The 71,413-nt window shown below is 47.2% G+C and overlaps 1 protein-coding gene across 1 annotated transcript; it reads right to left on the bottom strand.

Moving 5' to 3' along the window:
* Positions 1-39,278: 39,278 nt before the first annotated feature.
* On the bottom strand, positions 39,279-39,643 carry TNP1 (transition protein 1). The gene is made up of 2 exons (XM_008690481.2): positions 39,505-39,643; positions 39,279-39,307 (listed from the first exon to the last, which is right to left on the bottom strand). The coding sequence occupies exons 1-2, from the start codon at positions 39,641-39,643 to the stop codon at positions 39,279-39,281; spliced, it is 168 nt and encodes a 55-aa protein (XP_008688703.1).
* Between the last annotated feature and the right edge of the window lie 31,770 nt (positions 39,644-71,413).

Genomic DNA, 71,413 nt, shown 5'->3' with positions numbered 1-71,413 from the left:
AGGGGAGAGAGGACATGGGCGGAGCTGAGTTGGGAACAGGGGTGGACTGTATCAGCCACTTTTCGAGCTCTACTTTTTATCCTCTGCACAGTGACCTGTCCCACAGACACTGGAACCCACTTCACAGAGATGTCATCTGTCAGTGCCTCACCTCGTGTCCTTGTCGTGTGCCTGTCGCAGACCCCGGGTTTTCCAATGGCACAATATAGGACACACATGGGAATCTACTCGGCACTCCCGTTCATGCAGCCCGGCAGGGCAGAGCAATTAACGCCCTGGTACTGGGGGCAACCCTCGCTCGGAGAGGACTGGGAGCTGGTGGATAAATTCTTCTTCCCTCTCCTGAGATACAATTCGTAAGGTTTTTCAACTGGATACAGGAGCAAGCAGCAGTTCCCTTAACAAGGTCCAATTGGATACCGCAGCCTCTCTTTGGCTCCTCTATCTTCCCTGGTTCAATCTCCCTGTCCCTTACTCCTGATCCTGGGACCACATTCCTGAATAAACTACTTGCATGGAAGTCGTCATCTGGGGCTCTGCTTTCTCTAGGCAACCCTGGCTAGGACACATTCCCAGGTTCGCTACTTTGGAGCTGGGAGAGTTTATGTTATTTACTTATGTCTTGTCTTCTGCCTCCCCCCAGGCACGAGGGAGATGTGCTGTGAAGCCCTTTGAATCCTGGAATTCGAACACAACAGAGCTCCATGAGAAGAGGAGAGAGGGACGGACGGTTGTTGGCAGGGCCGTCATCAGGGTCCTGGGTGCAGGAAAAGAGACGGTATGCTCCGAAGGAAGGGTTGCAGAGCTCAGCAGAGGAACGATGCAGTGCACACAGGGTTGAGGGAAACCAAGGAGGGGTGGGGGAGTGTTCAGGGACAGAAACAGCGGGGACAGCTCCCATCCCCAGCGGGGTGTTGTCGGGTAGCTACAGGAGATAGACGCCGGCAGGTGTTGTGGTTTTGGGAGAGGCATTGAGCCACTATCAAGGTCAAGACGGGCAGGGAGGGCTTCAGGGGGACAAATAGCCTGACCTTGTTTTCTTCTCACCTTCTGTCTGTCCCTGAGAGCTTCCATTGACCGAATCCAACTAGAAACCAGAGGACAAGGAGGCCTGATTGATCCAGCCCACAGTCAGCCTGCTGGGGCACAGAGTTGGTTGGAAGAGTGTGGGGAATGGACTGGAAAGGGCAGGTGGAGAATATCTAGTCTAGTTGGAGACAAGCATCTGTCCCAGGAGCTTTGCTCAAAATCCATCACAGTAGGGACACGTGCAACTGGCATGGACAAATTTGGGAATACCATGGACTCTTCTTGATAAGAAAATAACTCCATTCCTGAGAACAGAAGTGCCTGAGGACATGAGAGCATGGCCCAGGGGCTGTGAGCGATCAGGGTGCCGTGGGCTTTTCTGGTTTACTCAGAAATGGAGGGCATCGGTTGAGTCTGCGAGTCTGTAAGGAGGTGGGTAAAAAGAGCTTTCCTATTTTACCTCCCTTCCTTCCTGGGGTGGCTAAGGAGCAGAAGAGATGCTGCGGACACAATTTAGTATTATTTACGAAGTACTTCGTCTGCACCAGTTACCGAGAACTGGATGCTGTGGGGACAAACAGAGGAAGGAGGAGGAACGGCCTCAAGCCTCCTGGAGTTTACATTCTAGGAGGAAAGATAAACTACACAGACGGACAGAGTAATGAGAAGTAGAAAGAATTAAAATGCTAAAGCGGGGGATCCGGATGACTGGCCAGGAATTTGACGAAGGAGGCACCACATCGTAGTCCGTGGTTTCTGCGGGTGCTCCAGGGGCTCCCACCTGGGTGGGACTGGGTTCAAGCCCTGACGCCTGCATTTGGAGACCAGGGCGTGCGTAATCAGAACTGGGCAGTGGGATGAAACAGAATGTATCATACTTGGCCTTCCCATCTCCTCCCTTTTGGGTGGAGTCCTTTGGATCCCTTTGTCTTCACTGTGTCTGTGGCAGGCTCGTGTTGGGCTTCTCGGGGCCCAGACCGATGAAGGGTGAGAGGCTAGAGCAGGCATTTGGGGTTTCTCTGCTCTTTGCCGATACTGTGTGTGTCCGGGGAGGAGGAGGAAAGCCATTTGCAACCCCGCGTGAGTGGTGTTCCATTGCAGGGGTGTGGGGCTGATAAGAGATCCGGTGTCCTCCCCAGCCCTGTGCTCTTTAAACACCCAGGGGAAAGGTGGAGTGTTAAACCCATCCGTTCACCCTCAAGGGTTAGAGCAGGCTTTCACAAAGTGTTTTTTTGTGGGACATAAGGTCCGAGAAGCGACAATAAAAGGGTCCTTGGCTGAATATATGTAGGATACACCAGACTAAACAAAGTTAAATAGGGTCCCTTGCTGTGAGGTCTCCAAGTCTCTCACGTGATGCTGTATTATGAAATTCCTACAGCAGGCTAGCTAGGGCCCACAGCGATTCCCAGTCTTATTGGACCAAAGAACCCCCTTTTTTAATGAACACCCAAGGTTATCTGTTGGAACATCAGCATTCTGAGGAGTGGTTTCAGAAATGCTTAATATGTGGTGAGTTTGCCTTTTAAAAAGGGAGCCCACGAGAGAGAGAAAACAGTATTTAGTGCTATAGGATTTCTGCTAACGTGTCAGGGTCAGTGGCGGGGGCAGTTGGGGAACTTCTCCCAGCATTCCTGGGGTCTCCTCTCTCTTCTGTTGGGCTGAAGAGTGAGTCATGTTAAGGGAGAGGGAGGGTTTCAGAGGAGGGGACAGGTGGCGGGGAGAGTGCCTGCTGAGGGACAGAACAAAAGAAGCCAGAGATAGGGGTTCAGGAACCGCTTTCATAAAGGGCTGAAAGAACAATGGCAGGGGAAATGTGGAATGTCTGAGGTGGTGGAATGTGGAATGCCTTGGAAGGCCCTGAGGTAACACCCTTCGTCCTTAGACAGGTTTTCAGTGTGCCAGCCCCAAGCCAGCACGCACAGGGTATCATTCGTCTCCCTCAGGGAGCAGGAGAGAGACAGAAGAGGCAAGAATCTGTTGCATCTAGAATATATATTTTTTCCCAGGGTTTCTAGTTCATGGGATTGTCTGGCAACTGTACCTCAGGTCTGTGAGGCAGGAAGCCCCCTCCCGCATCTGAGAGGCTGAAGCATTTTTCTCAGGCTTTTTCAGTACAATTGTCATAGAAATGAACAAGGACAACTGGCTTTGGCTTAAAAATAGCAAGATTCAGAGATCACAGAAACCCCCAACGCTGGGCCTCTGCATTGCATGTATTAAGTTGAATTGTGTACAATTGCCCCCTTTTCCTAGGTCAGAAATGGTTGAGTATTGGTAACTTTGTATATTTCAGCCTGTAGTTGGCCAATACTTATGGGAAAGCCAGAAGGGAGAAGTGTGCGTGCGTGTGTGCGTGTGTGTGCGTGTGTGCGCGTGTGTGCGTGCGTGTGTGTGTGTGTGTGTGTGTGTAGGGGGTTGTTGCTGGGAAGCTAGCAGAAATAGTCTCCCTGCTGATGAAAAGGTGGAAGGGGAACACTCTCTTAGGCATATTTCCAAGGGGTGAATAACAAGATTAGGATCCATGACAGGTAGACTCCAGGAGGTGGAGCAGGAGGTTGTAGGGACCTGCCCTCAAGATTAGGTGTGCAAAGAATGGGCACACCGTTGGTCTCTGGGCAAGGGGCATTGAGACTTAGGTCGGATGGTGAATTAAGTCACAAGCATTACGTGACTGGGACATAAGAAAATGCACAATAAAGGAATCAATGTTATCAGGAGAAATTAACCCCAAGCCAAGCTTTAGGGTGGTAGCTTCTTCCTTACTCTTCGGCCTGTTTCTAGATTGCCCAGATCCAAAGTAGTTCTGAGTAGTTCTGGGTAGTTCTGAGTGTGTGTGGGGGGTGGCAGAGAAGGACATGATTAATGTAGGGGGGTGTGGTCAGCTCTGGGCAATGATACTATGTGTCTCTATCCCCGTTACCTCAACGAGTCCTTTTGGAGGATGACTATAGCCGTAATAACCATGTTTTCTAATTTCCATTACACTTTATAATTTATAAAACAGCCCACAGATATTATCTCCTTCCTTTCTCTCTCTCTCTTTCTTTTCTTTCTTTCTTTCTTTCTTTCTTTCTTTCTTTCTTCCTTCCTTCCTTCCTTCCTTCCTTCCTTCCTTCCTTCCTTCCTTCCTTCTTTCTTTCTTTCTTTCTTTCTTTCTTTCTTTCTTTCTTTTCTTTCTTTTTCTTTCTTTCTTTCTTTCTTTCTTTCTTTCTTTCTTTCTTTCTTTCTTTCTTTCTTTCTTTCTTCCTTCCTTCCTTCCTTCCTTCCTTCCTTCCTTCCTTCCTTCCTTCCTTCTTTCTTTCTTTCTTTCTTTCTTTCTTTCTTTCTTTCTTTCTTCTTTTTCTTTCTCAAACACCCTGTGACAAAGGTGTTGCTATTCCCATTTCCAGATTAGGAGATTATGGCTCAGAAAGCAAATTTCCTGAGGATGGTAACTGGCAGAATCAAGCTCAAACCTATGTCTTTGGACTCCAGATAAATGATTGGTTTTGTTTAGGCCACAAGAAGGGTGACTGAAGCCATCACATAACCAGAAACTCTTAAAGTAGAAGCAAGTGCTCAGATAGTCCTGGGGGCCAGGCAGGTAACAGGCCTGAGTGACGGTGGTTAGATATGGGACAATAGGGAGGGGTGGGGACTGTGGTTCAGGACTGGCCAGTCCATGCCCTGCTAATGGGGCTGGGTGCGGGTGGTAATCACTGCTCAGCTCCAGGTGAGTATTACCAGGAAGAAAGGCCAGGCTAACTGTTTTGAGAGAACCTGGAAATTCAGTTAGCTATTTGAGTGGCCACTATGCATCAGGTGCTAGGGCTAAAGCAGTGAATAAATGGATAAAAATCTCTGGCTTTTTATGTGAACTTGTCCAATTTTTAAGTGTTGGGAACTAATAGAAAATTTAGAAAACATTGTCCAGGCCAAACAAAACACATCTGTGGGCTACATTTGGCCTGTAGGCTGCCAGTTTGTGACTTCAGTTCAAAGATTTTGATGGACCAAGTGTTCTCCAAAGAGGGGCCTGTACAGATGGGCCCACTAGGATCAGGGGAGAAACTCTTGGCACTTTGATTCATATTGTTTTGTTATCTTGTCCTTTTAAAATTCCTATTTTTGTCAGTGCTGTGGCATATGCATAGTGAACTCACATAGCACATACATATCCTTACAAATATTTAAACAGATATTGTTTGTGTATATTAGGGATTTATGATCGAAGTATTTTATTGATAAGAATGTGGATCAGAGAAGGTTCAAGACCACTGGGGTAGTCCTTAAAAGTAGATACTTGTACTCTCCCTGCTTGAAATAGGGCCAAAGCTATAGTCTATAGCTTAGGGCTCAGAGGGCTTCAGGGAATGGGGGGGGGGGAGCAGACTGACTCAACCCAAACCCTCCTCTGTTCCTTCTGTCAGAGCATGTCCTGTGAGTGACAAGTACAGGCCCCACTGAGTGATGGAAGAAACAACTGCATGATGGGGCCGGTTCAGGCTAGACCGGCATTTCAGCCACCTGAGCCAAGGGTATGGCTGTTGTGGTCATGATTGTTTTTATTTAGAAAGGAGGACATGTTTGGGGGGACTATAGCTGTGCTAGAAAAGTGGAGACTGAACAGTAATCCAACGCTCACCCTCCAGTGTCAAGAAGTTTCTTATAGGAAGGCAGGTGATCAGACACTCATCAACTTCCCTGAGGACAGAACATAAACAGGGGACATAAACTGCTAATAGGGAGATTCAGGTTACAAGTACAGAAGACATTTCTGACAGCTTTGTCTGGGTCCTGTTCTAAAGCCTGTCTTGGACACTGTACTTGACATCTGTCAGTAGAGTGGCAACATCGTGTCCTGAAAAGGAGCCAGGAAAGGAATGCTCTAGTCCCGCAGAGACCTTTGGTCTCCATGACCTCAGAGAATGTCAGATCTGTCCTTCTCTGGATCTCCTTTGGATTAAGAAGGGCATGGTCCATGGTCTCGGGCTTCTTCCTTCGACCATTAGTCTCATGCTAAGAGTCTAAGTGTTGGAAAGTGCTTTCCTGGGTCAGAGCAAGTTGTCTCTCTCTCTCTCTCTCTTTTTTTATAATAATATATTTTTTATTATATTATGTTAGTGACCATACCGTACATCCCTGGTTTTTGATGTAAAGTTCGATGATTCATTAGTTGCGTATAACACCCAGTGCACCATGCAATACGTGCCCTCCTTACTACCCATCACCAGCCTATCCCATTCCCCCACCCCCTCCCCTCTGAAGCCCTCAGTTTGTTTCTCAGAATCCACAGTCTCTCATGCTTCATTCCCCCTTCTGATTACCCCCCCTTTCTTTATCCCTTTCTTCTCCTACCTATCTTCCTAGTTCTTATGTTCCATAGATGAGAGAAACCATATGATAATTGTCTTTCTCTGCTTGACTTATTTCACTTAGCATTATCTCCTCCAGTGCCGTCCATGTTGCAGCAAATGTTGAGAAATCGTTCTTTTTGATAGCTGAGTAATTCAATATACTAGCTGCTGTAGCAAAGAAATCCCAAAATGTATAATGGCTCATACATGGTGGAGGTATGTTGTTCATAAAAAGCATAAAATGTGTTTTCCCGATTGGCAGGCCACTTTCCCCCATGTAGTGATCAGGGATCCAGATCTTTCCATCTTGAGGTTCTGCCATCTTGAATACATGTTCCAAGGCAGCCATGCTCACCTACACCAAGCTGATAGAAGGGGAAAAAGCATGGACAATTGGGCTTGGGATATTTTTATGGGCTGGACTTGGAAGGTGTGCATTAATTCTGCTCAAATTCTATTGACTAGAAATCAGTCACATGGCAATGCTTAACTACAAGGAAGACTGGGAAAGGTAATTAAGCTGTGTGCCCAGGAAAAAGAGGAAATGGATGTGGTCAGTAAGAACCAATCTGTATAACAGACAAGACAGCTAAAAAGAGAAAGGTTTGCGTGGAGTGGAAAAGAGTAAGGTGGGAGTGGTGCCAATTATCCTCCTGTTTATAAAGAACTTGGAACAGTCTGATGAAGAATGGCAGAGCCTGGGCTTACAAAGATTTCCTGGCCCACAGAGAAGAGCTCTGAGTAAGACTCAAGACGCCCCAGGTTCCAGTTTTGGGGGTATCTTCACCTGAATAGAATTTACTTGACTCTTCTGCTTCAGTTTCTTCGCATGTAAATGGCAACCAAAGCACTTAACCTAATTCCTGGACATGATGGTCTTAAGAGTCAGGTATAACAACACCGTGCGCATTTTGAGAAAAAAATACAAGAATGATAACAATAGAGAATGAGTCAGTAAAATGGCAGCTGTTCTGGGAGAGTCCTTGACCCCTTACCTTCAGTCACAGCCCTCATCCCACTGGCCAGGAGATCCTATCACTCTACCTTCAAAATCCACTCCGGATCTCACACCACCTGCCTCTGCTTTAGTGAGCCACCATGGCTTCTCCCCTGTACTGGTCCAACCATGCTCCTTGCTTCTGCTCCTGCTTTCTTCCATCTGGTTTTCACACAATAGTCAGGACAGTTTGTTTTTCTCCCTTTCACAGGAAATCTTCCAATGACTGCTCATCACCTTTGGGGAAAAAAAAATCAAACTCTTTGCCTTAGCCTGCTGATATTTCTGACCTCATCTCTACCCTTCTCTTGCCCTCCTAGCTACTTCCTAACTCGGCTGCCCCCATTTTGGCCCTTCTTCAAAACCCTGGGCTCGTGTTTGTCCTAGGGCCATCGTGCTTGCTCACTTCTGCTTGGGGCACTCTGCTTCCAAACTTTCTCTGGCTCCTTCCCGGGCTCCATGGAGGTCTTAGCTCAAAAGTCTCCTCTTTGAGGGAGCCCGAGTGTCCACTTTCTCCAGCCTTTTCTAGCTCCCTATTATTTCTCCTTATAGTACTTTACCCTCCCTGAAATTATTTTCTTACTCGCTTACTTGTGTATTTTCTGTCTCTCTCCACTAGAATGTTGACTCCATAAGTGCAGGGACTTTTTCTGTCTTTTGCACAACTATGTTCCGCTTGGCAAATATAATCAGCCTTCAGTAAGTGTCAACCAAATGAACGGGTGAATGAAGAGAAACTGACCATGAGACCTCTGCAGAGACCACAGCTGCCAGTGGCCAACATTCTTCAGCAAAGCAGGTAGAGCTGGGCATTTGGGTTTGATGGCCCGGGGTGACCCCTGGCCAAACTCTCCCAGCCCAGGATGGTGGCACTGGAGTAGGGCAGAGGTCTCTGACACTGGAGGCCAGCTGTCTCTGCCTCGTGGCCCTGATCAGATCCTGGTGCCCGGAGTTCTGCACGGCCCCTCCTTTTCTCTTTTTAGGAGGCACTTGGCTGGCCTCCTAAGGGGCATATTTGGCTTCTTCTTCAAGCCACTTGCTCTTGCTGTTGAGAAATGACTAAGCAGATTCTCCATCTCCCAGTGGCCAGCTGCCAGCCTGTGAGTTAACAGTGCCAGCTCAGACCGGTTTGAGAGGACATGCCCTCCTTCTGACAGAGCCCCCTTCCTTTGCTTGTATTCAGAAAAAGCGCAAAGCAGACACCACATCACTGTCTCCTTTAAAGTGGCCTCACTTATCCCCTCTCGATGGGGCTATAGGCTGCCCCCCCCCCCCCACAGGAGAGGAAGGTAGAGATTAGGACGATTCCAACTCCCAGGGCTCAATGCCCAAGTCACACTGGGTGTTGCAAAATGACTGGTAGAGAATGTTCGGATGGTGGCATAATAATGACACCATTTTCTGCGTCCTGAGGGCTTGCTGTGTGCCGAGCACGATGCTAACCTCTTTGGGTACATTAGTTCATCTGAGTCTCAGTGATCTTAGGAGGCAAGTGCTGCAACTTTATAGACAAGGAGTCAGAGGGAAAGAGAGGCTAAGGAACTTGCCCAAGGGAACATGGTTGACAAGGGCAGGGATGCAGTTAAGCACGGGTTTCTCTGTTTCTAAACATGGGTGTTTGGTCTTCAGGATTGCGCTCCTCCCACCACTGCACACACAGATCAGCCCTCAAGCTGCACACAGTGGAAACACAAAGGAAAACAGAAGAAAAGGAAAAGTAGTTTTTTATAATTTTGTCTTCCCCCCTCCACTTGGTTCACACTGGAAAGACCCCGGCAATTTCAGTGGGAGGCTAACAGGCTTTTTTTTTTTTAATAATATTTTTTTTATTATATTATGTTAGTCACCATACAGTACACCCCTAGTTTTTGATGTAAAGTTCCATGATTCATTACTTGCGTATAACACCCAGTGCACCATGCAATACGTGCCCTCCTTACAGGCTAACAGGCTTAATGTGGAAAATTGGTTTGGAAGTGAATTAGATTTGGGAGCTCGTGGGTATAAATAAGGTTAGAAAAGACTTTGCAGCGTCATTAATGTGATCACATTAAATTGCAAATCTTTAAGAGAGGAATAGATCATGCTACCATTTTTAAATTTAATTGACCAGGGAACACCTCCTCTCCCCCTGGAATATCTTCGGATTCTAGTGTTCCATGAATACTCTGGAAACTGCTGAACTCTACTAATATACTCACTGACCTATAAAGGTGCTTGGGCATTCTTCTTTCCATCCAACCATCCATCCATCCATCCATCCATCCATTCACCATCCACCCACCCACCCATCCACCCGTCTGATACCTACCATGTTCCAGACACCATACAAGGTGTTTTCTCCTATGTTATCTTATCTTATCCATTCTCACCACAACTCCATTTTATAGATAAAGAAGCAGAGAATCAGCAAGACAACAAACCTGAGCAGTGAGAGGCAGTGAGAGGGCTGACATTAAAATCCAAATTTACTGATTTGCGTATTTCAGTTGCATATTCAAATTCTGGGCATTTGTCAAAATCCCAGCTCAAACCCTACTTTCTTCAGAAGGTCGTATGTCCCTTCCTCCCTACACACCGTGTGCCTAGAGATCTGTCTCTCCCCTCAACTCCCTTCAAACTCGCCGTGTCTACTGGAATATGGCACCCACTTTGGCAGATAACTGGTTAAGGGGAGAGCAGGTGTGTGTGTGTGTACGTGTGTGTCTCTTGGATCTCAAGTGAAGTTGAAGTCAAGCCCTTCGCACATACTATCTCCATAAATTGGTACCTCAACATCTTGAAGGACGTACTGTTGGAGGAAGACACAGTCTACAGATGCAGAAATCGATGCACAGTGAAGTTCAGTCACTTGCCCAAAGTTGCAGAGTGATTTCATGAGGAAGTCTGGCCACAAAACCCACATTCCTTCCACGACTCCGTTCTGCCTCTACCTCGTTCAACCCCTTGTTTCATAGCTGGGGGGACGGAGATCTGGAGAAGGGAAGTGACTAGCCCCAACCACACCGCTTGTGAACGGCAGTGCTGACACCACCTGTTAGGACTCAACACAGGAGCCTTGTCTCCCCAGCAGGCTGTGTCTCCAGGTTTAATACTGGTCCCGGCCACTGCTGCCAGTCAGCTCCTGTTACCTGGATGCCGTGGAAACGGTACCTTGTAGCTACAGAGACAGCAGGAGCCTGCTAGCTTGCTCCCTGGGGAATAGCCAAGGAAGGTCAGCCTATAGTCTGCAGACCCAGTACCTAAAATAAAACAGGCAGCAAGCCCAAAAGAAACCACACAGCCTTGCAACAGCCCAGGCCAGATGCAGCTTCAAGCTCCCGGGTTCCTTTGGCATAGGGCCGAACACGGCACTTTGTGGCTGTGGCTACTTCTTTTCATGTTAAAGAAAATAGATTCTTGTCCCTCTAGAAATTCGGGCTGGCAGCCACCAAGGGAACTAAGGTCTTGGAGACCCTTGGAACATGATGGGGGAGGGCGAAAGGAATATTCTTCAGCTTCTTGGCTCCCAAATTTGAATGTTTCTCAGAATCACTGGGAAGGCTTTTAAAAATGATCCAGGTTTCTTTCCAGACCAAGAGTATCAGAATCTCGGGGTGATGGGGGGAGGAGGGGGACAGGCCTGGGGACTCTCTATTAGAGCACAGTCTCCAGGTGAGTCTATTCCGGTCTGGGTTTGGGAACCACCATCTCCAGCATGCTCCTTCCATTTACTAGTCCACTTGATTTCCAGCTCCCGTTCTCAATTCTTACTTGGTCATGATTTTTTTGACTTGTGAAACTTAAATTCTAAATTATCCATGTCTAGAGCATTGAGGGTTGGTGACCTAAAAACACCTAGTGGAGTTTCTGTTCTTTTTGCCAAGGGGGATTTCAAGTTTTCTCTTCCGGGAGAAGTTTAGGAAGGTTCTGCTCTGAAAGAGTTGTATAAATCCCCCGAGGAGTCAGTTCTGAAGAATTTGGTTGCTTAAGAAGTCTGTCACCAAGGTCCTTGGTATCCAAGGCAATCGTAGAAGTTAGAGGTTGCCAGGGTAACTGCAGCTGCCAGGAGACAGGCCATTGTATTTAAATTCCTCGAGACCCCCTTGCTAGCGGCTGAAAAGACCTGCTGAAAGAGGAGGGTTTCTCTTCTTAGTTGAGAAGAGGTTGGAAGTTACTTTCCTCGGGCTCGAAAGAGTCAGGGCTTTGAGCTGCGTAGAGGTGACCGTCGCTTTCTCTTGCTGCCCAAGGTGAAGAAAGGGGACTCAGATAGCATGGGGACCTTCCTAGCTCATCAGAAGACCAGAGAGGAAACACAAACGAAGCTCTTCCTTCAGCAAGTTGAAGCGCGGCGGGGGCACTATCCAAGGGGACAAAAGCCACACTAGCTGTGGTCGGCCCTGGGTGGGTGTTGACATCAGGCTGATCCGAACTCCTGGGCTGAGGTTCTAGATGGGTGTTCTCACCTGGGGAGGACTTGCTTCCCTTACAGGGAGTCCGGGGGAGGTGGGGAGCAGCGCTACAGCAGCAAGAACTTTGGCTTCCATCCTGCACGTCTCACAGCGTGACGGAGCAGCGGAAGGACAGGGGGAGAGGACTCATGGCACCGGTACTCCTCCCTCAACCTCAGTGTTGTGTTAGGTGCGGGGGGAAAAATCAGTAAGACAAAGCTCATATGTGCCAGGAGTGGGTAGTCCAGAGGCTTGTGGTGATATGGGAAATGAAGGCAAGAGAAAATTTAAATTTCCTTCCTACTTCTAGCCCACGGACAAGTCCTTGAAACGGGTAGAGTGACATTCCTCTAGGGACTCAGCTGCCTCAATGTGAATACTTTGCTCAGGGCGAAAGGCAATCTTAGCCCATCCCCCAGGATCCTGTGAGTCTACTTTAACATATAAAAATTCCTTTGGAAACTTCTTTTATCTCTACCCCCCAAGATACATGTTGGCAATCATCCCCCAAGCATATGACCCACTGATATACATCTGAAGGATCTCATGACTCAGCTTTTATTAGATTGTAATAAACTACCATTTCCCAACAATGGCTAGTCCCCTCAAGGTCCTGGAATCCTTGCTTCCCAAATTCCTTAGAGACTTAACACTATCCCTAACCCCCTCCCAACTTGAAAGTATATAATGGGCCACTCCTCATGACCCCAGTGTAGCTCTTTCTGTCCACAGATCCTGTCCCCATGCTTTGATAAAATCAGCTTTTTGCACAAAAGACGTCTTAAGAATTCTTTCTTGGCCATCAGCCCTGAGCCCCAACATCTTTCCTACATCAATGTGACCAGACATGGCAAGGAATTATAATTTTGTTTGCTGAGTAGATTGTCGGGACTGATTGTGCCTGCCACGGCTATGTGTGTCTGTGGGGAGTGAGGGACAGACGCCATTTGCTATCTCTGAATCAAGATAAACCATACCATGGTCCCGCTGCTCAAGGGAGCCGTGTGTGCACTGCGGCCTGGCTCAGAGAAGACCTCCACAAATAGTGCCCTTCATGCTGCCCCAAGATGGCTGAGGAGTCTGGGGAGGCAAGCTGGGGAAAGCAAGACCCGATAGAGGGCATGGCTGTTTCAGGGTAAGCCAATGGGTCCTCATGTGAGCTCAAAGAAGTTTCCCCTTTGTAGCCTTCATCACAGCCCTGGGGGTAGTGCTAGCCCTGACAATACATAAAATGGACCAAGTTTTCCTTGGTGATCCCCTGTTTTGAACCTTCTAGGTCTTTTAGAAATTCCTTCCCTAGGACCCTTTGTCTTTGAACAGCCCCCCCCCCCCCCGTTTCTTTTCACAGAGAAAAACTGTCAGACAAATAAATTATATCACTAAAGGTAACTTAAAGCCCTTCTAGAAAGATTTCTATTTAAAAAGAAAGGCAGAGAGAGAAAGAGGCTTAATCCAAACCATGAATGTTGGCTTTTTAGACAACATTTGCCTAACTGGGGAGATTCTTTAGGTCAGGGGTCAGCAAACTTCTTCCGTAAAGGTCCAGATCACACATATTTTCAGCTCTGTGGGTCCTGTGGTCTCTGCTGTAACTCCTCAGCTTTGCTGTTGGTCTCCAAGAGCAGCCATGGAGAATACCAGTAAGGGAATGGGTGTGGCTATGCTCCGACAACACTTTCCTTGTGGACACTGAAATGTGGATTTCGCATACGTTTCATGAGTAACAAGGCATGTTTCCTTGCATTTTGTCAGCCTTTTGAAAATGTGAAAGAAATTCTCAGCTCATGGGCTGCACACAAATTGAATCTGCCCCACAGGCTATGGTTGGCTAACGCATCACTTCTGTCAAGCCTCAGAGGAGAGGCACTGAGTTTGGATGACGCCCCTTTGCTTGGAGAGTCTCCTTGTATAGTCTGGCAAGTCGTCCATTTAGTCAGTCAAATGCTCATTGAGGACCTACGATGGGCTCAGGGCTGTTGTGGGGACTGGGCTTTCCGAACAGAATAAGGCAAAGAGCCTCCTCTAGGTAACTTACATTTCCCTAGCCATCAGGAGAAGAGTTACAGCCTGGAGGCAAGGATTTGGGTTTTGGACTCAGTTCTTGCTTCCTGGCCTTGGATATCTTAGTCACAGTCTTGGGGACAAGGTATATTTGCAGTACTGAGCTGAATAGTCTGAGCATAGGTCCCCAAGTGATCAGCTTGGGACTAATGCCCTGGGAGAGCTTTCGTGTTCCAAATTTCCAACTAAAAAGTCCAGCCCCAAAATAAAAATGAATAAAATAGCTTAAAACCCAAGACCTTTCAGGCTCAGCAGACTCTGGCAAAGCATTCCAGTGGGATTCTGGGATGGTTTTCAAGAGCCGTGGCTTCTCATGGACTTTCCCATGGCCTATTCCAAGACAACCACTGCTCTGCAGATGTTCCCCCAGGACTGAGTCACAGCGAAGGCTCATCGTGACTGCAGCTACCTCTGCTGCCAGGGCTGCGGGGCCAGTGCTCACGTGGGCTCTGGCAACGGCCCTTGTCCCCCGGCTGCCATCCATTCCCAGGCAGGTAATTGAGAAACTCTGTGAATTTCTTCTTTGAGATCAAGGGTCCCCTCCACGATGCAGGGGAAATGATATGGCTGCATTAAGAGAGAGGAGCTATACGGTGAGTAGAAAATTGTTCCCAGCCCATGGGCCCTCATGATTTATAGGCCGTCTGCTCCACATCCAGGCACTCTTGCTGTGTGCTTTGAGGAAGGGGTAGGGAATTGAGCCTGGAGAGAAGACAGCAGAAAGATAGGGGATGTGGTATGGTCCCTGCTTCCAAGGTCAATATAATCTGGCCAGGTGGGAACTTAGGCGAGACAGAGAATCCCAGGCAGCACCACCTTTGCTCCCTCCTGAAACCCAAACTGGCCTTGTCATCAATGAGCCGTGTGACCTTGATGTCTTTCAGTTTCCTCAAGTAGCCAGTGAGTGACTTCATTATATGATCACATAATTGCAAAAGGGGTTTTCGTGTTGTCAGAGTTTAAAGTTTGAGACCTCCTGCCTTCTTCTCCGGGGCTCTCCATCTTCTGTGTGTCCATCATCTGTCTTCTAGTCCCCCTGCCTCTTCTACTCTGATCTGGTTTAAAGATGTTCAGTCTTTGCCCGAAGTTCATCTGCGAGTACCATCCTGGTCCAGGTTCCCAGGAAACTGGGGCAGAGGATGTGGAAATGAGGAGAGAGAGAAGGGACGTGGCCCCTGGTCATGGGTTTTCATTAGGATCCTCCTCTATCTGCTGCCATGCCCCCTCCCAGATTTCTTCTAGCAATTCTGATTGTGGATGGATGGCTCTTTTCATGGCCTGACTGTACATATTACATATCACACATTCGCTCATTCAGCAAGTGTTATAAGTGCCTATTACACACCACACACAATGCTGGGGATAGAAGATTGGGTGAAGTAGACCCAGAATACAGGTCCAAGATGGTGCCTTCTAGAATAGAAGACTTCTTCCTCTTCTAGAAGATCATCTACTCTGACTCCCTCATTTTATGGTTGAGGATTTTGACACATAAAATGGGACCATGACTTATCTAAGGTGACACAATGAGTTAAGGGCAGAGCCAGGATAAGAACACAGAAACTCTTAGCCTAAGTGAGACCAGGCCTCCTTACAACCAGACAGCAGAAACTACATTTTAATGTGTTTTCTTAGCATTAGAAATGTACAGAGTATGTCTGATTTCCATCTTCCTGTGGAAGGGAGCAGGGATAATAATTTTAATTTGTATAATGATAAATAGCCCCCACATGATTATTCATTTTTCTTCAGATGAATAAACCGAGGCACAGGAGGTTAAGTATTTCAGTAAAGGTCCTCTGACTAGAGGTGGTAGAGCTGGGGGAAGAACTTGGGTCTTCTGACTTGCAATCACTCACCCATAACACAGAAACTTCCACCTGTACCAGCCACCCACTCTCCTCTCTCTGTGGCTCTGCAGCCCCTCTGGTAGAGGAGGACTGAAGAAACCCCAAGCATCTCAGCAATATGCCAAGTCCTAGCAGAATGTAGGGAAGAGGTAAGAACTCAGAGACTGTGAGGGGAGTGGCAAAGAATATTCAGGAAAGACCTGGAGCACTGAGAAAGGTGAGGGGTATTGGTGAGACTGGAAAAGAAGGAGACATGATATAGGAAGAATCAGATCAGGGAGAATGGACCTTCCAGATAATTGTGACAGCTTCCAACATAAAAATTGAAATAGTTTGTATGAATCAAAACAAGTGCTGTGGGTAAGGGAGGAGATGGCATAAACAGCATGGCTTGGACCACTGATAATCATGGGTGTTACAAACCCCGCCTGGGATTTGGTTCCCTAGGGTCCAGTGAGCTGAAATGCAAAACTACTTAACTTTGCCCTTGACTTCTGATCAGATTCCTTCCCACCAACCCCTCTCCCCTTGGGAACTAGCATATGACAGACATGCTCCTGGAATTCCATTTGTGTAGGTGAAGTTCTATGTCAAGGAGAGTTGGCAGAAGAGGACAAAATCTCAGGTTTTCTTCATTGACTTCTCTCTCTCAGGCTTTTGGGGATCCTTGTGGCAGGCTCATTTCCGGAACTGACTCTACTGGTTACCCATCCATTAAATCATCAGTTTTTAAAATCCAATTTTCGATCAACTAATCATCGAATGTGTAATGACAGGTTCTGTACAGCCATTCTTCGATCAGGTTATTTGGGAGATAAGGAAAACATACACTTCTAAGACTTTCCAGCAAGCGTATGAGCCTCTTGGATCAAGATTAATGCCAACACTATATGTAATTATTCACTTATTTGCTTGATAGACTATGGAGGTTCTGGAAATACATCCCCTGCCCATCATCACCCTCCCAGTGGTTCTGTGTTATATGGACAGGTTAAGACTTATCCATCCATTTGACAAATATTTATTGAACACATACAATTTCCTAGATATGGTGATGAAATAGTGGTCAAAGTACTCATGGCCTCTGACTTCTGAGAGCCCATGTTTAGTGAAAGGAGAGAGGCCACAGCCAAGAACAGAATAACTCAATTATGAGAAATGCTGGGGAGGGAGCAAAGACAGCTGAGACAATGTAATAATGTCCAGAGTGGTGCAGAACCCAGGATAATTGGATGGGGTGGGGAAGGAAGGCCCTGCAATGAGGGTGGGCCCTGAAGTTTGACAATGATCAACTGAGAGGAACATGGGGGTAGGGTGGCAGAGAAGGAAGGGGGTCCAGAGAAAGACAACAGGTCCTTCAGGTATCTATTGCTACATGACAAAGCAACACTTAGTGGCTTAAAATGGCAATGTATTATTAGCTGTCACAGCTCTGTGGGTTGATTGGGCTTTACTGGGTGTCAGTTCTCACTGGGGGTCTTCCTTGCAATTATAGTCAGATGGCATTTGGGACTGGAGTCATCTGAAGGCTCAAATGGGCTGGATACTCAGGATAGTTTCTTCACTTATATGTCTGGAGTGTGGGTTGGACTGACCAGAATAGCTGGAGGTTGATTGTCAAAGCTCTCTCTTCATGTGACTTCTCCAATACGGCTAGCTTGGGCTTCCTCATAGCATGGAGGGTTGGATTTCCTCATATATGGAGGCTAGCTTTGTCCCATAAGTGGGAAGGAGGAAACTTCCCATCCTGTTAAAGACTAGACTTGGATCTGGTCTAGTGTCACTTCTATAGTAATGTATAGATCAAGGCAGTCATACACCAGCTTAGATCTAAGACGCGGAGTATTGGGCTCCATCAGTCAAAAGGAGAATGGCTGCCTTATTCAAGGAGGGAAAGCATTGATGGTGGCCATTTTGGAGACAAGCTAAGGCTTTGAGATATAAAAGGCTTAGTGTGTTAGTGGACCAGAAAGCCAGCCAGTACTGCTAGAGTGTAGTGAGAAGTCACTCCAAATGAGGCAGGAATGAGAAGCAGAGCGGGATCCTTAGAACTAAGCTACAGTGAGGAATTTGATTTTTAGAAAGTGTCACAAGTCTTAGTATCCTGCTTTCCAAGGGATGATGATCATAAGGAGTCTCTTTTCTTCCTCCTTCCAATCCATCCCCACTCTCTGCCATTAGGTTGTCCAAAAGCCTAGTACTGGTCATGTGCTCTCATGGATCCCAAAATTTCAGGGAGTCCCCCGTACCTTCTGAAACAGGCACTGGTTTTCCAACCTGGCTTTCAGAGTCCTCTGCCAAGTTGTGCATTCAGACATTTTTCTCACCTTTTTGCCCAGCCTGTCATACGGGCCCCCTTCTTTCCCCTGAGAGATGACTTTTGTCTCCCTGCCTCCATGCCTGGTCGCATCAGTCACTTTGCTCATGATACCTTTCCATGAACCCATCTCCAACTCTCAAAATCCTACCCTTCCTTTAAAACTAACCTCCAATATCACGTCCTCAAACTGAGTGGGACCCCTTGCTCCTGGAAACCTCCTAGTTCTTGCTGATTGAAAGGTGTAGTTACAACTGTTTGTGTCTAGCCCTCACTTTCATGAGCCCATCCCCATTGACTGTAGGTCTCTGTGGACAGAAAACACGACTCCCTTGCTTCTTCTGCCCCACAGCCCCGTGCCTTGAACACAGCAGTCATTCAATTGATGCCTGTCGAATTAAACAGTGGTTTCTCTGGGACACTAGCCTCCAATTGTCTCTTCCTTTCCCGTGGCAATTTTCAGCATTCAGCTCCCGGCAACCCCTGGTCCATGGCCCCAAGGTTCCTGGCAGGCCTTTCCCGCAGGACCCTGGACCTTCTGTTTCCCAGACAGCCCGGCCTGCACCGGCCAGTGCCGGCTCCCGAGGAGATGGAGAGCTTCTGATTCTACGGGCCCCCTGGCTCCTCTCTTCCAGCTGCCTTGCACTTGTTTTCCTTGGCAGGAGGAAGCCCTCAGTCACCACTTCGTCTTCCATTTATAGGCATATATGCATCTTTGTTATTCTTTTCACAAAATGACAGTGTTCTCTGCTCAAAAAAGAAGGAGAGAAAAAGAGTTGAGGGCTGTGCAAAGCAAAGAAGCCATCCGATATAAAGCCTACAGGGCTTCCTGCAATATGTCTGCCCATATTGGAGAACGAAGGACATTCTTCCTGCCTCTACTGCTCTCTCATCTATCCTCAGCCTGTACCATTAGTTCCTCAGACTTTGTTGGCAAGTTATCATAGATGAAAGGAGGGCTAGGGCATGGGCAGTGGGTATGGCAAAAACTTGTCAATGAGTCAAGAAAATGGGCATGGCTTCCTGGCTTGAGTTCATGTCTACAGGTCCTTGAGTCTTCCCGACACCAAAGTACTATGTGGCCAAGAGTCAAGCTCTGAGGGTTCTGGGTTTGTCCATCAGGGAGGCTACACTTGCATGTAAAAAGGAGAAATAATAACAGCAAATATTTATATAATGCTCCTTCTAGGCCGGCCGCTGCTTAGGCAGTTTTAAAATAGTACCTCATGTAAACCTCTTAATAACCCTATGAAATAGTGCTATTTTTATCCCCATTTTACAGATGAGGGAACCAAGGCAGAGAGAAGTAAAGACACCTAATCTAAAGTTCTACCAATGATGAGTGGCGCAGCTGGGATCTGAGTTCGGGAAGGCCGCCTCCAGACTCTGGTCTAACCACTCGCAATGCTGCTTTAACAGCTCATCAAATGGAGCTGTTTAAACAACCTAACAGAATCACTTAGTCCTTACGTACCCAAGGGCACTGGAAACAAGTGTGTCTGGGGCTTGTGGGCAAGAACTTGGACGGGTCTGAACCAGTTCTCAGCACAGGTAATTCAATTTGGTTCAAATTCTGACTTTCCCACAGATTTATGATTCTCAGGCTAGTGTTTTGCACCTATCTGGAAGGGTAGATTAGCAAAGGGATTTCCTGATGTATCCAAGAGCAACCTGTTTCTCTTGGCTCAAACTCATGGCCTGGGAATTCACTAAGTAGCCAATTGATTCATTTCTTCTTTCCTTCATTCATCCATCAAACTTTGATATGTCTTGTGTGTGTAAGACACCATATGGGCATGAGAAGCATGAGTGGAAAAGAGAAATGGAATGAAACAGATGTGGTCTCTACCTTCCAGCTGTGGGTTTGTGTGCACATGTGGACACTTACAAGTAAACATAAGAAGCCAACTGTGTCTGTCCAGTCTTTTGGGTCATTTAGTACTCTATGAAGTGCTAAATGTGGCATATTTCTCTGGTTCCCTGGAGTCTAGGATGCCTTGCATTAACACGACTTAACTTCAAGACTTATTGTAAAGCTACAGTTATCAAAACAGTTGCATTGGTAAAAGTATAGAAACACAGATCAATGGAACAAAATAGAGAGTCCGGAAGTAGATCCACACAGATGTAGATGGCTGCTTTTTGACAAAGGAGCAAAGGCAGTACCAGAGAGCAAAGATGGGTTTTTTCCCAACAAATTGTGCTGAAATAACTGGACATCCACATGGAAAAAAATGAATGTAGACACAGAACTTACATCTTTCATAAAAATTAACTCAAAATGGATCGTAGACCTAAATGTAAAACTCAAAACTATAAAACTCCTATAAGATAGCATAGAAAAAGCCTACATGACCTTGGGTATGGTGATGACTTCTTAGATACAACACCAAAGATATAGTCCATCAAAAATAATAATTATTAGTAAGTATAATAATAATCTGGATTATAATCTGATTTCATTAAAATTAAAAACTTCAGCTCTATAAGGGACAATGAAGATAAGCCATATACTGGGAGAAAATATTTGCAAAGGGTACGTCTGATTAAAGACCATTCCTCAAAATATGGAAAGAACTCTTAAAGCTCAACAACAGGAAAACAAACAACTCGATTAAAAAATGGGCCACAACCTTAACAGACACCTCACCAAAGAAGATACGCAGATGGCAAGTAAGTATATGAAAAGATGCTCCACATTATACATTATCAGGGAAATGCAAAAACAACAGTGTAATACCACTCCACACCTACTACAGTGGCCAAAATCCAGAACCCGACCACACCAAGTGCTGACGAGGATGTGGAGCCCCAGGAACTCTCATTCATGGCTGGTGGGAATGCAAAATGGTACAGCCACTCTGGAAGAGAGTTTGGCAGTTTCTTACAAAACTAAACGTACTTTTAGATACAATCCAGCAAGTGCCCTTCTTGGTATTTCCCTCAAAGGAGCTGAAAACTCAGGTCTACGAAGAACTTGCACATGGAAGTTTATAGCAGGTTTATTTATAATTGCCACAACTTGAAAGAAACCAAGATGACCTTCAGTAGGTAAATGGATAAATAAATTGTGGTTCATTCAGACAATGGAATATTATTCCATGCTAAAAAGAAATGAGCTATTAAGGGGCCCCTGGGTGGCTCAGTCGGTTAAGTGTCTGACTCTTGATTTTGGCTCAAGTCATGACCTCAGGGTCATGAAATCGAGCCCTGCGTTGGGCTCCACATGAGTGTGGAGACTTCTTGAGATTCTGTCTCTCCCTCTCCCTCTCCCTCTGCCCCTCACCCTGCTCTCTCTCTTTGAAAAAAAAATTAAGAAAGAAGAAAGAAAGAAAGAAAGAAAGAAAGAAAGAAAGAAAGAAAGAAAGAAAGAAAGAAAGAAGCTATTAAGCCATGAAAAAACATGGAGGAATCTTAAGTGTATGTTACAAAGTCAAAGAAGCCAACATGAAAAGACTATACAAGTGTCATTCCCAATTACATGACATTCTGGAAAAGGCAACATTACGGAGACAGTAAAAAGATCAGTGGTTGCCAGGGTTTGGGGGTTGGGGAAAGAGATTAAGAGGCAGAACACAGAGGACTTAAAGTTCCGTAAAAATGTGCTGTCTAATGCTACAATAAGGGATCCAGGTCATTATACGTTTGTCCAAACCCGTGGGATGCGCAGCCCCGAGACTGGATTGTAATGCAAGCTGTGGCCTTGGGCTGTTGCAATGTGTCCGTGAAGGTTCATCAAGTGTAACGAATGTACCACCCTGGTGGGGGATATTGGTAAAGGGGGAGGCCATGCAAGTGGGGGCAGGGGGTATATGGGAAATTTCTATACCTTCTTAATTTTGTTGTTAACCTAAAAGTGTTCTTAAAAAAAATAAAGCCTTAAAACCAATCAATCCACCCACTCTGGGGCTTTGAACTTGAAAAATAAAAAACATTTTTAATCTATAACGGATACTAATTGGTTATCTTCCCAGCATCCATTTTCCCTTCCTCTTCCCCTAATCCTCCAATTTTATTTGGAAATTCAAGTGGTCCAGAGGAAAATACTTTTGCTATTGGCTCAGTGGGAGCTTAGTCAAATAGACTATCCTACTTGCTGTCAATAATGATTCTTTCTCTCTCTCTCTCTCTCTCTCTCTCCCCCCCTTTTTTTTTTTTTTTTAAGATTTATTCATTTATTTTAGAGAGAGAGAGTGCACATGGCGGGGGAGGAGCAGAGGGAGAAAGAGAATCTCAAGCAGACTCCCTACTGAGTGTGAAGGCCAATGCGAGGCTTGATCTCACCACCCTGAGATCATGACCTGAGCTGAAATCAAGAGTTGGATGCATAACAGACTGAGCCACCCTGGTGCCCCAGTAATGATTATTTCTGAAGCGGCATGTGTCTTTAAGCGGTCAAGTCTAAGTGAGTTTCAGAACTTTGGTTGTGAATGCTGGGAAAAGACTCTCCTGCATTTCTTCTAGATGTGAATGAGGAGGCTCATGACCCTGGGAGCTGTTGGCAGCCGTCTTAAGAGCAGTAGGGGAACCAGGGAAGTTGAAGTTAGGTCAGAGAGTCAGACAGAGAATAGGTTCTAAGTGAAACTACTGAAACCAGTATACCTGTCATCTTTTTAATTAGATGAGCCAATAAGTTCCCTTTAAAGTTTAAGCTATTTGAGTCAGGTTTTCTTTTACACGAAGTCGAAAGAGACAGCAGGTGGACGCATTGGCCCCTTGGCACAGTATTCTAGACATGAACAAACAACTTAGCCTCTTTAATTACTTTCAGGGACGCAGGTGGAGTAAAACAGAATTAAAATGCATTTTTAAAAAAGTTAATTCTTTTTCCACACCTCATTTCCTCTTCTAGAGAACACAAATGCCACCACTATGGCTGCCAGGACCTGTTGGTTATTATATTGGGCGGCATGGACACGTGTTCTCAAAAGAATAGAACAGAAGGCAGTAGAGTAGAGATTCTGTGCTTACATTTCACTAGCAGCTTTTCTTTCCATACTTACTATCTTTAGGAAAGCAGACTTTCTCTCCCTCATACTTTTTCTTGGAGATTGAGAGCCCTCTAAGGTTTGTGGAGAGGGGTGGAGTTTAAAGGGGAAGGCGTAAGGAGAGAGGTTGTAGAGTGTGGGTTGGAGAAAGACTGTATTTTTATTTTATTATTTTTTAAGATCTTATTTATTTATTTGACAGAGAGAAAGAGTGCACACAGGCAGGGGGAGCAGCAGGCAGAAGGACCAGGAGCAGCTCAATCCCAGGACTCGATCCCAGGACCCTGGGATCATAACCTGAGCCGAAGGCAGACACTCAACCTACTGAGCCACCCAGGCGCTCAGAGGAAAGACTTTAGTACAAATGCCAGAGATCGCCCTCCAGGATTTCTCTCTGTTTCATAGGAAGATAAACTGAGCCTTAAATCTGGATCTTGTTCCTGTAACACGCAGACAATCCAGTAGCATTATAATGGTTTGAGCTCCAGAGTCTGAACTCCCCAACCGGTCTTCTCCCTCCAGATGACCTCTTTGCCTCCTCCTAAGTCTTGTGCATTGCTTCCCCTGGAACCAAACCAGATGTTCTAGAGAAAGCACTATGTCAGCATTTTAGGCGGAAGGGCCCGGTCCCCTGAGATGCCATTTCCTCAACTCACTGTGCTGGGCTGACTCTGGGTCCAGGTGTTTTTTAAAGTCAGGTGACAGGCTTTTAGGGCCTCTGGGAGTTGCCTTATGAGGACCACAGAAGCAGATGTGACATGGATTATCATAAAAGTTAAAGCAGATTGGGGGCTGAGGCATGGCAGTCAGCAGCCATGGGTAAGAGTCTGAAAGGTGGGAGCAATTAACAAATGGTGTGTAGCCGTTTGTCCCCTCTTATTTCAGCTCCTGGAGTTCCAGTAAAGGTCTTGGCTACTTTATAGGGGCTGGGCCTTTTTGCCCCAGTAAGATCTCTTGTCTTCCACTGCAGGATTGAAAAGAGCAGGGATAATAGAGCTCTTCGGAAGAACTGGGGACTGGAAGGGGGTTGGGCATGACAGGCGTGTGCAGTGGGGCTGGTGGCAGGCAAGGAAAAGATTTGGGAGATTGTGCCAGGAATAGTCACCGATGTATAAAGTTTGAGAGTTCAAAAGCATTTTTAGAGACCAACTCTCTTACATTCCTCCTGTCATGGGAGAGAAGGCTGATTGATTTCCAGAGAGGGAGAAGTACTTGCCTAAGGGTTCCTTGTAAGCTACTGATAAGACAAGGACCCAGGCCTCTTCACTTCCAGACTGAGTGCATTCGTTATCTATTGCTCTCTAAGGAATTACCCTAAAACTTAGTAACACAAAACCATTATTTCATAGTTTCTGTGGGTCTTAACTAGGTCCTCTGGCTCAGAATCTCTCATAGTACTGCAATCATAGTATTAGGAAAGCCTCCATCTTCATCTGAAGGCTTGCTTGGGCAAGGATCTGCTTCCAAGCTCACTCCACAAGCTCAACGTGTCAGGATTCTGTTTTCCACAGGCTGTGAAACCAAGAACTTCAGTTCTCCATTAACTATCAGCCAGAGGCCTCCCTAAGTTCCTTGCCAAATATCATTCTGTGCTTGGCAGCTGCCTTCCATCAGTCCAAATAAGTAAGAAAGCAAAAGAGGCGAGCAAGACAATAGCCAAAGTCTTTTTCTAACCTAATCTTGGAAGTGACCTATATCCTTTTTGCTGTATCTCACTCACTGAGTCAAGTCACTGTGTGCAGACCACACTCCTGAATACCAGGAGGCAGGGTCCTTAGGGGCCATCTCAGAAGCCGCCTCACACACTGAGTACTTTCCACTATTATTTGCTGCCTCCTTCAGCAATGTGGCAGAAAGGGTTGAGAAAGCAGAAATCTGGGAGGTGGGTGTTCCATTCTTCTCTGCTTCTGAGTTGGAGAAAACACCCTTCTCCTCAAGAAAGGGAGAAAGACTTAGAAGCAGAAAGGGCACTTTAAACCCAGAAAGAAATAACCATAATAATAGTTAATAAATACTTATTTTCCCCTAATATAAAATTTTTTTTTATTGTTGGTTAGTTGTTTGGTAGCCAGGATAGAAAAAGCACAGGATCTAATTTGAATCTGAAAACTTAAGCCCATTATGCTCTATAACCCCAGACACAAGTTACTTACCTTAATGGAATCTCTTCTGCTCATCTAATCACTATGATAACATGCCAACTTCATAGAATTAATTGAATGAAATGTAACACCCTCTAAAGTCAACAAGACACTTTCAGATAGAATGACTTAACTAAAAGAAATGTGTGTGTTAGAAAGTTGAATGTGGACCTACTTTCCTGGTGCACTTTCAGGTCTGAAAGAATGTGTATGGTAGCCAATGCAATAGGGCGGGAAATAGAAATAAGTAGCAGAATATGGGGGAAGAGAAGCCAAAATTTTTATTATTTTCTGATTATATGGCGAACATTCATTTGCTAAGGCTGACCTAAAATACCACAGCTGGGTAACTTGAATAACAGGAATTTGTTTTCCTACAGTTCTAGAGGCTAAAAGTCCAAGATCAAGGTGTTGGCCCATTTGGTTTCTTCTGAGACTTCTCTCTTTTGCTTGCCAATGGCCACCATCTTGCTGCCTTTTTTACATGGTTGCCTTTCTGTGCACACACATCCTGCGTGTCCAAATTCCCTCTTCATATAAGGTTACTAATCAGATTGGATTAGGACCCATCCTGGAGGTCTCACTGTAAATTAATCACCTTTTATTTTTTTATTTTATTTTTTTTTAAAGATTTTATTTATTTATTCGACAGAGACAGCCAGCGAGAGAGGGAACACAGGCAGGGGGAGTGGGAGAGGAAGAAGCAGGCTCAAAGTGGAGGAGCCTGACGTGGGGCTTGATCCCAGAACGCCGGGATCACGCCCTGAGCCGAAGGCAGGCGCTTAACGACTGCGCCACCCAGGCGCCCCAGTTAATCACCTTTTAAAAGGCCCTATCTCCAAATACAGTCACATTCTGAAGTAAGGGGGGTCAGGGCTTCAACATATGAATTTTGGGAGGAATACAATTCAGCCCATGATAGATGGTGTACCTAAAAAATTGAGAAAATGAACTAAAAACTTATGAGAACTGGTAAGAGATCAATAAGGTAGCCAGATACAAAATAAATATACAAAAATCTAGAGCTTAATTGGGTATCAGGAAGGACCTATTAAAAAATACAATTAAAAAAAGTCTCCATTCACAGTTATTACCCATCGTCAGTCCAGGAGTATTTTCACATAGGGCAGCGAGGAAGGGCATCTTCGTGACTCAGGGTTTCACTTAGTCACATGGGCATAGAAAGAATATAGCTTGCAGCCAGGGTCTCATGAAAGATCTTATGAATAATGTTCCAAACCTCTCATCCTCAAACTTCTAACCCAGAGCATGCTACTGCTGGGTGAGACATAAATGCTCCACCATCCTTCTGGGTTCTCATTTCTTTTTTAGGTAGGACACATGTCCTCACAAATCTCCCGGTCCAATTAGCTCTGCTCCAACACAGGGACTATTACACCAGCCCCACCCCCGCCAAGAAATTTTTCTCCTGGCAACCACATTTTGAGTGCAGAAGTCAGTCTTTACTTTCCACTTATATTATTAAGACCTTCATTTGAAGAATTTACTCAGAACAAAGAGACTCTCTATACTAAAGGACGGTTGATGTTTCCACCTTGTGCCAGATAGAAATTGCTTGCAGCTTGAAGAAATTAAAAAAAAGTTAATTACAGAAGAAATATGTAATAAAATTCAAACAATATAGATAAATCAAAAGTCTTCTTTGTTCACCACTTAATTTCATTCTTCTCCCCAGAGATGATCACTGGCAACAGCTTGGTACAAATATTTCAAGAATGTACAAAATTGTGTGTGTATGTATTCGTGTGTGCTTGTAAATATATACATATGCATATATAAGTGTGTGTATTTATACACACACACACCCCTCTTATTTTTACATATAAAAATTTCTATCCTCTTTCATTTAAAGGGGATCTTGCTGTGGGCACGTCTCACTATTTGCTTCTTTCCCTATCTATGTCTTGGAGATCTTTCCATATCAATACAGATATGTATATGTGGATCTCCGCACATATACCTACATTTTAACCGCTATGGAATATATCACGGTGTAGGTGTTATTTACTTTATTTGACTAGTCCCCTAGAGTCCTGCAAGAGGTGAGACTCCTATCAGACTTGACAGCAGGCTCACTTTTATGAATTAAGTCACTCTGCAAAAGAGTCTTGTTAACTTTAAATGTTTCTGTGACTATTATTGAACACGTCTTGTGTAGAGATGTAAAGATTTCTCTAGAACAGATGTCTACAGGTAGAATTTCTGGGTCTAAGAGTGTGGCCATTTGCGTTTTTAAGGGATCGGCTTTTAAACTTTTTTTCTTTTTTTCTACTTCTTCCTTTCAGAGTCTGAAAAATTAGGGCCTGAGTTTGTGTCTGGACACCCCAGACGCAGCCCTGTGGCTCCCCTCACGGGTATGGGCGCCTACATGACTTGGTTACATTGTTTTGTTAGTCACAATATTCTTCCTCGGACTTGACCTTAGAACCAGGACCTGGTTCCTCACTCATGTTCTAAATCGAAAGCTTTCCTTGACAAGGAATCAGCCTCATGATCCTGCTGTCAGTATTCTGGTTAAAGCTCAAAATCTCAGTATACTCTCGGTAACCTGGGAGACGATTTATAGGCACACAGCTTGGTACAACTTACTGCAATCGGAATAAAAATGTCAGGCTTACATTTCACTGTCTTGCTGACTCTGCCACCTCTCTTGGTCCTGAGTCTGGAGGATGCTAGGTGGTGGTCTTTCTAGTGGTGCTGTAGGTACGAACCTTCCCAAAGTCAGGTCCAAACCTTTCTCCCGGCTGTCACTTGGCCACTGCAGGCTGGTTGTTTACTGTCAGTTCCACGAGCAGAATCTTCTGCACTCCTGTCTTCCCCAGACCCGCCCTCTAGAGCAGTCCCTCACGTTTGCTCTCTCTGCTCAGATTGGTATTAGTCTGAGCTTTGTAAGACACCCCTCTTTCACCCCATCTTCTTCTTCTTCTTCTTCTTCTTCTTCTTCTTCTTCTTCTTCTTCTTCTTCTTCTTCTTCTTCTTCTTCTTTTTTAAGATTTTATTTATTTGACAGTGAGAGACAGCCAGCGAGAGAGGGAACACAAGCAGGGGAGTGGGAGAGGAAGAAGCAGGCTCCCAGCGGAGAAGCCCGATGTGGGGCTCGATCCCAGAACGCTGGGATCACGCCCTGAGCCGAAGGCAGACACTTAACAACTGCGCCACCCAGGCGCCCCTCACCCCATCTTCTAAGGCCAAATCACTTTATTTTGCTCTGACAGCCGTACAGTTTTCTAGGTGCCACCAGCGCTCCAGCTCTCAACTCAACCCTTTTCAATCTAATCAGTTTTCTCGAACGCTAATTTATGGTTCTAAGGTGACTGCCTTTGCAATGAAAGCCCTCTCACCTCCATGAAATGTTTAACATGTAATGAGAAGGAATGTATAGTTAATAGATTCATATATTTAACAAATATTTTTTATGTGACTCAGGTGGATCTAGGGGATACTATGGGCAGTGAGAAAGAAACAGGGGCGCCTGGGTGGCTCAGTTGGTTAAGCATGACTCTTGACTTCGGCTCAGGTCATGATCTCAGGGTCAGGTTCTGTGCTCAGCGAGGAGTCTGCTTGGGATTCTTTCTCTCCCTCTCCCTCTACCCCTCTCCCTGCTGGTCTCTCTCTCTCTCTCTCTCAAATAAAATAAAATAAAATAAAATAAAATAAAATAAAATAAAATAAAATAAAATAAAATAAAATAAAATAAAATAAAATAAAATAAAATAAAATAAAATAAAATAAAATAAAATAAAATAAAATAAAATAAAATAAAATAAAATAAAATAAAATAAAATAAAATAAAATAAAATAAAATAAAATAAAATAAAATAAAATAAAATAAAATAAAATAAAATAAAATAAAATAAAATAAAATAAAATAAAATAAAATAAAATAAAATAAAATAAAATAAAATAAAATAAAATAAAATAAAATAAAATAAAATAAAATAAAATAAAATAAAATAAAATAAAATAAAATAAAATAAAATAAAATAAAATAAAAAGACACTGAAACCATGACCTCCAGCTTCAGGAAGCTTCCAGTCAGAGAATCATAGAGGAATAAAATCGTGACTGTCCAAAGGAATATCAAAGGCCATGCACATGTGTTGAGAGTAGACAGGTAGTGGTGACCTGGGCAGCAGTGGGAGGAGTGGCCAGGAGGGTTGCCCTAACAGCACCTGCTACTCACAGGTCTTTTCTCTTGTCGTCAGAACGAGGGTGTCCTGGGCTCCCAGACTGTTTCACTGCCCCTTTCCATTCCACCGTGCGGCCTTGGCCCTCCTGCTCTTATGGAAACATAAGAGGCTATTCTACAGCTCCTTCTAACTGCAGCGTTCTTCCTTCTTTGCTTCCAACTCATGGGAGACATATGTGGTCACCTGCCTGCAGCACCGGCCTCACCCACGTGTCCATCTCTTCAGCACGACTGCTGAACAGCCATGACGTGCCAGGCACTCTGTGAGAGGCAGGACACACAGTGACATCATGCCGCCTGCCCTCGTGGCAGCGTCCAGGCCTTGACTATCAGTTTGGGTTCATGGAGTCCCCCCAAAGGGATACATGTAGCATTTAGATGTTGTGGACTCAGCAAAATTGGGAAGTCCTGGTTTATCCCCTGAAGGGCTCAGGACGGTGGTCTGCATCTCTCAGGTGCTTAACACGCTCTTGGTGAACCCGCGCCTCTTCGGTGTCGATACCTTGCTCGCCTTAGGACACAGAGCCCTTCAGGGCACAAATGGTACCAGGGAACCACTCTTTCAGCGTAAGTACTGGCATAGCATAATGGCCTTCACTCCATAGATGTTTACGGAACACTGGCTGCTGTGCTGGATGGATGTGGAAATGAATAAACACAGCTCTGGGTACAGAGTACACATTCAATAGCCCCCCCCCTTGATTGTGTGGGGACACACTGTCCCAACCCAAGGGGCCCTGTAGCAAGCAACATGGGTGAGACAGAGCTGATGCTGGTCTGTCTTCAGGGAAATTATGCTCCATGAGGGTCTTGAGACCATATGCCAGAGGCTATATTATCGCCATATGCAGGGAGGACTTCTCGAAGGGCAAACACAAGGAGCTGGAAATGGAGGGGGTGATAAAGCCCATTCATTTCTGGCTAGGGTTGATTAGGAAAAAATTCTGGGAGCTGTGTTTTAAAATAGGGGAGGAATGTTAGAGAGGTGATAGTGAGAAATGAAAGAGTTCTCTTTCTGGAAGGGAGCCTTCCCTCAGTCTCCCTGGCTTGATTACCTTGCAGTTGAAACCATAGAAAGTCAAGGAGACCTAGAAGAGAAGGTGCCTCTTGCCTCTAGGAGTCTTGGGGTCTTGCCCATTTGTTCTCCAGTTGTTCAGTAGAGGTGCGGTGCAGTCTGTGTTGTGGGCGGAGAGGAGAAATGGCCCCAAGAGGAACTTCTGAGGGCTCTCTGACGTTTTGAGAGTCTGACTTTCAGTGATAGAGATCAAGGCATGCCAAGCAGGACCTCTTCAAGACCAACAGCTTTAAAAACGAATTTTAATTAATGAAACTGCAAGCTGAAAGAAACAGGGAAGAGACATCTCTCTTTTTCCATCTTTGCTCTTTGTCTGCACCTGTCCCCAGCTCACAGGGGCGCCTCGGCCAGCCCTTGCAACACCAGGGGCTGGGCATGAGGCCAGCCTTTCTTAGATGAAATCCGGGCTGCCAGATCACCCCGCCCACCACACTTCCCCCGGCCCGAGGCCCACCCCTCTCCTGGGAGACACAAAGGGCTTCTGTGACTCAAGCTAGAGCTCACAACCCTCCTCTTTCTTTCCAGCCACAGGGTGAGGCTTCGGGGCGCATCTCAAGGAGGCAACCCTGGCCTGACTTGCTATGTTGCAAACAGCATGGATGTTTCCATTGCTCAATCCCTGGGGCCACCACTCCAGACCTACACGCCTATTTCACTCCAGTGTAGACCTTACGCAGAAATGTCAAGGGTCCCTATTGGGCTCCAGCTGAAGTGGAGGGCAGGGGTGGTCTGGAGAGGAAGGGGTATTTCCAAAGCCCTTGCCGAGGATACACTGGGATGGTGCCATTTGTTTTGTATATGTATCCTCTGAAGATTCTCCTGGTGATTCCAGAAGGAGGTGTTCTTAACCCGATTTTACTCAGCGGGGGACAGAAGCTCAGAGAAGTTGCGTAACTTGTTCAAGGTCCTATAACTGTTATGTGGTTGTAGCAAGGCTTGAGTCTAGAACTGGCCAATGCCAAATCCTTTGTTTTTTCCTGTTAGAGTTCATTGCTTAGGGTTTGAATCGAACAGCCCGGCATTTACCAGGTCAAGAGAGACGAGAAATGTCTGCGTCTACTCCTCCGTCTCCCACCCCCAAGTACCCTAGTCTACTCCTGTCAAAACACCCCTTGGCCTTGGATTGACATGGTCTGGTGGCAGGGGTTGGAGACCCGGGGTGGTGTGGGAGGCCGCACAGAACAGCGGGCTAGATCTGTCTGTGTCACTAACGGGGCCATTGTCAGTGTGTCTTTCCCAGTCTGGGGGACTCAGGTCCTCCTGCTGTGAGAGGAAGGTAGTTGGTTGGACAGATTGTCTGATCTTCCCGGGTCTGTTTCTTATGTCTAAACAGAGGTTGTAAGATTCCGCCCGCTTCATGAGGTTGTGGTAAGGGTAAAGCTAATATGTATAACGCTCTTAGGAGAGCATAAGTGTATTGCTCTTGCTATTATTCCTGGATGCAAACCTTTCCAAGATTCTATTAATTTAAAACAAACATATGGAAAACAACATACCGAGAATTTAAAGCTGAGTGCCACCACTCTGAATTTTTCTTTTCTAATTTTCGCCTTCGTGCGTGCGTGTGTGTGCGTGTGTGTGTGTGTGTGTGTGTGTGAGTGATAAAGCGTTGGGAAAGGTGAAGGCAGATAATGTTCACTTCTCTGTAATGCTTGCTTGGAACAGGCCCAGCTTAGTAGGCTCTGCTCTAAATGAAAGGAACAGGAAGTACGGGGACTGCAGCATGACAGACGGGAGAATCCCGGGGACCCTAGGCTAGCTCTGTCCAATGAAAATATAATACTAGTCACATTTGTGACTTTCAATTTTCCAGTAGCCACATTTTAAAAGCAAAAAAAAAAACAAAAACAAAAACAAAAAACGGTAAAATCAATCCTAGCTCTTTTTTTTTAATTGAAGATGTCTAAAATATTTCAATTACAATCCATGTAAAAATTATTAATGAGATATTTTCCATTCTCTCACTCATATCAAGTCTTTGAAAGCCAGCGTGTAGGTCACAGCCAGGGCACCTCTCCATTTGAATTAGTCACGTTTGCAGGGCTCGGGAGCTACGCGTGCCCTGTGGCTCCTAGATTGGACCGCTTAGGCCCAAACCCTCCGGAGCTTCTATCTGCTAAGTCAGCCAGAACATATCTTGTTGCCTGGATATCTGGAGTGGAAGGAGGGAAATGATTCTTCTTAGGAGTCAGGCAAGGGACGAAGGACCTCTCTTATGCCCCACACTTGCATCCCTGTGTTCTTGACTTTCATGGAGATCACAGTCTCCCTCCAGACACTTCCCTGCAATCCGTGACTCCCAGGCACGTTTACTTTTGCTGAGGCATGAGTACCCCCCAAGCACCAGCCCTGTACATGGCTCTGTGACTCTGTCCTTGCTATCCTGCTTGCTGCTAGCTCTTTCGACACAGTAAACATGTCTTACGTGGGGCAGGGGGGGAATGGAGTTGAGAAGAAAGCCCACTCCTGGTTCCTGCAGTGAAAGCCAAATGTGATCTACAGGTTCTAAGCCAGTTCTGTGTGTTGAGTTGGCAGTCCCAGGCAAAGCTGCGTAGGATAGAAGTGTTCACAGACGGAGATATTCTAGAGGGCCGTCGTGTGCTCAGATGTTTTCCCCACGGGGCAGACCCCCTGGAATTGCCTGCGTTGTAGGGCAGTCATTGTCTGCGCTCCGCAGTGGGCCTTGTTGTACCCGCCTACCTGGCACACATCTTCCCTTCATTGGTGATCGTCCTTCCAATCATCTTTCAGGACCAACCCCGCACTGCTGCAACCCAAACTCGACCATCATTTTCTGTCTCCTGGGCCCCTGACTTTGGCAGGGGAGTGATGCAAGAATGGAAGACAATTGGAGCCACTGCAACGCAAAGAGAGCAGCTTGGGAGTTTCTTCTGCTTGCTGCCTGGCTCCCGTCATGAGGCCCAGGGGTCCGCTTTCACCTTCCATTCTCCGAGCAGTTCCACATCCTTCCAGGAGATTCCATTTCTCCCTCTTTTAAGTTAGCTGGGATCTGTTTCTGTTGCTCCCCAACCAAACGCAAACAGATGCCCACTTTGAGCAGCCGATGGGCTGTCATCTGGCTCAGGCTCTGCAGCCCAGGGGAGCCAAGAAGTAGAAAAGGAAAAGAAGAAGGATTAAGTCGTCAAACCAGAGATTGCTTTTGCGGCCTCCAGCGGTGGCAAGGGTGGGAGAGGGCTCACTGTCTCTAGAGCTTTTTTTTTTTTTTTTAGATTTTATTTATTTATTTGACAGAGAGAGAGACAGCCAGTGAGAGAGGGAGCACAGGCAGAGGGAGTGGGAGAGGGAGAAGCAGACTCCCAGCGGAGGAGCCCGACATGGGGCTCAAACCCAGAACACTAGGATCATGCCCTGAGCCAAAGGCAGATGCTTAACGACGAGCCACCCAGGTACCCCACCAGAGCTTTTTCTCATCCCTTCTCGCACTTCTGTCTTAGGACATCCCTGGGAGGCGCGATCCCCATGTTCTGAGGTGGGGCAGGCTGCCCACGGCTCAGAGGTGGCAGAGAAAACGCTTTATCCAGACTCTACCATGCTGCCACCACTTTCTGTCCCTAGGAGAGCAGCAGTTGGGGAGATGGCCACCACTGGGTGACATTTCTTTAATCATATCCTTTAGAATCTTAGGGCTTTGTATTGGTTTAAGAATTGGAAGGGACTCTCAGAGAGAGCCCCAGAGAGAGGCCCTGATTGCCACACCGGTCTGGCTGGAGGTGAGCTGGAACCCACTCTTGGAGCTCGCGGTCGAGTGTTCCAGGTCTCCTCGCTACTCACAGTCTGGTCCCTGGACCAGAAGCATCCACACCATCTTGGAGCTTCTTAGAAAAGCAGAATCTCAGCCCTGCCTCCCCCCACCCCAACCTGATCTACAGAATGAGTTACGGAATCCGAATCTGCATTTTATCTGATTCCAGGTTGTTCGATGCCTGTGGAAGTTTCAGAAGCCTTGTATATACCTGGTGTGATATTGTTCTTCCGTGTTCCTGAAGGAAACAGTAAGTCAATACATCGAGGTCTGGTCTCTAGTCCTGTGAGGAGCTCTCTCTTCATGAAAGCTTCCATTTTGAGTCACTTTTGAGAAGGATCCCTGCAAATTGTGAAATTCAATCTCTTTGTCTTTTCAATAAAAGCCACCTGTGTGTTAGGCCTGAGGACTTTATAACTAATTAATTACAGAGATACTTGCCTGTTGCAATGGAAAAACTTAACACGATCCTAATCAGCAAGTTTATTAATCTATCCTGGGTCCTTTTGACTGACATCCATGCTCAGATTTTATTTTTCACAGCATATTAGGTTAAGAAGTGGATTCATTGATTTGTTTCCCAAGAAACAATGGCTGTTTGTGTGTCCTGATGTGATCCCTCGCTCACGGATGGCTTGGCCCTTGCTCCCAGGAGCTTACAGTCTGTTTGGAGTTTGCAATTTACAGTTCTAGTTGGAGAGACGAGATTGTGCTCAACTCCTACGTTTTACAGGCGAGCAAAACAGTTGCACCAGTCCCACCCGGCGTCATCTGACGAGGCCCAGAGTTGTGGGACCTGGTGTAGGCAAAAAGGTCAGGCGAGCCTGAGAGGCTCCAGGTCCCAAGGGGAGTCTGGAGCTCTCTGCAGAGCAAGTAGGTTCCACCGAGGAAGTCTGTCCACAGGTGCAGGGTGCAGCCTCAGCTCGTGGGCATCCTGAGGCTAAGGTGGAAGCGGGGTCCTGAGTCAGGGGCAAACAGGCCCAATGATACTGAAAAGCACGGTCCAACTTATGCAGGGCCGTAAGTCATAGCAGTTTATACTCTTACAAGCCCCTGCGAGGTGGACATTGTGACTGATGTTTTATAGATAAGGAAGATGAGGCTAACGGAGCCTGCAAAGTTCAGCAAAGATCCCACGGCTGGTGGACCCAGTGCCCATATGCGTTGCCTTCCCCTGCCGCCTGCCCAAGTCAGGCTGGGGGACAGTGATGGCAGCGCTGGGCTGGAGCGAGACATGAAAGGCCCCTGCTGCAGGAGAGGAGGTGTGCCGGGCTCGGACTGAAGCTGGACTAACAGATCGATCAAGGCCGCAAGCAGGAGGATTGGCTCTGATGGAATCCGGACACCCGACCCTCTTCCCTGCTGTAACGCTGCACGGAGACAATCGTCACCTGTCCCACTCCTGGGACACTGAGCTCAATGGCAGGAATGGCTGGCTGCAAAGCTCAGCAGAGGGTGAGCTCTCCCGGCTGGACTGATGAAAGGCTGGAGAGGGAGAGTGGCTTGGGGGGGGGGGCGTCCAGAAGTGAGAAGAGGCTCTCTTGAAGAGAAGTAACCTGCCTGCCCGCTCATCAGCCTGGCGAGGTGACCCAGACGCGCGCTCCTGGAGGTTGGCGGTGAAGCCGGCTCCGTGGGGTTCTTGTGCCAGGGTGCGCCTGGCGAGCGAGGGCTCGGATTGCAGAGCCAGGCTGCTGCTCTCCTCTGGTCTTGAAGGACAGAACCTTTGGGTGACCCTGACAGCCGAGCTCCAGGCTGTGTCTGAGTTGCCCTGACTCCCGCCGGGGCACACAGAGTGCCCTCCCAGCCACCTATTCTGGGCCTTCCCCCCTTAAGGGCAGCCCTGAGTGTTTCTGCAGAACTTCTGTTTGCCTGCGGCTACGCAGTTGCACCGGTCCCACCCGGCGTCATCTGACGAGGCCCGGAGCAAGAGGTGGGGGTCAGCTGCGCTCTCCCCGCGGCTCCTCTGGGTTCTGTCCACCCACACACCCGGGTCTTCTGGGACCACTCCCATTGCACCCCGAGGCCACTGGAGCTGAGGTTCAACTCACAAGAAGGTCAAGGTGACCCAGAAGGGCTTAGGGCCAAGATCCTTAACTTTTTTTTTTTTTTTTTTTTTTTGATTTTTTGACTTTCTACAAAGGCCAAGTAAGTGATGACTTCAGGACATGGAGTTCCAGAAACAACTGGAGAGAGGAACAAAGTCTCCCTTGGTTGGGGTGTTGTAGCAAAAGCATTTAGAGAGCGAGATCTTTGAGTGTCATGCGGCCAGAAGACCCCTGTGCTGGTTAAGCTCAGTGGGCCCGCCTGGTGGGTGCTGAGCTTGCAAGGAGCTGTCAACAGAGAGATAGAATGAATGTTCCTGGAGGGCAGGGACTAAATCAACACTCGTGCTGGAAAATCTCCAGCATGTGGGCCTGGAAAATGTTCTTGCAGCAAAACAGAGTTTTCCGGGCAGCTGCCATTCCTTCCACAGCCTGACTGAAGTCACCAGGCAAGGGTCTGGCTGCCCTGACCAGCCCGAGGCTGCTCACCAATTAGTCAGATTGTTTCGATGCTGAGAGAATGACTGAAATACAACATTGTACTCGAACGTTCTGTCTGGGGAGAACGCTGTCTTGCAAATGATGGGCAGACAGGCTTTTGAAGCCAGGGCTCGGGAGCCCTGAGGAACTGGGTCTGGGGCCTCCCTGCAGTGACTTTGGTCTGTGACAACAAATAAAACAAGCAGGGGTGCTAAAGAAGAAAGTTTTCTCAACGTTGTGTCAGCTACCACTCCTGATGCCCTGAAAGGCTGGCCCTCCCTTGGTTCTGTATCACCTGGCATTCTTTCCCTGCTGGCTTGCAGTTGAGTTTGGCCAGGGGAGAGAAATGTCGGGTTTTTTCCCCTCTGCTCCCACTCTGGCAGTAGCATGGCCTTCCCCACCACTTCCCCAGAGGTCCATCTGCTTCCCCACGGTCCTTCACCAGACACACAGTTTGGGCTCTCGCGGGGCTCCTGTGACACTCTTTCGTTCTGCTCCTTCACAGCCAACATTGCTAGGCTTGAGGGGTTTGCCTCTGTGAGCAGTGTCTTCAGGAAAACACTCTTCTTCTTCGAGCCCTCTGCAGGGCCTGCTTTCCTGTGGGATCCTGGCAGACACAGGCCGACCTCCTGGTCATAACAAGCTTATTTCGCACTGTCAGCATTATTGCTTTTCTCGTTGATTCCTGACTCTTGACTTTGCTCTCCGGCAATCTGAGGTGGAGCAGTGTGGGCAGGTGCACAGGGGTGAGCAGTGCGGGGAGGCATCGGAAGGCTTCTGGCTCACAGTGGCAGCAGGGACTAGCGGGGCTGTGAGCTGGGCACTGAGCAGGGGCAAAAGGCAGGGAAAGGAGGCTGGGGAGGAATGCGGGATATCACGGGTGAGTGCCGCCCGCACTGCAGGGGCATGGTGTCCAGCAAACAGCCCCCAGTGGACACTAGCTTCAAGGTCTGTCTGAGCGGGTGGGGAAAGAAGGGCTTCGGTCCCACGTGAGAACTCTCCCTGGGTCCCTGATGGATGGTGCTTTGTTCCCCTCCTTTCTGAGCACAGTCCTGCACTACCCTTCCTTGTAAGTATTGGTCTCTATTCAACATCTGGTACCCAAACTCCAGCTTACTGTGTCCTCAGAATCCAATAAATTCTATTTCTATCCAGAGCAGCAAAAGCTTGACATGTTGCAAGGATCTCTCAGGCTTTCTTTACATGGAGGCAGAGGAACTCCCAGAGGGCACAAGAGAATGTAAGAGCCAGTCATTTCGGATTAGGGGTGGCAGGGCTTGGTGCACACCCAGAAGGTTAGGGAAAAAAAAACAGACAAAAGGAATATTAGAGGAGGTAAAACCGTAGGAGATGGGGGAGTACATTTTATTTTTTACAAAAGTGGAAACTAGAGGGAAATAGACAAGTTTAAGGGGAGGTAGGCACACAAACACTTCTAACTCCTTAAACTTGTATATTTCCTGTGTGCCTAAGGGTAAAATTTTGCTCTGGAGCAGTGTGCATGGCCTGCACTCTTCTTGCAGGCTTATCCCCTTCCCATCATCTGACCACCTCAGACATGGGAGCAGGTGGCAAAACCATTAGTTTGTTGGGGTGAAACTTTGTGTCCAACCTCATGCTCCTCTCATTCCCTCTTCTAGCCTTTCCTGATTGCTTCCCCTTCCTGGTTGCTCTCCCTTCAGGATCCCAAGGGAGTAGCTTGGTTTAAATAGGAGTCTCCATTTCATCCTGGGCCACCCTGGTACTGCCTCTGAGGCGTCAGGTACTCTTAAGCAAAATATCCTTTGTGAGTGGATGCTGAGAAGAGGTGTTGGGTTCCTGGCCAGAGATATGAACAAGGTGGAGTGAGGGTTACAGCCAAGGTTGGTTACTCAGTGTGTGGGAATTCCTCATTGCAGACACACCTGACTAAGGTTCATTTATGACATCAGACTCACACCAGCTGGATTGCCCGGGCAATATCCCTGCTGGCATGGAGGTCTCTGCCCAGAGTGTCTCCCCATACGTACAGCCTAGTCCTGCACATACACAAGCATCAGAAATCTGTATCCATCCCTGGGACCCGTCTTTTAGCTTTAGTTCAGCCCATGGTCCATGGTTCAGGGTCCCTTGTTCTATCTTATGGCTCATAACTGGCACTGAGGACTGCATTTCTTCCAGGTCTCTTCTCTCTGGTCCCTTTCCACAGTGAGGAGGGAGATCGCACACAGAGACCAAGACCAGAGTGTGGTAATGGTGTCCAGCCAGTGCCAGGGCACATGGGGAGAGAGTCCAGCACAAATTACTCTTGATATTTTCCAAGGTCATGTTGGATGGTTTCATACCTGCCAATTCTTTCCCAAGTCTGCCCAAGCCCATTTTCCAGCCAAAAGATCAAGAAACATTTTCCGTTTTCAAAATTTTATTGAGATGTTGAGGAGAAACAGCCAACATATACATTCCTCATTTCGTCACGATTGGCATTTTACCCACACGATAGGCTCTTCTCTGGCTGTCATCCTCTTATTGCTGCCTGGTGCTGTATGAAGTCCACCAGGACGGAGCCCACGGGTGGCGTCACAAGTGGGAGCGGTAATTGCGATTGGCTGTAGGGGAAAGACAGGTTTGCAACAGGGACGCTGGTTAGAACACCCCCATTTCCCTCTTCCTGCCCCAGTAGGAATTGAACTAGAAATGAAATTCTCAGGCTGAGATTCTGGGTCCGGGAAAAGCTAACTCCAACAGGAAGGGCCCCTGGGGTGAGTCCCCATGTTTGATTACTCGCTTGCTCGTTCCTACTCACCATCATCGCCCCGTTTCCTACTCTTCAGGCTGCCCTTCCGGTATTTTCTTTTGCTGCCACCTCTCTTCACTCCCTTGTGAGGAGCTCGGTTCTTGCCCCTCCTCATGCCATGGCTCTTTAATTTGCGGCTGGTCGACATTGTAATTTCTGCCAAAATGAGGGGCTTTGCAGGGCCCCGAGGCCAGGAGTCTGGGTATTTAAGGCCTTAGCCATTGTGACTGTGAAGGGGTGTGGCTTAGCAGGTGGGTGGGGCTCCACTGTGATGTCAAAGGCCTTTGTTGCACTTTGGTCATATATGAGAAATAAGGTGGCCCCTCGAATGCAGCTCAGGCCTAGCCTCAGTTATGAGGCCCTTTTTGTGTTAAATGAGGATTTCCAGACAGGCGTTGTTGGGCAATTCAATTTCAGCTCTGTGCCAGGCATCTGGGGAGTACGAGAGACCAGTAGAATAGTTACTTCCCGCCTGTAGGAAATGGAATGGCTGTTGAGCGTGGGTACATGCGCGTGTATTTAAATCTCCTACAGCGCTGGGAGATCACAAATGTATTTCTGTAAGACTGTGACTCTAGGGAACCCAATTCAATATGAGCAAAATATAAATATTCCTTCTCTTTCATCTGACTATGACCCTATGGGGCGAGTAATGTCGTGGGACCGTTCTGTGCTTTGGAGGATGCTTGGCAGCGTCCCTGACCTCTACCCCTAGATGCCAGTAGCTGTGACAACCAAACATGTTTCCAAACGTTGACTTGGGGGAGGGGTACAGTCACCCCGTGCTGAGAACCATTGGCTTCCCCATTTTAAAACATTCAGTCATCAGCTACTTATTGACCCCCTAGTACACACTACGCACTTACGTACTAGAAATATAGTTATGGATAAAACCAGACCCTGACCTGTTTTCATGGGGGCTTTCAGCCCCATCAGGGAGAAAGTCATTAGAAATCTACACAAATCAGTAAAGCATTACTTCTCAAAAGGGTGCAGGATAATTACATCTTGACATGGTGCAGGATGAGGTTAGAGACCAGACTAGGCTCATGTGTGTTGGGAAGCCATGGAAAAATGTTTACGAGGGTAACTTGACAAGATTAGAGGCTGCTGGGTGGAAGGTGGATTGATGGGGACGTAGAGTGAGTAGAGGGGACTCTAGTGCCAATAGTAGTGGTTCCGGAGAGAGAAATATTTGATAATGGCTCAGGCCTGGGCCGGAAAGGGTGTGGATCAGGATGTAGAGATGTGGACAGGAGATACAGACTTGGTGATGGAGGGACTGGCTTTGTTTGGTGACAGAGGAAGGTGTAGATGGTGTGGCTTTTCTGTGTAATACAGCTATCTGGATGCTGGTGCCACTCCCTGGGATAAAGGCAAGGCATGGGGACAGTGACCGTCATGCAGTTTGGTTTAAAACATTTCGGGGTTGAGCTGCCTTGGAGATTTCCAAAGAGAGATATTGCATGATTGCTGGGTTCAAGGGTGTGGAGCTCCAAGGAGAAGCGTGAGCTGGAGATATCCACTGTCTCCAACTTCCCCAGCAACGTATTCAACAGCCAACCTTTTCTTCTTCCTCCTTCATACCTTACAGTCAGTCCTTTGAAAAACATTTCAATAGAACTTGGTCCTTACTTCCTCTTTCTGTCCCTCCTTTTCTTTCCTCTGCCATCATCCTCATTCAAGAACCAAGCACCTTGCACGCATCAGGTTCTTAGCAAAAGTTGGTTGAATAGAAAAGAGAATTAGTTCAAGTTCCACTCTCGGCATTTCTGATTATAGGTAAAAGGACAAGTCATGTTTTGAAACCCAGATTCCTTGAAAAGCCATCATAAGTGACACTTTCCATTATCCTGTTTCCAGGCGGGTTCTGTTGGAGACTTTGATTCACTCAAAGATGGAGGAGCTCCAGGAAACAGGCTGCAGCCTTGCCTTTCTGTATCTTGGGACTTTCCTGCACACTCCAGCCTTGCTCCTCCTACAAACAAGCTCTGAGGAAGCAGAAGTTTAAAAATCGTCTTTCTTGCTCTATGTTCTGGAGGCCTTGGACAATCCTGCCACAGAGCAGAAGCCCAGTAAGGGCCCGAGAAGGGTTGAATAAATAAAAAGTCCTTCGATTTTTCTGACTATCTAAATCCTCCCCATTTTGTCTCACCTCTCCAGGGAAGGCTTCCTTGACTTTTCAGATTCTCATTGTTCTTTGTAAGTTGTCCAATGCGCATGGTCCTTAATATGTTCTCAAAGTCAACCACACCTAAGTGCGTGACACCCTGTTCCATGCCCACATTGCTGTTAGTGTGCATGAGTCTGATCTCAAGAGGAGGCAGTGTGTCTCGGTTCTGGTCCTGACTGTGCCCTATCACTTCTCCGGACTTCAGCTACTTTATTCTGTAAGGCACTGCTTGGGTTAGGTGATCTCTGACATTGTCTGACTTTTGCAGTAAGCACCTTGTAGTTAGGGGTTGTTTTTTATTTCTACTGCATTTTCCGTGGGTACTGACATAGTCCACGGTAGGTGGTCAATAAACATTCGTTCATTCTCACTCTTTGGGTATTATGAGGACAGACAGTAAGACACAGAATGACTCTGGATACCATGTAGCAGCATTTCTAGACAGGGAAAGGTCAAAATGACGTTGTCTCCATCATAGGCCCCGTTGCTCCTAAGCCTGCTGACTTAAGCATTTGCAGAAGAACTGGCCGCTTTAGTTGGAAAGACATTTTCTGGATGGTCTTGGAGACTGGATCGTATTTCTCTCCCCCCTGCCCTGAGTCCGTCCCATCCCCAAAGACCCACTCTGCCCAGGGGAAGCTGAGGTCACAGGGAATAAGGCAGCCAGACTTGAGAACTGATGAACAAACAAAGAAGAGTCCCCTTTCGCCTAGGATTAAGGAGTTTGGTTTCAGACACCCATGCTGAGAAACTCCAGCAGCAGAGGGCCCAGTGTGGGGGGAGGCACTCTCAGGCCAGTCGGGGCTGGGGTTGCGGGTGTTTGGGTTGGCTTCTGGCTCAGGCTTCCCGGAGTGAGGACAGAGAGCGGGGCTGAGCATTGGGCACAGCTGCCCGTCTCTGTTTCTCTTTCCATTTCTGCCCCAGTGTTGCTTGAGCCAAGGGCAATTTAGATAGAGCACAATGAGTTCACTCCTGACCTTTAGTGGACCCGGAACCAAGATTTTTTGGAGAACTGTTTGTGAATCCAGTCTGCTGACTGTCTTCTTACCTCTAATTCTGCTCTTTTTCTTTCCTCTTCTTTTTTGGATGAAGAAACTGAGGCACAGAGTGGTTATGTGAACTCCTTTAAATGATCCAGCACAGGAGTAACAGAGATGCCCAATAAAACTATTTCCTCCATACTCTGGCTTCCTTGGTGGGTCTTAGTTTTGTTTCTCTTGCTGCAAGAAAATGGATATTTTCTGATATTGCTAAGGGGACATGGAGAGAGAACTGAAGTTCTTGTCTTTGTGGAAGAGGAGCTGTCAGCCCTCTCTCTCTCTCGGGGCTGAGTGTTATCTTGCCTGAAAACAGATGGATAAACAGAATAGTAGTCTTTATCTCCCAGAAGGATGGCCGAAGTGGTGCCGTGGAGAAGAGGTTGGAAGCCAGCGCTTCCAATGGCCCCTCACTTAGGTTAGGAAGAGGTGGGTGCTTTGGGCATCACTGTTTTGGAAGTCAGATCTCTAGTGGGGTCCCATCTCACCTCTCCAATTCAAACTCACTCCATTGATTTTCCTGGTTAGTCTAGTAGATGTCTTCCCAGGGCTGGATCTCCCCAGCAGGTCAGGAATTGGGGCTTATTAAGAAGGAAAATGGAAAAGTTGCTGACAGTCCTTACACATGTCGATGACTCAGTCTGAATCCCTCTCTAAAGCCTAAGTCTCTCCAGATGTTGACCTCAGCTGGGAAGTGGGGACCTTCTACCCTGTTCACATGCACACCCTGTGTTCTTTGCTCTTGCTCTTCCTGCTGCCACTGCTGTTTGGGCAGGCTCAGGGGCCTCAGGGGCAGGCTAGGGGATGAGAAAGCTGCCGAGAGAGGGGTCTCACCAGGGACAGAGGTCTCTGAGCTCAGGACTCATCTGATGTCTCCAGTAGGGAATAAAGAGAAACCAGAGCCCAAAGCCAAGGAAGAAGGGATCCCAACTCCATTCACCTCTTTCCGTCCAGTTCTGGGAAACAAGGAAGCATCTTGGTTCTGAGGATGTCTGGGTTCTGCCTGAAGATTTGTTGGGATTCTTTCCCATTTGTCCTCCAGGTTCCTTTCTCATCCCTTTTGACTGCTTTCCCAAACTGTTTTTCCATAAACAATTTCTGTTTTCCAGGAAGAGAGGGTTTGGGCTGTTAAAAGGTGGGAAACACATCACAAGACCAATGGCCCTGGGAGGTTCCTCAGGAGTCACCTGGACCCCCTCCTTTTGGAGGCCAAGAGGCTTGTCCAAGGGCTGCACTCTGGCAGTGCAAGAGCCATGGCTAGACCCGGAACTGCTGATTCCTGTGCCAGAGACCACCCACTGCTCCTTGCTGCCTCCCCTGCTGGACTTAAGAGGAGATGTGGCCTTCACTCTCCGTCTCTTTGCCTTTTCTCTCTTACATGTGCTGCTGAGATCACAGTGAAGGAATCTAATACTGAAGGAAGACGGATTACTGGGGGGGGGGGCATAATGAGTTCTTAGAGGTCGGATGTGAATTTGGAGGTCTTCTGCACAAATTTGAAATTCTCACTTGGAGAGAATTCAAAGTTTTATTTTTGTTTTTAGTTTTGGACCTACGAAAATTTATTTGACTATGTCCATTCCTTTTGTAACTACTAACAATAAGGCCACATGATATAATAGTTCACAAAGTAAATTCAAATTTTATGCTTCAGAAGCTTCCAAATAAAGTTTCCACATTAACTACGCTCCTGACCCCACTGACCATATGACCCTGTCTATACCATAGTGAAGAAGAAGCTGTCCCTTGCTGGAATGCACTGGGAATACAGTTCCCTTCAGCCATAAGGCAAAACCAGGGCTGTGGCCTCAGAATAGAAAGGGGGTGTTATGGTATGAAAATATCACACATATTCAATCATTTGGCTTCCTGTGGTCTTTAGGAACAAATGTGTTTTATCCATTTACCAACAGGAGTGAGGAACTTTGAGTTGGTAGGGTTGCTAGAGAACAGTTTCATAATAAATAGGTCTGGGGATGAAGGGTAACTTGGCCAAAGTCACAAATTATAGGCAAACTTAGATGTCAAGGCCAGATCTCCCCATCTCCAGGCCAGGCTTCTTGCCACTGTGCCATGAAGCACTACTGTTGAGATTTATGGCCTTTCCCCCCCATTTCTTTCTTTCTGTGCTCTTTCTCTGCTTTTCCCTTCACCCTTCGTGTTCTGGGAGCCACATGCCAGGAGCCCTTGCCCTCTTGAAGTCATCCCACCCGCCAAGCGCCATCATGTCACTGAGTTTGAAGGCACCTGCCCTGTGAAAGGGAGAAGAGTTGTCACCAAAAGGGGCCAAGGACCAGAGTGACAGACTGTTGCCACAGTCAAGGGTCAATGCCTTTATACTTGATTGCAAGGCATTGTGACCAATGTCACAGGTAGGGTACATTGGCCAGAGGAGACTCTCAGTATTTCTGGATTATTTTTAGCATTAATGCCTGTTATAACTCTACTGATCAGAGTTAGGTCAAGACAGCACATAACAATCCAATGGTGTCTCTTTGGCGTGCTGGGCAGAAACTCCACTTCCCACTCTTAGTGGTGAGCAATGAGGGTGAAGGAGAGAAGAGATGTTGGAAGAACAATCTTACTTTGCTTCTCGAGGATCTTGAAAATTGGAACTGACAAAGAAAGCTTGTCTGACAGAATTGTTGCCTATTTGGTTTCTGCATTGTTCTTTTGGGAAGAATTCTAATATTTTGAGAAGTAGGTTTGGTTGTATTTATACTGAAGAAGGGGAACAAAGTAACTTTTTCATAAATCCTGGAATTTTGAGGTCCAAAACACAAAGATGTGGTGACACTTTGCCCTTCACACACCTATGCCGGGACAGCAAGGATGACTGCCTAGTGAAATCTTCAAAAAAACCTTTTGCTTCAGTAATGACACCCTTCTCCCCCGCTCCCCCCACCAGAAGACACAGATTCTTTGAGTGTTGCACTGATCAGATTTTATTGATCAAGACATTCTCAATGATGGGCAGCCTTATTTTTGTTCTGGGAGGAACTGTGGAGGGTAATGCCACAGGGGTGTTCTAGAGTTCTTGTAAAGACTGTATCACCATGTGGAAATATTTATATCCCCTGGAGAGCACTGTCCTGCAATAGTATTGAGCAGTTTTTCCATGCTGTAAGGAAGCAAAGACAAAATGAGGTTATAAAGTTCCCTGGTTAGGGTAGGAGAGTCTCAGAAGGTTCTTCAGTGGACACACAAGGCCAACTTGACATTTTCAAGATTTTTCCTTATGATTTTGTTACCCTTTTAGCTATGGTTTGGCCTGGCTTACTTGAAAGTTTCTGCAATGCCTATTCCTCATAAGCCATGTCTCCCTGGAACAAGTTACATTATTTGTGAGACCCAGTGCAAGATGATTATACTGGCCTCTTATTAAAAGATACGTTCCAGATGATGATAGCAGAGCATAAACCAAGCCTCAGGTCCCCCAAGTTCAGGGCTGTTTGTAAGCCTCTGAAGTTCCTTCTCACTTAAGATACTTCTGATGGTAAACATCCAGATCGAGACAGCTCTATCTAATTCATCTTTATAGTCCAGGAGAGCTGGTCAATGTCTTATTTGTAAATGGGGGCTTGATGAATTCTTGTAAATGGCTCGCTGAGACCATGTCACGTGCCTGAGAATAAATGAAGCCTCTTCACTAATGCCTCCATCACCATCTCCTTTCTCCCCTCCTCTTACACAACCCCCAACTGTTCCCTTTACTCCTCCTATACTCCCTCAGGACCACACACTCAAGAACTCGCCAGCTGCTTTCCTCTTCCTTCCCCATGCTCTCCTTGGTGGTACCTTTTTCTGTGCTCCTGAAGAAAGTCCTCTGAGTCCTAAGGGATGGGCAACATTGCTGTATCCTAGGGTAGCTGCACTCAGTCATGGTAGATGCTAGAATTCGAACATGGGTTTTCTGGTTATTTACCTGAAGATGGTTTTCTGAGCCTTGAGATGGGGCAGAGGGGAGCATCTGAAGAAACCAGGCCACTGTGGCCTTGGACTTCCCCGCTCTGGGATGTCACAAAGTCTGTGTGAGATCAGCAACCAAACCTACAGGAGAAGGGCTGAGCGGTAGGACCTGGGATGATTTCCTTCAACATTTAGTCAGACTGATTTTCTGGATCCAAGCCTCTCGACCTACTAAACTTGGACAGATTATTTCATTTCTCTGGTTTAAAAGTCTTCTTTTAGTTAAAGCCAGAAGGACAGGGACTTAATGGCAAGCATATTATTTTACTAATGAGGAAACTAAATGCCCAGTTGGAAATTACTTCCTTATAGGCTTCAGGAAATTGCTTAAGGATACATAAATACGAAACAGCAGAGGAGGGAATTAAATCTGCATCTACTTAACTTTAGTGCTTCTGCACAGTGTCTCCTCCTGTATTCGCTGCCCTGGTAGATAGAGGCAGGGAGTTGAATCACCTAGGGGGTGACATATACCTAATGTTCACCAAGAAGAGAAATATGGACAAAAGGCTTGAATATTAAAACCCAGAGAACACCGACCCAAGTCAGTGATGGGGTTGGAGAAGAAGCAGTGGATTATAAAACGTTGAGGTGACCGAGGAGAGGAAAGGAAAGAGCTATGAAGGGAGAGTTTGGGACCTAGACTTCTGTCCTGAGTGAATAACCACCAGTAGATATTACAGCAGCACCTGCATTTGGACAGAAAGTCCTGGTTTCCATTTTGCACAGATGGAGATGTCTACTGGACAGACCCGAAGTCCACTACTGTGTGCTCAGTGGACAGACTCAATATAGGGAACTAGCTCAGAAGAACAACGGCTGGTGATGTAGAGCTGAGCATTGGCAAAGCAGAGTTTTGTGTGGTCGAATCTACAGGAGTAGAAGAGATGGTCTAGGGACAAAATTACAGGATTCGTCATCAACCCTTGGGCACTTTAGGGGAGGCAGCTGAGGAAGGAGACAGAGCAGAATAAAACTCAGGAAAGAGTGAGATTGCAAAGTAACAGTTCAAACACGGATGCGCCAGATGTGGGGTGCCCATAGCACTCCCTGGGGACCTACTGAGCACCAGGCACTGTGCAGAGCACGGCAGGAACCTCATCTCCTTTTCCAGTCCTACCTTATTTGACTCTGTAGAGCATGTGACACTTGGGTTCCTGCAGAGACAGAGTAGAGGGTGCGGTCAGGAGTGCAGTGGGTAGACGAGAGACAGGACGTGAGGTAGTGGGGAGTGAAGGTTGTTTTGGAGCAGAGGAAGGCAAGCCTCTCTCTAGGAGCCACCCTCTCCTTTGCTTCACAGCCAAGCTTCTCTAAAGGAGGCTTTATTCAACCACCATTGCTCTGACATAGAAAGTTCTTCCAGACTCACTTTACCCATGTGTCCTTCGCCCCTACCTGACCTCAACCTCCTCCTTTAGAGATAAAGAAGTCTGCAGTTTGGGATGGATGTCCAGTCTTCACTGGTCTTTATTATCTCACCTTTGTGTCTCCCTTCAGGCACTGCACTCTGGGAGTACAGACCACGGCAGCAGCTTGTGCTTCGAACAGCGCCAGGAATATGGTATGTAGTCTGGAGATATTAACCTATTTATGTAAACCTTACGTCAACCCTGTGAGGTTGGTACTATTACTGCTGTGTTCCAGGACCGGGGGGGCTGGGTAAATTGTCCAAGACCCTGCAGCTAATAAATGGAGGAGCTGGGCTGTTCTTGTGTAAGAAACTAGAATCGTTTCTCATGTAAGACATAATTTACATTTTAAAAAAAAATATTGAACACAAAGATAAGCACTCAAGAGATTGTCAATAAATCCTTGCCAATTGAGAGGTGGATTGCTATTATTTATCAAAACAAAGTTCTTGAATAAAGGTATCTTGTTCACAAAGAGGATTTATTCACGTATTTGGTGTGTGTGAGAAAGGGGGATTCATGTAGATATGCACCTAAGCTAGTGAGTTCTCAGGCATATTTTAGTCATAATTTGAGATCTCATGTACACGGTTCCATCACTTCCTTTTTGCCCGTTCCTCACTCTGACCCATGCCACCATGAATGCCTAGGAAAGAGCACAGAAGTACACAGGCCCAGAGGCAATCGCAGATCCTCAATACAAATTTGGATGAATAAATCAGTTGTCCTATCAAACCTTCTCTAGGGCATAATATTATGATCATTGACTCCAATCCTCTTAGTTTAAAGATCTGAATTCTGCAGGGGTGGAAACAACTGGATTGTTCGTAACTTTTGATGAAAGAGGACATAGAATAATCTCAACTTCACAAATGTGTACATAGGTAGTTAAAATGCAACTCTATGTCCCTCTCTTTCTTCTCTCTCTTTCTCTCTTCCCAACCTTTGTTACATTCCCTGAGATTAAAACCTTAGGTCTTACATTAAAAGACCAACAAGACTACTGTAGAATTCCTTGCTTCCTAGAGTCTGCAAGAGGCAGGAAACTAGAGGGACTGTGGGAGGTGCTTGGATTATCACTTCCTTTGCCCCCACGTGAGATAGATCCTCTTGGAGTGGGTGAACCATCATTCAGGAAGTGTGCTTGACACCAGGCTTGAAAGGAAAAAAGGAGATGACTTATGTCTTGGGGCCTCCCTGCCGGTCTTTGTCTTCTGGCCCCACCCAACCATCCAAGTGTATTCCTGCACACTTCCCTCTCCTTTCTTGTCCGTGTTGAGTCTTCCTTCATGATGCTGACATTTTCATGTGCTGGGGTGTCAGCCTTTGACCAATCCTTGTTACTTTTGGATTATATAATTATTGAAGCTACTTGAATCTCTCTTTTCATGCCAACTGTTATCCAATGAAACCTCCTAAAGCAAGACTAATCATGTCATTCTTGCTCAAAACGTTTGTGAAACTCTTTACTTCCCTACGATATTTGCCCTCTCAACCTCAACCTTGCTTTCTAGTCATGTCTCCTGTTCTCGCCCTCAGGGAACCCCAGCTGTTCCAGCTAAGTTGGGTTATTTGAAATGTAGAAATGCACAGGCGTTCATGGGAAATTCAGTGTCTTACTTGAACTGTTATATTTTAGCAGCTTTACTTATTAAATTCTTATATGTCCTTCAGAACTCAAAATAAGGTCCCGAACTCTGTACTTTTTCAATGAACTTTTCACCTTTTGGGTACATTTTACATCATTTACCAGATTCTTTTACCATCATTTACCAGAATTTTTTTTGTATACATATCTTCTCTGCCCAGACATTGAACTTCTTGAGGTTGAAGCTGTATCTCTGTGAGGTTCTGGGGGACAGGGCAGGGGTACTAGATAACCAAGATAAGCTGGACTAGAGTTTTGAACTCTGCATTGTTGGGGATTGGAGTTGGGGCTGGGGAGCGGCAGGAGGGAGAGATTACAAAGGGTCACAGGGAAACTTTTGGGAGTGGAGGATATGCTTATTATCTAGGTTTGTGTAGGTGTATTTATGGGTTTATACCTATGTCAAAACTCATCATATTGTACATTGAAAATATGTGCAGTTTATTGTATGTCAGTTATACTTCAATACATTCATTTAAAAATGTCCATATTGTTCAAATCCTTGCTAAGAAAGCTCTTTCTAGAAATAAGATGATGGGACCAGGAATGCATATTTAAATGTGTCAGCCAATCAAGGCTTTGAAGATACTGGGTCTGAAAGGCCAAGACAATTCTACTTAGCTTGTGACCTCCGGGGTGGTTCATATGGGCTATACTGATGGGTGGCCAGCTGATTCTAGCAGTCCTAATAGGTACTTCCTTGATTTTACCCAAATGTCACAGTACTCCCCAACCACCCAACCAAGCTCTTCTGTTGACTTTCAGCCATTGTGACAAGGCATCACCAATCATCAGGTCCTTTTACCAGGAGCTCCCATGTCATGGCCACTTGTCTCTGTATATAAAGGGAGTGATGGGGGTATTGCTTTGGATGAATGGACCTGGGGTGGGGGAAGGGAGCAGCAGACAGAGGCTGCCGTGGCAACAAGATCTCTGTCGCTGGCCAGAGTTGGGAAATGTAAGAAGATGGTGAAGTACCGTAGATGGAAGTGTTCAGCATGCCATCTGAAGGATTTAGTACAGAGAAAAAAAACAAAGAAGTTATGCCAGAAAAAGAACAGGAAGACAAGGTATTGATGACATTTTCTCATTACAAAAGGAGACCCTCCAACCTGAGGAACTGTCATCCTAGCTTGCAGGTGTTCCAAAATGTCATGCCTTTGTCAAAGCAAAATTCTCCTTTTGCCTTCCAGAGACTGTCTCCAACTCTTTACTGGCCTCCCCGCTCCCTGCAAAACCCCAGCTCTCCCCCACTCTCCTACCAGTCCTGCAAAACACCAGTCTTCCTGTGTTCCTTACTCACCTTTATGTGAAAGCCTCCCTCAAATCTTCCCATTCAGTAGAGAGGTTGACATAACCACTGGACCTACCTTTTTGAAGGTGGGTTTCTCAAGCTCTCTGGCCTTATGTCTCATGAAATCTGAGAAACTGAGCTTAGAAGGTCCCTCTATAAAAAACACATGGGTTTCCTGAGTGTAAATCTTACGTGTTTTCATTCTTGTTTCCTTAGTAAGCAGCGTAAGCCAATGCTCTGGTTGAAGACACTGCTTGACATCATGTTTTTCCATGTCTTGTTTTCTCCCACGGCCAACAAAAAGAAAAGCTTCTTTTGGTGCAGGCCCAAGACCACCATGATCATCTTTGATTTCACATCTCCGCCCCAGGGTCTCTAAGTAAAATCTCTCTCCTTTCACTCACGGATGTGTTTTGTGTGTTTTTGCTTAGTTGAAGAGTGACCTGTGGCAACCTGGAGTACCCCCACTTTTATTCGTGTTAACAGGAGAAGTGGGGTATAATAGGTGAAGGGAGAATCAAGTGAGTCGGAGGGAAATCCGGAGTTCCTGTTTAAGAGGTTCGCTAATGAAATGTAGGATTGGGTCTTGGCTTTGGCTAGGTTGAGATGCTTTTCTGGATATAAAAAGAACTTAACTTGGTTTGATAGACTGATAGATCTTTTAAGCCGGCTGCTCTGGGGTACAACAACCAGAAAACCCACAACCAGATCATCAGCTTATGCGTCTAGCTTTGTTTGTTGTTAATTAGTAATGAAGATGCCCATTTTTCTAGAAACAAGTTCAGGTCACATCCACATGGAACCCAGAAATTATGAACCTGGGGAAGGGCCAAGAATGGCATATGTGTATTTGGAACTTTTGAAAGGATGATATCCCCAAGCTTCTTCTGATAGTGTGCTCTACACACAATGCAGTCTTGGGACTCTTACAGTCAAATAATTCTGAGAATTGTGTGGAAAACCTTGTATAATTCCTATAAAGGTGCCACATCATCTCCTAGCCCCAACACATCACCCTTAAATTGCAAAAGTTCTGCAATGTTAAAAAATCCTATACCAAAAAAAAAAAAAAAAAAATCATATGCCCACCAGACCAAAGCTGATCTATAAGCTTGAGGCCTCAACACCCAATTCTCCTATCGTCTTTGCCACCTGAAAGATGCAGAAACTATTGTTCAGCTGACTTGACAGGTCCCTGGGTTTTGTCATATTTTCTAGATACTGATGAGCTTCTTGTTCCTGATAGGACATGGGTTTCTCTGATGGTCAGTTTGCTCTTGGTTGGCACATTGGGCTTAGCATGGGGGTGGGGAGAGAGTGTAGTTTCAAGATGTTATGGCAGGTGTCCCTGGGCCCAGGAAGAGAGGCATCTTGCGATAATGTTATATCACTAGTTATAACATGTGGTGACATGTTAGTTATAACATTAGGTGAAGTATACTGTGCGGTGGTACCCCACGGTGATAGGTTAGTTATAACGTTATAACTAAGTATATTTCGCAGGGGTGCCCGTAGTGATATGCCATAGCTCTGTCTTGCAGTGCTACCCTGTTGTAATGCTCTACTGTAATTGTAGTAATGTGTAGTAGCCACGTGCTTGGCGTTCACTTGTGTAGTCTTGGAGAGAAGGCAGAAGCAAAGGAGGTCAGTAGCCTTTCCTGATTCATCCTGGTGCCAGTTACCTATACCACACTCACCATTTTTGCCAGATTTACCTAGAACTTGGCCTTGTTCACATGCATGTGTTATTGACGAGCTTATAGTCTAGAGTCAAAGTAGCAGCACCTGGAGACCTGCCTACGAGGTGTCCCAAGATTGAAATTAAGGGCGAGACCTTTGAATCTTCGTATCTAAGGCATTAACTATTTATTGATGAAAGTCCTGTATGAAGTAAAAAATCATGACCCAAGTTACGTCTCACAGCAGCTTTTGTGAGTCATGTCAAGTGTTAAGGCTCCTGGAGGGGGACCTTGAAAGGAAAGGAGGGGAAAGTAGGCATTCTAGGCTTTGCAGGCAAAAGCAGCCACAGTGAGTGAGTGGCCCTACGGCCACGTTCCAACAAGACTTACCTGGAGTTGCTATTATTTCGCTTAACTCGTAACAATGATCTCAATTTTACAACTGAAACACACTGAATAAACACACTGAAGGACTAACTTGAAAAATCACTGAAAGGCAGAGGTAATCAAGTGTTCTTTCTGCTCTCACAGTCCCCTGGCCTAAAGCCCCCCGGGGCCTCATCCGGGCTCTGCCTGGGCCAGAATCTTCTTTCTTTGGATCTTGTCTAAGTGTCAACCTTATGCTTCCTTTTCTAAACACTTTGTGGTAGTTTATCCTTTCTATTCATGGGCCTTCACCTCTTTCTGGATGTCTTTATGCAATGGGACATCTTTCTACTCGTTTTGCTGGCAGCCTCAGGCTTCTTGTAAATGAGAAGATTTGGGGGTTGGGGGTAAGAGTAGGGGAGTGGGGCTAGGGCACAGAACCTGCAAGTCCCCAACCAGATGCTCCTCAGCCAGGTAAGCCAGTGACAGGAAGAAGAAAGCCAACCGGCTATTCCAGGCTCAGGACATTGTGTGATGCAATGGGTCATAATGCTACATAAGGTCACCATTATCCTTATACCTCATAATAGCAGATGTTGAAACCGGCCCAAAATTGAAGTCCGTAAGTTATGAATTTGAGCGCAGTCCCTTTTGCCTGTCTGTAACTCAGTTCCTAAAGTCTTTCTCCATTCTTTCTGCTTTTTCAAAGTTTTAACGTTTTCTGTTACTATGCCATCTGATGTCTATTTCAATACACTCTCCCACTATAGTAGATTATCTTACTCCCATGATGGACGTCCACCTGATGGCTTAGGAGCCAACTCTAGTCCACAGATGTGTGTTGACCAAGCAGGCCAACATGGGGCGAGCAAGAAACATTTGAACTGTTTGCCACCACTGAAGTCAGCGACTTTCATATACAATCTGTATTTCTGACTTCTTCGTTGCTCTTAAACGTTTGTCTAGCAGCACTGCATCCCAACTGACTAGAGTTCAGAAGACCCTTTTAGATGGGGCATGCACTCTTCACCCTCGTCTCTGAAAACCTCTGCTTGTTTCATTTATAGTAATATTACTGGCCTGAACCCTGAAGACATTGACTTTGCAATGTCTACCTTAAACCTTGGAATCTACCACTACTGACCCCGTTGGTTCCACTCCTCTCTTGCCCACATTGATCAAATAGTCCAGGGGCCCGGTTTGGTGTTGTAAGCAGGAGAGCCAAGGGTAAGAATCTGGGATTGAATCAGGACAACTTGCTCTCCTTTGGCTTCCTATTGAGATCCCAGGAGCCACGCATTATTAGGGCCACTTCACTCCTGCCTCAGCATCTCTACTTGTTCCTAAAGCACAGCTTGAAATCCCTAAGGAAAAAGGAGAAGAGAGCCAGCTGTCTGTCTAGATGGGCCTCGGCTTCCATACTGGGAATGAGAGACCCGTAACAAAGCAGAGTCCTCCCGACCCTGACACTCAGCACTACGTTTTGGTGGGTATACCACTGGTCTCTAAAACACTGTCCCCTTCCAAACAGCCAGAGCAGCCAGGTAATTGTGTTAGGTAGAGGGACTGCCTGAAACAGGTTCTAGCCCCAGGAGTCTTTTCTAGTGTCCTGAATGCCTGCCCGGCGGGGACTCTGACTTTGTTTGACAGTAATAATGGCAGGACTGATGATGATGTGGTGACAGGATAGCTTATAGTTCGTGTGTATCCTCTGAGCACTTCCTCTCCCTTATTTGAAGCAGATGGCCACATTTTCCTTTTGTTTCCTTGCTTTGGCTGGGGGAGGAAACAAAAGCTCTTTGAAGATAGCTTCCTTCCGGAGTTTTTGAGATCTAAAAACCTGTGCTCAAGAAAGCGTTACATGTTGGGAGTGACTTTACTCGCCCTCCAGTAGAAGCTGAGATAAGGACCTGAGTACAGGTTTTAGGTTATGAAGGATATTCTAGGAAGCAGGAATGGGGGAATAGGGTGTGTGGCGTGGGAAGGGGGAATATAGAGTGTGTTACTGAACTGATTCCTGTCCTGGGCAACTGAGGGAAAAACTATGTGAAATGTACCTTAGAATTGTCCCTCCTGATGCCGGGAGGCTGGGGCATTTATCCGTTGCTCTTCATCCCCTATTAGTTGAAGGCTTCCCTTGGGGGATGTTAACTGCTCTCTTCCCAGGCTGCCTACCATCTGGGGTATGTGGGGTACTTGTTCCCTTTTTATTCTGTTCTCTGTTCTTTAGGGCTGCAGCCAAAAATGAGCCAGATGATGCATCATTTTAACATTTAACATTGTGTGTATGTGATTGATCTATTTATATTTATCTATCTCTGCATTTTATGTACATGTATATATAATTTCTGCATATATACACACACGTATATGCACTAAGGTTCTACATAATATTCCGTGATTTGGATTTACATAAACTAACCAACACCCTGTATTTAGTGCATTTCTAATTATTTGCTTTTATGAAAAAATGCATACAAGATGTACATATTCATTCAGTATTGTTAGTATTTTTTTTTTGTATTTTCTTAGGATACAGTTATAGAAGTGAAGTTACAGGATCAAAGAGGATGACATCCTTAAGATTCTTAACACTTTTTTTTTTCCCCAAATCGTTCTTCTGAGAGGTTTTATTGACCTATCCTCCCATTAGCAGTGTCAGAGAGCATTTACGGTGAACCTTGGCAACGACTCGGAATGGGTAACTAGGAGAGTTTGTAGAATCTTATTGCTTAGAGAACTCATAGTACAGTGAAGATGTCTACTTATTTAGGATAGGTTAGGATAGGTGGGGGAGTTATTCTACTTAAATAGAAAAGGGATGGATGACATGCATTCTGGATTCCCCACCTTCTCTCTTCCGAAAATGCTTTTTTTATTATATTGGCTGAAAATAACATGTGCCGACCCATGGGCACACATTCAACACGGAGAACCGATTCTTAGCAAAGAGTCCCAGTCTGGGAATATTTGAGTTTCCAAAGGTGCCACCACTTGTTCCTTCTTATTTTCTGTTGATCCATGTAATAAATGAATTGCCAGGTATTCTGTGTTCAAATTTCCATGACTATGTGGAAAAGGATAAACCAGATACAAGTTAGGATTCTTGGGATTTCATTACACCTTACCAAATGTTTTGAGGAAAGTCCAACATGGAAAAGGCTCAGGCTATTGATCATCGGGACTGGGAAGGACTTGATTTTCCTTTGTTTCTTTGTTTCCCATGAGTTGACTGGTAATCAAAGAAAGAGACAAAAAATGGGGGTGAAGAAAAGAGGGAAAACAAAGATCTAGATAAAGTGGATTTCAGTTCAGCCCTTGGATTAGTGAGCAGGGGCCGTAGTTCTCCATCAGAACTCAGGTGAACAATGAATTGCAGCCACATCTATGTTTTTGCCAGCCCCTCCTCCGTCTTCCTGTTTGACATCCTTGCCTTTCTTATCTTACAGGCTCAGGGCATATTCACATATGTCACTGACAAGAAATGGGCTTGGGTGTCACAGGAAAAAAGGAGAACAGAATCTAAGGATTCTCAAGTCCAGAAAAAACTCTGACTTCCCCATGTCCTCTGAGGCTTCACACTAGATCTTTTAAAGTTCTCCACATGGGTAATTGGTTATGCTCATGAAAGAACTTGGTAAACAGCCGATTTTTAACCCTTGTGGGTCCCCTCCAGTGAGTCTAGGCCATTCCTCCACAACACCAGGGGGAGCTGTTGTGCTGCCCAGTCCCAGCACCAGGATGGTTCCTAAGTGGGGTGTGGCTACAGACATATGCATATGCAATCCCTCAGGACTCAAGTACCTGGGATATACCAGTCATAAAGAGCAGAATATTTGAAATTGGGACAGTCCTAGAGTTTCCAGAAATATGGTGGCCAATGTCCATGGAGGGAAATGTAGTTTCTATCAGATCTGTAAGCTACTCCCTCCCCAGACTTCCCCCCTTTCACCCCAATCCCCTGCTGTAAGTGTTTTGATTCTTGACGAGGTCTGCAGGTAAAATAAGTGAAAAATGAATCCATCCTAAAGACAGAGCATCTTGGAAGGAAGAGATGTAGACAGAAACATCATCGCCACCATGTAGCTTACATTCCATGCCTGCCAGTTCCTAAAATGTCTGATTAATGGGTATTTTCTAAGGGCCTAGACCTGGGGCTGGAAGAGTAGGTGCTCCATAAATACTTCCTGAATGGAGGAATGACTCCAGTTCCAGGGCTGGTCTGGCCACGCTCTGATCACTTGGTCCCTCTGGGATTCAGGCCCCTCATTTGGGTACTTGTGGGTGGGAGGAGAAAGCGAGATTCCACTAGCTAATCACTGGGGTCTCCCTGTTTGGGATGTTTTGTAGTTTCCATATGCAAGGACCTGGTTAGTTAAGTGTCTTGAGTAGGGGTCTTCTTTACTGTCTCCCAGAATAAACTGACCCACACATGAAAGAGAAACAGTCCCATTCTAGAGCATGACGTCAGACTATGCCCATGTGGAAACAAAACAGAAACGCTCTTTTCCAGTTTTGGCTCCTCCTCTGTTAATTTCCAGTTGCCCCTGGAACTCATATACACTGCAGGGGAAGTGATTCTGAGGCCCGAAGGGGACACACTGAATCCTCTCTGCAAGGCCGCCCCCAGTCTGGCGTGGCCAGCGCTCCTCCCTGCTTGCGTTCTGTTGCGCTATATGCCGGCTGCTCCCGTGGGCACCCCACAGTGGGGCTCCACACTGCCAGTCCCTTCCAGAAGCGGCTGGTGTTCCGGCTTCCAGTGTTTCCAACACTTGCAGAGGTAGGCCCATTGTTCCCCCTCAGAAATGCCTCCAACTGTTGGCTGACACGCCCTTCTCCGGACTCCGGGCCCAGCAGGCCTTGGGGCCTTTCTTCCAGCAGAGCAGCAGCCCCTTTGGGAGGGCTGAATTTTAGCCCTGGGGGTGTCTTCCTCTAGGCCTCCAAGTTTTCATCCTTCTAGCATTCCCATGCTCCCTCGTGCTGAGAGCCGTAGCTGCTTCTAGTAATTGCTACCTTTTTGCTACATTAATATTCCTCTTGGCCTTTTGTGTTCTTAGTACTAAGTTAATTATTCTTTAAATTCTCTCCGTGAAGATAACGCGTGTGTTTTCTATCTGCCAAGCCTAGATCCTGACTGATAGATGTCCTCTAGCAAGGAAGACAGAGGTCATCCGATGAGGCCATAAAACCCCAGGCATGTCAGGCTCTCTACCTGTGTGCAGGTGAAATGGCTCCCGCAGGCGGAAGGTAGTAGCCCAAAGGAGAATGGGTGCCAGTACGAAGCCCTGGGGAAGAAAAGCACACCAGAGCTGGAAAAGCATGCAATGAACCAGTAAAAGGGATCTGAAGGGACCTGCCCAGAGCCCTGGTGGTTTCCGCCTTGTGGACATAGAAAAATCCAGCTTTCCGCACACAGAGGCTCGGGGGCCAGATGTGTGATTCGGGCAACTGGGGTCCTGGGAGCTCAGGGAAGGGAAACCAGTCAAGTCAGGGAGGACCAGAACATCGAGAGGCAGACAGTGCTTTACAGGCTGGAGAATCAGTGACAAGAATGGTCAAGGCGAGTCCAGGGACATGGACTCTACTTCAGGGAAGCCTCCTACACGAGGCCAAGGAACTTGCTGGAGTCTTTACTTTGCTCCTATGTATTGGCATGACACCACAATGTCATTCTCAAAAATCACAAAAATCATACAAGACTGAGGCACGGTATATACCACCCAGCAGGTCCTGGGAGCAAGTTGGGGTTGAAACGAAAAGATGTGCTTACTGAGCAAGGGACCAGTCTGCCCTGAACTAGCTTTCGATGGGGCCGGCATGGCACCCTGTCTGCTGGCTCCTCCTGGAAGGGGCATCTGCCTTGGTTTATTTTTTAGATACATCCGCAGTTGATAACAGGATGACAGGCAGGAGGAGGCTTGCGATGTATGATCTGGAGAATGGGTGCCTTCAGATTTCCACCGCATGTCGTCTTGATTTCCTTAGCTAAACAGCATAGCAATTGGACACACCTTGTCCAATGACTCCAGATCCTTCCCAGACCCGGCTGGGGGCAGTGGACTTAATCTCCACACGTAACAGGCCTCCCAGGATGGTCCCAAGTGCAGACGCGTTGGTTTGGGAGTGTGGTCACGGTGGCTTCTCCCACACTGTCAAAAGGCACAGGTTCTCCTCTCCAGAAGCTTGTGGCTAGTGGGTGAAGCCACCTTGTCTTATCGCTCAGTGCTTTCACGGGGATGCCCGCGGCCACCTTAGAGGTCCAGGCGCAGGACTGGTCCCAACATCCTTCCTTGGTCTTGGTGGGTGACGGGGAGAGAGAAGGAAAAAAGGCACATGCAGTGGGTACGGTGGTGGGGGGTGGCTTGGAGGAACGGGGTTGTTCGGCTGCCCTTGAGTCATGACTGGGCCCTGAAGCCTCGCTGCCTCGGGAGAAGCAGCCTTTACTCTGTATCCCCTTCTCCAGCGCCTCTGGATTTCCCGTGGGGCAGGAGAGAGAGAGCACCAGGGGGCTGCAGAACGACTGCGCCTTTTGTTATTCTGTTCCCAACCCCACTCAAGAGGGACAGGGTTCAGGCCCAGCTGCGCATTTGTCCTTGACCTCTTAGCTATGAAGTGTGCAGCCACAGCGAGGGCGGGTCAGGCAGCGGAAGAGAAGTTCCAAGCAGGGAACAGAAGGACAGGAGGGGCAGGCAGAACAGGAGGAGGAAAGAAAGGCTTGCAGAGGACAGAGGCAAAGTGGTGGGGACACTTGGAGGAAGGAAGGAGAGAGAAGGGAGGATGCATCTCTGTCTCCTGGGGGCAAAAGAGGTTGGGGGGGCCGGTGGTGGGGGTGAGGAGAGGGTTCCAGGAAGGAAGAAGCCTGCCCACGGGAGGCCTGGGGGAAGAGCGCTACCTGCCAGCCCGCCAGCTGCACCAGGCGCTGTCCCTTCCCAGGGCACACACTAGCGAGCCAGCTGTTGGCCTTTTTTCTCTTGCTCGCTTAGCTCCCCCGCCCCTCTTCCAGTTCTCAGAACTCACTCCCATTGGATTCCAGGAAGTGGCTGGTGCAACTCTGTAACCAAATCCCCTCGAATCCCTTTGTATACCCTGTATGCCCCTCTGCCCCTCCACGGCGTCCTTCAGGGCTGGGCTGGGTCGGGTTACAGAGAGCTCGGGATCAGCGGGCGGGCCTGGGAGCAATCCCAGCCCTCCTGGACTGGCCCAGCCCTGCAAACCTCGCCCCATCACACCCGCCTCCCAGATGCTGGTGGGCTCCTGGGCCTGCAGCTGGTTCTCCCCGGGGGAGGGGGTGGCACCAGGCCTGTCCCTGGTCCCTCCCTCCCTCCGTTGGTCCTGGGTCCAGGCATAGCTCATTTCCCCCAGCCAATTCTTTTCTAGGGGTTGCGGGCTCTGGAGGAGATGGTTAGAGGACACATTTTCACTGTCCTCCGAGGAATCTGATGTTCACCCCGGGCTGAGGGCTGGTTTCTTTTTCCTTCATCTTTGTTGTCCCGCTCCTTCCTCCTCTCTGTGGAGGGAACTTTTTTTTAAAATTTTGTTTCTAATTTTTATTCTTACAAACTGTACAATATATATAACCATATACAATACAATATATATATATCCTTGGTTATGTATCTTTTAATTTGTTGATTATTTCTTTTTTTAAATAATTTTTATTATGTTATATTAGTCACCATACAGTACATCCCCAGTTTTTGATGCAATGGTCCATGATTCATTAGTTGCGTATAACACCCAGTGCACCATGCAATACGTGCCCTCCTTACTACCCATCACCGGCCTATCCCAATCCCCCACCCCCCTCCCCTCTGAAGCCCTCAGTTTGTTTCCCAGAGTTGTGGAGAGAACTTTTGACCACATCTTAGGTGAGAGGTGGGGTGGCAGGTCTGCGGTTGGCAAGGTTTTTCTGTAAAGGAAAAGTTAGTAAATATTTTAGGTTTTGCAGGGCCACATACATTTCTGGCACATACGCCTTTCCTTTCCTCCACCCACCACCAAACTCTCTAAAAATATTAACCCCCCCCCCAAAAAAAAAGAGAGAGAGAGAGAAGAAAGAAAGAGAAAGTCCTAGTTAAGAGACTGTACAAAAATAGGCCGTAGATTGTTGACTCCTGGGCTAGATGTTCTCTCAGGCTATATTACCTGTTTAAAATGTCTTAAAAACTAATTCTGGGCCTAGATTGAGCGGTGCTGAGCCCTAATTCCACAGGGGGTCATCCCGAGAGTGTTGACCAAGGGTGTCACAATCTAGTAAGTTTGGGAAGCAGATGCCTTCCTACAAGGACTTCACAGAGCCTTTACTCTGTCAGTGGGAACCACGTCCCTCCCAAAGCAGACCTGGGGAGATTCCAGTGTGTGTGTGTGTAGCACTCTGGCTTTAAGGAAATTGCTGGTGTTCGTGAAATACCCTTGGAGAAACATTTTTCTTTATGGATCTTCTCCCAGCTCCGCTTTCGACTTTGAAGAATCTACTTTTCATCTGGAGTTCGAACCCTGTCCCCAGCAGCAAGTAGCATGAACACCAGGAGAACACACCTGTCCACTGAGCAGCCTATGCTGGCCAGGAGGGAGGGGCAGCAGGGGATCAGGTGGGGGGAAGAGGCTTGGGACCTTGTGCTTTGAAGGTGAGGAGGGGCCCAAGAGCCTGGGAAGGGGCAGTAGGCCCTTGGAGAGTGGGATATAGGGTGTTTTCTATTCCCTAGCTGGGGGCTTGAAGAGCGCATTCATTATAGCCCATGGAGCAGTGAGATCCTCCCTGGCCCCAACACCACCTGTGGGCACATGCAGTTAGATCGGTCAGGTGACGTCCCCAAGAATCACTTGCTGTGAGGGGAAGGGCATGTTCAAGTCAGAGACCTGGGCTCTGTTGTCAGTTCCACTAAGAATTAGCTATGCAATGTCAGGCAAATCTTTTCCTCTTGGGATCTCTGCTTTTCTGCCTTGCAGCGCCAGGAGATGTGCCCTCAGCCAGCTTCAGGACTTGTTGATGATGGTCAAATAAAGAAAGCCCATGTGTCTGGCAGGATACCTGCAGAATGGAAGGGACTGTCCCCGAGCCACCTTTGTGTGGTGACCAATGGACCCACAGAATGCCAGCCCACGGAATAGTCTGTGGTCACTGCCCATCTCTGCCCTGTGGGGACTGAAGCTCCTAATTATAGCCCAGATTCTCTGAGTTTCCTCCCAGATTTCATGCAGGAGGTCCAATGGGAGCAGCATTAGAGAGAGAGGGGGGAGAAAATATGGTTTGATGAAGAAGGTTAAGGAGTCCTCTGCCCTGTGGCGGTTGTCTGAAAGCAAGGATGGGGGTGGGATAGAGGGTGCCTGCCGCAGGAACGTGTCTCCTCTGGGCAGTCTGTGGAGATGTGCAAGGCCTTGGCGTGAGGGCCAGAGATCTCGCTAGAGATCCAGAGGGCAGGAGCTGGGTTGCCAGGGTTCCCATCTGTGATTCAGATCAAGGTTGGGACCAGGACAGCAGGTGGCCTCTGGTATAGCCTGGGTGACCGTGGCTGGGGCAGCATCTGTCAGCCCTCTGGGGCAGATGACTACAGACAAGGTCCTATTGGGCTTGGGCACCAAAGCGAGGAGAGGGCCCCAGGTAGAAGGTGGTGAGACGAGACGTTAAAAAGTCGATCAAACGCCTTCATCATCAGAACAAATATTTTGCTCAAACCTTAAATCCAGGGAAGAAGGACGGAGTGAGGTGGCAAGTGGGGGGCGGAGCTAAAAACAAGTACGATCTTCAGATGGGCATTTGGCAGTTGGGTTGTGAGCGGACCAGTGGTCTGGGAGCTGGGTGCAGAAAGAAAATATCACCAAACTAGAATTCTGTATCCATCAAAATTATCCTTCAAAATGAAGAAAAAAAAATAAAGACTAGATATTCTTAAATAAATGAGAACAGAAGGATTTTGTCACCAGGTGGCCTGACTTGCAAGAAATGTTAAAAGTTCTTCAGAGAGAAGGAAAACTATATAGGTCAGCAACTCAGAGCTACATAAAGAAAAGAAGCCAAAAAATGTTTAAAATAACAATAAAGGAAGCATTAGTGCATTAGAGAAGGAGTAAATTAAGGCAAAGTAAATCTTTTATTTGTATTATTCTTAACTGATCTACCAGAGAACAGTTTGTTAAAATGATAGTACCCACCACGTATTCAGTAATTATGGTTTATGAGCAAGCAGATGAGTGGCAGTAGTGTATTAAGGGATGGGAGGAGGAATGGGGAATATTCTGTTATTATTATGAGGGGTCCCCACCTGTTTCTCACAATGTCCAAGTGAATGGAGAGAAGGAGGCTGGCCCCTGGCAAACGTGCAGGCGAAGCTAGGCCTTCCTTTCTCTTTCAGGGCCCTGGAACACTCTAGTGCAGGAAGGAGCTTGCCTGAATGTGGCTTAGTCACATTACAAATGGGGAAGGTGAGGCCCAAGCTCCTTTATGGTAACACCTCAGTGCTTAGACCACCGTGGATCGTGGGGAGAGAGATGGCCATCCTTCCCCATTAGGGGCCTCCTGAGGTGCGAGGTGTCCTGTGATCTTTGTCTCCTAAGAGTAGTGAGGGAGGTGGGTGAGGGAGACGGACCTGAGGATGTTCGCCAATGGATCTTGAAGTGTGGGCCTTGGACCGGCAGCATCAGTCCCCTGCAAACTTGGACGTTCGAGTTCCCGGTCCCTCCCCAGCCACCTGTGTTTTAACAAGACCTCCGGGTGACTCTGATACTCCCTGGAGATGGAAAGCCGCTGGCCTAGGGTGTCAGGGGGTACATGGAGGGAAGACCAGCATCCCCACTCTGACTTGAAACTGCTGGACACCCACAGAGGGGCCGCAGTGGGGGCGCCTGAGAGGACTTTCTCATTCTCGCCCCCCCCCCCATCAGCTACAGTGTTTCTTAGGTCTCCTTCCCACTGGGCACATCCCATCGTCACCCCTCTGGGCTCAAGGCCTTATCTGCTGGTCCCAGATAAAGAGTGAATTGGCCTAATCAGTCTGACTCGACTGACTGGCTCCAGGGAGGTCGGCTGGTGGTGCCACGGCCAGAAATGGAGCCGCTCACGTGGCCGACCCCCCTTCCCGCACACTGTGGGCCCCATCGCCACCACCATCTCTCCTCCGGGAAACCCCAGGCCTGAGCTGGGTTCTCCCTCCTTCCCAAACAGCCCCGAGCAACTTTATTCCCCAGAGAGATAAGGGTGACTATCTAGGGTTTCTGTGAAAATTGCTGGGGCGAGAGCCTCCCTGTCAAGGTCAGGCTGGCTGATGGGTGACTGCTGGGGGAGAGAGAGGAACGGTGCTGAAATGATCTCAGCCTGCCACAGAGCAAAACAATGGGTCTTTGTAGCTCTCTCCAGGATTGCGAGATAACTGACATTTTGAATTACTGCTAATTCTCTGCCTTTATTGAGGAAATGGACCATCTCTGCAGCCACTGCTTTGCTTATTATTATAATGCATGGTGAAGTGAATTGATAGGACAGGGTCTCCCCACATTGCAAAGAGCTGGAAATTTGTTGACTCTCCCCAGGCACTGAGTGAGGCCTTGGCCGGAGCAGGGACCCAAAGCCCCATTCCTGGTATCTGGCAGGAACCGGGGCTAATGCCCATGAAGGCCCCGTCTGCGAGGGAGGTCGGCTGATGGACCAGATGTCTTCCCAGATGTTCCTCCCGGGCTCAGCCTGTGTGGCATGATGGCTTAACTAAGGGGATTTTTAATCCTGGGGAAAATGGTTGTCATTCAGGGCTGGCTCAAAATTTGGCAAAGTTGGCTGTGAGTGAAACCAAGAAGTTGGGCCAAAAAGCCAAGAGGGGTTTCCATGAGATCCTGGGTTGCAGCCCCGGGGGCGAGGGGGGGCTGCGGCTGGGAGCAAGGGGGCGGGCAGGGGCTGTCAGATTGCTTCGAGGCTGGTAGTGCTCGCTCTGCTGACCCTCCTGCCCAGGCCTGAGTTTTCTCCTCTGTCTGCCTTTCTGCTCCAGAATGGAGAGGTAGATGGACCCGAGCGTGTGAGGAGGGACATCTGGTCAACTGCCACATTCAGGCCAAAGGCTGTTGAGTACTATTATTACGTAATCGCTACATTACTATTTATTCACTATCACTGAGGGAGACGAGTTTAGGAGGTGGCTGGGTGTCTGGAGGGACCAGAGGCAAACCCTGGAGTCCTGGGTGTGTTGGAAATGTGTTTCTCTTTCTAGCTTTCAGATCAGTCCTCTTAGGCAGAGCCTCAGTGGAGCAGAAAGGTCTTCTGTGGTGGAGACAGGGAAGGGCTTGAAGCCCCGTCCTCTCAGCTTCGCCACTGCCTCTCCCAGTGACTTCTAAGGCATCTTGGAGGATCCTGGGGTTCCACGGAACACAGTTTAGAAACCCCTGGGGAAGCCTAATTAATTCCACATGTTATTAGGTAAATTGAAGGCCTGTGTCTCAGCATGAGCACTCAGGTGACTCCAACTGCTCCCTCAAGAGTCTGGCAAAGAACAAGGAGTGGAGAAGCCTATTTATTTGCCAAGTGAGGCCTGCTGCTCCACAGCCCCGGAGAGGGCCTTGCTGCCAGAAGAACAGAGGTGGGAGCTCCTCCCTACGGCAGGTGCCACCAGTGGCTGTGGATCCATTTCCAGTGGGGATCAGGGAGGGGAGGAGAGGGTTGACAGGGCAAAGAAGCAGGAGCTAAGCCAAGAAGAGCAGCTACTTTTCTGGACCAGCCTTTCCACTCCTCTGATTTTCTCTACTTGCGTCTCAACAGCCTAGACTTTGAGGTAGTGTTCCCACAGCTGCTTGACAGAACGTCAGACCCTTTGGATTTTCACCCTAGGACTCCTACCCACTTTTTTTACCCTTCCATCCATAAAGCAAGTTTGGCAAATGCTGCAACCTGTAACCCCCGGCTGGTGGCTCATAGCCCCAAGAACACAGCCAAGGTCCTGAGAAGTCCTGCATGAAAGAGACCTCTTCTGCTTTGCATAACCATGCCTTACGATTCATCGGGAAGCACCTGTTTAATATCCCTAGGGATTAGCTTCTGTGTCAAGTTCCTCTTCTACTGAAGTCAAGTTTGTTTACGTACAGCACCCTCCACACCCGGGGTTCTTCTTTGCTGTGTCTTGAGTCTCTCCCTTAATGACATTTAATCTTCTCAAGAGCAGGGACTTGAACAGAGGACAGTGCTTAGCACATAGTGGACAATTAATGTTTGTCAAATGGAAGGGTCAAGGAGTGGTCTGGGTGCATGGGGAAGGCAGCTGTACGTACCATGCCTTTACCTGTGCTGTCCCTCCCCCTGGGGACACCCTCCCTGACCTCTGCTCTCCTCATTCCACGCCTATCACTTCTCTCTGATCTCTGACTCAGCCCGTCTATGGAGTCTTCTTGGCTACCCACCACCTGCTGCCGTCCGTCCCTGGCCACACTCCCCTAGGACACCTGTTCCCACTTTATCAGACTCTGCTTACTCAGCTTTCCTCTTTGGGTAAACTAAGGAGAGCAAGTTCAATTCAGGGAGCAGGCTGAAGGCTGAACCGTGATGACGGCTGGGCCCGGCTGGGATCGGCGCTCCAGACAGAGGTGATCGCAGGCCCCACTCTCAGGGGCCTGCTGTCCCATGCGGAGTCGGCTCCTATTGGATCTCCAGAGCCAAGTGTTAAATTGTCAGGGGTTTTCCCAGCTGGTTGTCAAACACAGCTCTTAACTAAATCATGGTTGAAAGCAGCCCCAGGCTTGCCACGGATACAGGGATCTGGCAACAATCTACTAAAGCATTCTATGAGAATCTATGGGCTATGTGGAATTTACAATAAAGAGTATTGGATGTTTTATTATTTGTAAATTGTCCATTTTACATCAGCAAAATTTATTTCATGTGTACTTTTGTTCCCGGAGAGCCGGTTGTGAACCATTTACCCTGACCCTGAGTCAGGGTACAGGGCTTCTGCTTTGGGACTGTTCTGTGTTTCAGTGCTTTATTAGGGGAGGGCAGGTGCCATGTGATCAAGGGGAAGAGAGAGATTTGCTTGGCCCCATGGGATCAGAAAACTCGTCCCAGAGTTGGGGAACTGAGTCTCCGAGCTACAAATCATCTTAGAAGATGGGCACTGGGAGGCCCACAGACTTGCTCACCATCACAGACGTTGCCTGTGGCAAAATAGTCTAGATACCCTGCCTTGGCACATGTCACTCCAGCACGCTGGCCTCCTCAGTGCTCCCCTGGTCCCCGGGATACCCTGCTCTCTTTCCTGGTTCTCGTGGGCTGTGCAGATGTTCTTAGCTTCTCTGAGGGCCTCCCAGGAGAGGAAAGGGAGAAAAGAAGGGAAAGGGCAGGCGAAATCCGTGTGGGCCTCACTCAGAGCACATCCGGGGACACCATCTGCCACAGCTGGGCTCCCGGCCGTCCAGACACCCTTCAGTCACGCTCTGACAGATGCATCCAAATAAATCAGCTCCCAGCAGGAAAGGGCTTGCAGAGTTCCAGGCCTAGTGAAACCGGATCTGGTCTGAAGGGACAGACAGAAGCCAAGCCAGGAAGGGTAGGCCCCGGGCCAGACCTGGGTGCTGGAGCTCTGAAGGGAGCCTGTGAGGCAGCTAGCCCCCCCAGCGGGTGTCTTTCTGTGCCTTTCCCTGGGGACCCTTCTCTTCCTCTCCTCTGTCAACGGGACTTGAGTTGAAGCTGTTTGTGCCTGCCTGCTTCCTAGGCCCACAGCGCTCTAAGTAAGCATGGCAGCCACCCCGGGGCTGCAGGGCAGGGCGCGTTGGCGGGTCAGGGTGGATGAAGTTGGCAGGCCTGGGTAAGTCTCACCTGTTGGCTGGATGATCGAATGTGAAGCCCACTGTCTTCCAGTCACCAGAGTTGGTATCAGAAGACCTGCTGTGTTTGAAGGTGTCCCAGTGGTTGCTGTGTGTTCCAAGCACACGCTGAGACAAGGCGGCTTATTTTCATGGTGGAAAGAATCACGCATATTCCCTTCTCAGGAACTTTCCTTCCGGACCCTTGTATTTCCTTTTCTTCTGGGTATGAAGTACAAGGGCGCTTTGGACCTCCCTTAGTGATGTGTCCCAGTATCTGTGGCCCACATCCCCATACCATGAGGGCACTGTGTAGGGTTCTTTCCGTGGTCTCATTCAAACCTCTTTAACTGTGACTCTACCATGTTCCTTCTTATTGTGGACCAAAGAGACCCTGAGCCTGGGGTATCTTGCTCTTGTTCACGCAAGTTGTATTTCTCGGATTTGGAGGAAAACCTCAGCCTTATTTCCCCTTCGTCTGGGGTCTGCCACTTGTGTTGGCGGTGAGTGAGGTGGGGTAGATGTGGGTCATTCAGGCTCATGGGGCATCTAAGATGGGACAGCTGAGCCTTGGATTGAAAGGCGGGGCCCAGGGTCCAATAGTCCAGGAGTCCAGAGACGTGGCTAGAGCAGCACTGGAGAGCTGGGGTGGGAGCGCTCATTCAGGGGCAGAACCAGCTCTCTGTCTGCCCTCTCAATGACGTATGGAATCCAGGCTACCGCTTTGTAGCCAGGAGCTACATGAAACAAACCTGTCTCATTACTCACACCCTAGCCAGCCCGCTGGGAGGTGACTGCCGCCAGAGGGAGGCCAGAAGCCAGCAGGTGAATGGTGCCCCCAATGGAGGCTTACCTCACCCAGCTGGCATCAGAGCTGACTCAGAGGACAGGGTCTCGTATCACTGCTGCCTCCCGTGCTCCCCTTGGCAATTACCTCTCCAAGGATAGACCAGGCCAAGCTCCGCCGCGCTTACATAACGAGGCCCGGTGACGCCTGGTATGTGCGTGCTGGCAAAGGCCAAAAATAAATGCTATTGACCGATAAGGATTTGAGATGCAGTTCGTGGGGGTGGAGAAGCGGTAGGTGTGACGACAGCAGGTACTGCTAATGCCGGCGAGGAGCGAGAACCATGCCGAGGCCTCCGAGGCCTTTCTTCCTGACCCAGTGTGTTCCTCACGACAGCTTCCTCCCATCTCTTTCCTTAAGTAACAATACATCCACCCCCTGGTGTGCCTCTATTCCCATATGTCCCCCACATAATGTCCTGCAGAGGGATGTGCTGAGAGGGTGAGAGTGGCTGGGTGGGGATTGTCACTGATATTTTATACCCTAGGAAGCCAAGGCACGGAGGGTTAATAATGTGCCCAGCTTATAAGAGGCCGATCTGGTTCTAGAACAGGGTATTCTGATTCCACATCTAGAGTGTCCTCTCTAACACGTCTTTTCCATCCATTCCTCTGACTCATGGCCCATGCTTCATAAAGCATCCACTGTTTGGGCTGAATGCCTGGTAGACCTGATGAACCGATCTCTGACAAGGCCTTATTAGATATAAGGAATGTGCATGGTTGGAAAGAGGACACCTTTGAGTGGGTTACATGGTGGCTTTTAATGTAGAGTTGCCAAATTTAGCAAATAAAAATATGGATGCCTGATTCAATTTGAATTTCAGATAAACAATGAGGTTTTTTTTTAGTTTAAAAAATGTCCCAAATATTGTACAAGACATATCTTATACTAAAAATCCAAAATTCAAATTGAACTGGGTGCCCTGTATTTTAAGTGGAAACCCCTATTTTACTGGTCCCTAAGCCATGAGAACATGATTTTCTTTGCTACGAAGACCAGCTGTATATTAGAATACTATAACTTGTTAGCTTAGGAAGATGTCTTAGAAAAAAATGTTGAGAGCTGACTTTCTGGGTAGATTTGAAGTTAATTCTGTGGAACTAACTCGGGGATAAGTGGAGAGGGGTTGAACCGAAAATCCTAGGATCTGCCAAGTTTATGTAAACACCATATTGTCAGCCACTGGCATTTACTGTCCCATAGCTCTTGGATCCTCTGTTCTGCTTTTGTTTCATTTTATTTCATTTTCTATTTTCTTTTTTGCCTTTATGTTTCAGTCTATTTAATTTCCGCTGAGCTATCTTCAAGTTCACTGATTCTTTCCTCAACTGTGTCTAGACTGTGTCAAGTCTATGAATGAGTACGCCACTGGCTTTCGGCATTAAGAACTGGCTCTCCAGAAATGGACCGAGGCTGTAGCTGGAAGGGACTGGCCATATTCTAGAACCTCTAGTAGGGGAGGATGCAAGGTCCTGGAAGAGAAGATTGGGGTAATCTGGTCTCCAAACGCAGCTTATGTGGAGTCCTAGGGGAGGGGGAGGCAAGACCCCAAGTGGGTCGAACCTTTTCTGTCCCAAGCATTTCATCTACTGTGGCTTCGATGTGAAGGGAGGGTTTTCCTGCTCTTTTTCCTGAGATGCCAAGGCAAATCCCACATGGAAACCAGGCAAAGCCTTGAGCCCAAGGAGATGTAAGTGGGAAATGAAGAACGAGAATCATGGCGAGCAAGAGTCAGACAGGAGGAAGCTCCAGAGCTGCGGGCTGGAGGCCTCTGAGGACGTTTCTCTGTTGTGATCGCAGGGCTGGTTTGGGGAGCCTGGTGAAGCGAGAAGACGCTCATTAGGTCCTGGAGATAATTGTCTATATTCCAAACCCACAAGCACTCTCTGTTTGGAGGCATAGCAGATGCACTTGGCTCACATTTATCGAGAGCCCGCATTTATTGAGGTAGGGCCAGGTGACAGTCATTCTGGGGACTCTGATGTTTAATAGGACTCAGTCCTGGCTTTACAGAGCTTTTAGTTGAGAAATATCCAGAATATTTTTCCAGGTTTGCATGAATAGTTTTTGGGTTTTGTTTTTGTCATTCAAGTTTCCACTTGCATGTTAAGAACGATGACAGGCCTTTCTTAGAAGTCTAACCCAACAAACCCACTCCATCATTTCATATGGTCTTATTGCAACCACTGAGACCTAGTATTTTCTTGTTTATTTATTGGCTTATTTGCTCACTGACCATCTTTCCCTTCCAGAATGTAAGCTCCCGCAAGGACCTATAGAAGGTTTCCTCCTCCCGTTCCTGGCTGTACTTCCCTCATCTGGCAAATAATAGGTATTCAATAAAATATATTTAATAAATAAAGAAAAGTTCTTTGGTTATAGTTTTGCCTCTATACAATGAGCTAACAGTTGACCTAAAGAGGATTCCAGTACTCCTTTTAACATGCTGCTGTGTTTTTGTCCAATTTCTTGTTTAACAATCTAACACATGTTATGCAAAAACAGGAAGCAGATCCATCTCAAGCTATGAGCTTTCACAGGACTGTATCTGTACCTTTTTTTTTTTTTTTACAGTGACTAATACAGCAGGGCTTAACGGATGCTTTTCTGACGGACTGATGAATTCAGGTTTGAGCTCGAAGAGGTTCTGACACAGTGGCACATTCCTTGGTGAGCTGCTGCTATCCCTTCTCTCTTCCAGCTGTGCTGAACCCCCGTTCT

Source organism: Ursus maritimus, unplaced genomic scaffold (genome assembly GCF_017311325.1).
Source record: "Ursus maritimus isolate PB19 unplaced genomic scaffold, ASM1731132v1 scaffold_1, whole genome shotgun sequence".
Classification (NCBI taxonomy): domain Eukaryota; kingdom Metazoa; phylum Chordata; class Mammalia; order Carnivora; family Ursidae; genus Ursus; species Ursus maritimus.
Note: the sequence above shows the minus strand (reverse complement) of the source record. Positions and strands in the feature narration are given on the sequence as shown.

Coding starts and splice junctions, on each gene's coding strand:
- TNP1 (XM_008690481.2), bottom strand. CDS start 39,643: ATGTCGACCAGCCGCAAATTAAAGAGCCATGGCATGAGGAGGGGCAAG. Junction 39,308..39,504: donor TAGGAAACGGGGCGATGATG/GTGAGTAGGAAC, acceptor TTTCCCCTACAG/CCAATCGCAATTACCGCTCC.